Below are 72,089 nucleotides of genomic sequence, written 5' to 3' on the forward strand. Positions count from 1 at the left end.
AAATAACCGTTAACGGCCCTACCACCCCCCAAAAAGTCGTGTATTGTCCTCAATGCACCAAATCAAGTCTAAAACATACCTTGTATCTTCACGACCCGTTTGGAATGCCCGAACTTCACACAATCAAGAAAGGTTAGTATGAACCGGAAACGATTCACATCCAATTACGCAAACAATTAAATAAGTGTACATAACTTTACAAAACGTGTTACCGGACCTTTTAATTTACCTCATATGTTGGTACGCTTCCCAAGAAACATACCAACTCCACATTTGCATCCTTTTTCTCTTCATTACCATCAAGGAATGGTTTAAGGCGGTGACCGTTAACCGTTTGCTTCGACCCGTCCTTCGGGTCCTTGATCGTAACATCTCCAAGTTTCCCGACTCGTGTTATCACATACGGGCCCATCCACTTGCTCTTGAGCTTTCCCGGGAGGTATTTAATCCTTGAATTGTAGAGCCAAACCTTTTGACCCACTTCAAACTCCTTTGGCTTCAACTTTGCATCGTGTGCTCTCTTCATGTCATCCTTGTACTTTGAAGCACACTCGTACGCTTCTTCCCTAAGCTCCTCCAACTCACAAAGCTTCAACTTTCGCTCCTTTCCTGCATCGTCATATTTCATGTTAACCTCTTTTATAGCCCACCAAGCACGATGCACAAGTTCCACCGGCAAGTGACAATTTCGCCCATAAACTAAGCGATAAGGAGTAGTTCCAATAGGTGTTTTATGAGCCGTTCTATAAGCCCATAAAGCATCATTCAACTTTGTTGACCAATCCTTTCGGTCGGGTCGAACAGTCTTTTGCAAAATTTCTTTTATTTGCCTATTGGAAACTTCAACTTGACCGCTTGTTTGTGGGTGGTAGGGAGTAGCAATTCGATGGTCAACACCATACCGTTTCAAAAGTTTGCCAAAGTTAAAATTTTTGAAATGAGATCCCCCATCACTAATGATTACCCGGGGAACCCCAAATCGAGAAATTATATTTGTTTGAACAAAATTGCAAACAACGGTGTGGTCATTCGTTTTGGTGGCAATCGCTTCGACCCATTTGGATACATAATCGACCGCCACCAAAATGTATAAATTGCCATGCGAATTAGGGAATGGGCCCATGAAATCGATCCCCCATACATCAAAAATATCTACAATAAGGATCGGTTGCATGGGCATTTCATCCCTTTTTGATATACTCCCCAACTTTTGACACTCAACACAGTTTTTGGCGAAATTAAAAGCATCCTTAAAAATAGTCGGCCAATAAAGACCGCTATTGAGCACTTTGTGCCCGGTTTTGTGACCACTAAAATGCCCCCCACAAGCAAATGAATGCAAGTGCATCAAGACGCTAGGAATCTCCTCGTCGGGTATGCATCTTCGAACGACTTGATCCGGACAAATCTTGAATAAGTCCGATTCTTCCAACGTGTAATACTTGATTTGAGACAGGAAATGCAACCTCTTCCTTCTATCCCAATGAGCCGGCAAGTCACCTGTAACCAAATAGTTAACAATATTAGCATACCATGGTAATATGCCAATTTTTAAAATGTGCTCATCTGGAAAAGTCTCATTAATTTCTTCACGGGAAGAATCCTCTACACTCAACCGAGACAAATGGTCCGCGACCACATTCTCACTCCTTTTCTTATCTCGAATCTCCAAATCAAACTCTTGTAATAGGAGTACCCATCGGATCAACCGCGGCTTAGCATCCTTTTTCTCCATGAGGTACCTGACAGCACTGTGGTCAGAATAGATAATGACTTTGCTACCCCATATGTAAGCCCGGAATTTATCTAATGCATAAACCACCGCAAGTAGCTCTTTCTCAGTTGTTGTATAGTTAAGTTGTGCATCCGAGAGAGTCTTACTTGCGTAGTAAATGGCAACCGGTTTTTTGTCTACCCGTTGACCCAACACGGCCCCAACCGCATAGTCGCTTGCATCACACATAATTTCAAATGGTAATGACCAATTTGGTGATTGCAAGATTGGGGCTTCAACCAATTTCTGTTTCAACACATTAAAGGCATTTTCACACTGTTTGTCAAAATTAAAGTCTCGGTCTTTTAACAAAAGATTACATAGGGGTTTTGTAATATCACTAAACCCTTTTATAAACCTCCTATAAAATCCCGCATGACCTAAAAACGACCTAACACCTTTAACGGTCGTGGGATAAGGTAGAGTAGATATGACTTGTACCTTAGCACGATCAACCTCTATCCCACGACTTGACACCACGTGCCCCAACACAATTCCCTCTTGAACCATAAAATGGCTCTTTTCCCAACTTAGGACCAAACTAGTTTCAACACATCTTTTTAACACTCTATCTAGTTGGTCCAAACAAGTCTCAAACGATGATCCAAAAATTGAGAAATCATCCATGAAGATTTCTAAAGACTCTCCCACCATATCAGAGAAGATACTCATCATGCACCTTTGAAAGGTGGCGGGAGCATTACATAATCCAAACGGCATCCGCCTAAATGCGAAGGTACCGTAAGGGCATGTAAAGGTAGTCTTTGCTTGATCTTCCGGATGGATGGCAATTTGGTTATAACCGGAATAACCATCTAGGAAGCAATAAAATTTTTGCCCCGATAATTTCTCAACAATTTGATCAATAAACGGTAAAGGAAAATGATCTTTGGAAGTTGCGGTATTTAACTTCCTATAATCAATACAAATTCGCCACCCGGTTACCGGCCGGGTAGCTACCTCTTCACCTGCGTCATTTTTGACGACTTGTATGCCGGCCTTCTTGGGAACCGTTTGTGTTGGGCTCACCCATTGGCTATCCGAGATCGGGTAAATAATACCCGCATCAAGCCACTTCAACACCTCTTTCTTCACGACCTCTCGCATGTTCGGATTTAACCTTCTTTGCGCATCTCTAACGGGAGTTACATTCTCTTCCGTGATGATTTTGTGCATCACCACCGAGGGACTAATACCCTTCAAATCCGCAATGGTCCATCCAATCGCCGCCCGATTGGTGACCAACACTTCCATCAACTTTTTCTCTTTCTCTCCGGTTAAATTTGATGCAATGATAACCGGGAGAGTATTGCCCTCTCCAACATAAGCATACTTGAGATGCTTTGGCAATGCTTTCAACTCAACTTCCGGAGGCTCCACTAACGACGGCTTCAATTTAGTATCAATGCTCTCCGGTAAGCTCTCGACTTGGTGTGTCCATGTCGGTTTTCCTTCTCTAACCGCAAGCACCTCTAAACTCCTCACTTCCTCGTCCATGCTTCGTTCCACCTCCACCTGTGACCTGTCAAACACATAACAATCCTCCATTGTGTTTTCCCCATAAACGACTGTGTCGCAAAGAGGTATACACGTGTCAACAATGTCTGCCATAAAGCATTCATCATCAACTGAAGGGCTCATAAGTCCGGAAAAAACATGCAACCTCAACCTCCGGTTTCCAAATGTCATGTCAACCGTCCCCGTTCTGCAATCAATTTGAGCATTTGCAGTTGCTAAGAACGGTCGACCCAAAATCACCGTAGGTTGTTTGGTTGGGTCCTTGGCCACATAATCAAGTACAAGAAAGTCCACCGGATAGTAAAAATCCTCGATTTTCACTATCACATCCGAAACAATTCCACGGGGTAATTTAGGTGTCAAATCGGCTAACACCACGGTGGTGTTTGACGATTGAAGTGGACCAAACTCATATTGGTCATACAAACTACCCGGTAGAATGCTTACACTAGCACCAAGATCTAGAAGTGCCCGGTTGATTTTAAAATCGCCCACTTGAATTGAAATGATAGGCGCACCCGGATCTTGGAGCTTAGGTGGGAGTGCACCCGAAAGAATCGAACTCACGTTTTCGGTTAAATCTAATTTCTTTGGAAATTTGTGAGTGCGTTTTTGGGTACACAAATCTTTCAAGTACTTAGCATAAGACGGTACTTGTTTAATTGCATCCAAAAGAGGTAAATTGATTTTTACTTGTTTGAAGATTTCCAACAACTCTTCTTGTTGTGGACCTCTTTTGTTTACAACCTTTTTCGTCGGTCCCTTCAATGCTTCGGGGTAAGGGGCGGTATTAACCTCCACACCCTTTTCCTTAGCCTTGGGGACGGGAATGGCCACAACGGGAGTAACATTATTCTTTTTCAAATCGTTTTTATTTTGACCCGTTTGGCCATCCTCAAGCTCATCCTCACTAGCATCTTCCACCACCCCTTCAACAAATTGGGGTGGTGGTGTTTTGACACCACTATCAACAACTCGACCACTACGTAAAGTAACTTTATTAATTGGTACCTCACGTGTGTTCCTTGAGCTCGACCCTTGATGCTTAGGGTTTACGGTAGTGTCACTTGGAAGCTTTCCCGTGCCTCCCTTGATTTGGGCCACTTCTTCCGCTAGTTGGCCCACTTGTTTTGCTAATGCCTCATGTGCTTTGTCTCGAATCTCATTCTCCTTCTTGGATTCTTGCATCATCGAAAGCATCACATCCATCTTTGTATTCAAGTCATTACCACCGGTTTGGTTGTTTGACCCACCTCCGTTACCGCCTTGATTGTTGTAATTCTTTTGGTATCCACCTTGGTACCCTTGGTTGTAATTCCGTTGGTAGCCTCCTTGGTTACCACCTTGGCGGTGTTGGTATGATGACCCGCTTCCTCCTTGGTTACCCGATTGGAAATTCGGGTTCATTTGGTTTGAAGCATTACCATACCGAAAGTTGGGGTGATTTCTCAAACCCGGATGGTAAGTGTTGGAGTTCATGTCATATTGCTTCCTATCTCCATACACTTGATTGACTTCTTCGGTGTAACCACTCGAACCCATTGAACATTGCTCGGTGCTATGTCCAATATCACCACAATCCTCACACACTTCGAATTGAACCGCGTTCACCTCTTTCTTCTTTTTCAATTGAGCTATCTCCCGCTCTAAGGAGGAGATCCGATCCTTGGAATCGAGATCGGGAAGTGACCGGGAAACCGGATGCCTTTTTGCTCTATCGGCCGATTCTTTTTGCTTGGACCGTTTGCTCATCCTCTCTAAAAATTCCCAATCGTCATCCTCATGGTTGCTCAAAAGGGTACCATTGCTTGTCGTCTCAAGCCGATTCCACGTCGCATCATCCAAGCCCCGTACGAAACATTTCACCAATTCCCATTTTTCTATTTGGTGATGTGGGCATCTCCTCATTAGCTCTTTGAATCGGGTGAATGCTTCATGTAACGGCTCACTTGAAAGTTGACGAAATGACCGAATTTCATCCCTAGCATCATCGGTCTTGGCCATGGAATAGTATTCATCCAAAAATGCTTGTTGCATTTGTTCCCAAGTTCGAATACTATTGGGCGGAAGTGTAAAGAACCATTGCTTTGCTTTATCCTTCAATGAGAATTGAAATAGGCGAAGCTTCACTTCCTCCAATGCGAAATTGTGTCCTCCAATAGTATCACAAATAGATGAGAACTCCGTTAAATGGTTGTACGGCTCATCGTTAGACCTTCCATTGAAATGAGGAAGAATGTTGATGTAATGGGGTTTACAATCAAACATCCTCCTTTCACATACTATTGGAGAATTGTTTTCGGTCACTATCGGTCGGAAACGGTCATTGACTCCCCGTGGAGGTTGTTGACGACGTTGTGGCCCATTAACTTCTTGATCGACCGGTCTTCGATTATCCCGTCTTTCATCCCGTCTCTCCTCTCTTCGATTATCTCTCGGGTTACCACCTCCCACAAAACGAGGAATCCGGTTAGGGTTTACATTGTTGTTATTATTATTGTTGTTGTAAAACCCTTCATTCCGGTTCCGTTGGTTGTTGTTTTGTGGTTGACGGTTGTTCCCATACCCATTGTTTCTTCCACCCCCGTAGCCATATTCTTCTTCCCCAACATAGTTGGCGTTTTGAGACCCAAACTCCTCATCATCATACCTTCGAGCATTATATACGTTTCCCCTATACAAGTAACCCCAATCTTCATCATCATTGGCTCGATCATCATAATAACCCCCATCGTCCGAATTTTCCGTATGAATGCTCACGTGTTCCGGCGATTGATAACCGGGAACACTATACGGTTCGTCATCGGGAATTGCATTCCTTAAATCGTCAATGTTGAAGAATGGGTCTTCGTTCACGGGATTGCCGTGATCACGGTTACCTCTTCGATCGGAGTTGACATTCCGATCATCAAGGTTAATAGGCAACGATGCTTGTCGGTGAAGAGGTTGTTGCTGAGGTGTTCGTTGGGTGTTGTTGGTGTTTTGGTTTCGGAAAGGTGGAGTGGGTGGTCTTGCATTGGTGTTACCACCCGGTAGCTCTTGAGCGGGGAAAAAGGTTCCTCGGGTTTGGAATTGATTTGGGTGGAGGTTTTGGTTTGGGTTAAATTCTTGGTTGGAATTGTGGTTCGCCATTGAATCGGTTTCAATGGTCGGTGTGAGTGGTGGTGTTCGGTTGGTTTGATTAGAAGCAAGAGTTGCTTCTAACCGGCTTACTAAGTTTCTTCTTGCGAGTCTTTCAATTTCCGGTTCGTAGACTAGAGGTGAAGTCCTCCCGGAATTTCGTGTACGCATGCACTACCTGTAACCTGCACAAGTAACACACCCCGCGTAACAAGGAAAAAGACAATACAAAAAGAAAGCAAAACAAATTAAACAGTTAATCACACAACTTCAAACAATATCCAAACACAAAGCGCACGCACTCCCCGGCAGCGGCGCCAAAATTTGATCGGAATGTCGCGCTCCGATCAAAGATAATATTTATATACCCTAATTACCCTTAACAAATAGTTAGTGGTAGCAAGGGGTCGAACCACGAAGAGTATGTGGTTTGCGAATGGACCTTGAATGAACTGTAGAAAATGTCACTTTTATGAAGCTTGCCAAGATATGTTTTTATGTATTTTTGATTAAATTGAAAATGTGAATTATGAAAACTAAAAACAAACAATTGCAATGATGTAAATAAAGGTTTTGACAAAATAGAGTAAACAAGGTTCACACCCGGTTCGGTTATTGCAATCCTAGGGTTCCTACACGTTTTAGATTTAATTTACTTGAATATGTTATTAACGGATTTCTATCATCAAAGCTTAGGTGCCAATTGTTATCAACGCATACACGGACTACAATGCACTTCGTTACTTCGGACAAATAAAACCTTTTGAATGACAAGGCATAATTGCACAAACTTATTTCGCAAAGTCAAATTTCATAACTCACTCGACAATTCACAAATATAGTTCAAATGCAAGACAATTATCAATCAATTCAAATACAATTCAAGTTGTCACAAAATCAAACTAAAACATTGTTCAAACTCTAGACTTACAATAACCTACACCGGGGTGAAACCTCCAAGAAACTAGCCGCTCATGGTGTAAACGGTACGATCAACGGATGCACAAGACTTCAATTGGTTCATCTTGGGGCTTGAGGATGGATGGTGGAATGATTAGGGTTTAGGAATGGTTGGTGGTGATGGATGGATTGAAGGTGGAAGAATGGTTGTGATAGTGATGAACTAGGGTTTTGATTCGGATGGTGATTTGGTTGTTGAGAGGATGGATTATGGATTAGAGATGAAGTGGTAGTCAAGGATGGGTGAATGATGGCTCCAAGAATGTTTTTTTCAACTCAAAATAAGTTGTAACTCCCGTATTGAATGAGCTTCGACCAATAGGAATCGAAAATAGACCCCCAAATGCCAAAATTCGCGTTTCACGAAACTAACACCCGTCGCCGACGGGCCTGACCCCGTCGCCGACGGGTCCCCAAAATTCCACTTTTGGCCGACGGCCTAATCATCTGTATACGGGGATTTCAGCTTACGGGCTTATCCAAGGGGCGTCGCCGACGGCCTGGACCCCGTCGCCGACGGCCCCTTAAAAACCAACTTTCTGATTTTCGCTCTTTGCACTTCCGGTTGATCCGTAACGCATCCCGGTGCTCCGGTTTCCGACCCGATGACCCGTAAAGCTCCCGAAAAGCTCCTTAAACTCCATCACACCTGCAAAACACATTCTTGATTAAAAGTAGGCTATTCGAGACTAAAACTTACGTAAAAACGTTAAGTTAAACAATAACAAGCACCGGTTTTCAACCGCGTATCAATAATTCACAAATAGCAAGTGCGTGTAGCTTTTACCGGGTCTCCTATTCTGGAACGAAGGTTTGTAATAACCTATTAGAATCCTAATGGGTCTTTAATTAAGCCTAAACTTAGACCGGTTAGTTTTAACGAAAGACACGGTTCGAACGCATGATTAAGCAAAGACCGGAATAGAATGTGATTTAGACCCGACAAGTTTGAAGACTTGTATAATATGGGTAATCCAACCACATTCTGGATTTTGAGATAAAAATGACAAGGTTTGACCCGTTTCGGCTAATTTATGTAAACTAGTTACATAAACCAAACCGAACGCGAAATTAGCGTAACGGGTAACCGTAAGAGTCCTATACAGGTTTCCTAAGTCAATATGCTTTAAAGAGGTTGTGATATCAGTAGGATATCTCCCATTATGCCCAAAACAAGTTTAATCTCATAATACGCCTCGTAGGGGTATTTTGGTCATTTTAAAGACTATAAAAGCGATTAATTAAAATTCTGAGACTCGGGTCTGGATACATCAGTAAAATAACTTATTTTAATAGATGTTATCAGTTGGTAGAAAGTCTTATATGGCAAAATGGTTTTAAACCTATACTAGGCGTTTAATACGCGTAAAAAGCCATTTTAAGGGATTTCCGGGTTATACAGGAGATCTGAGTTTTCCGATCAGGTTATATGATTCAAAATACTTAATTTACCATATGAAATCAGTAGCAATTGGATTGGCATCAAAATACTATGTAGAACTCATTTTATGCCCGAAAAGGGTATAATCGGTATTTACTGAGTCAAGGCCATAACCTTAGGTTATGAGCAGGTTAAAAATAATTAAAAATCTTTAAAAATCCCAAAATATTATATTACATTAGTGTGTAAAAGGTTTGGTGTTTAAATTGGGTTTAGATAGGCTTTACGCTAAGTGCGCCGTTTAATTAACAAAAGATTTCTTAATTGCGCTATTTAGCATAACTCCTATTCTAAACCTCTAACTGATATGAAATTTCAGGGACATGTTTATAATTCAGTAGCAAAGATTTTTGCTCTCTCATATTCCCAAAATTCTCGTTTTATGATCAAAAGGGCATTATGGTCAACTTTTAAGCATTTAACGGAAACTTGTAAACGAAGTGGACAATCAATGAACCAGTCACAGAGGGTTATACTATCATGTACCCTGGTCCTAAGGAAGTCCTAAGGCATTTTTAAACTCTACTAAAACGGGTCAGAACTGAAGTCAAAGCAAAAGTCAAAGTTTTGCGACTTTCGGTTCCGAACCGGGTCAAAAAAGAAAATTGTCGGATCAAACAAGCTTAGACCAATTATTATACTTATTACCAAGTTATATGAGTGATAAAACAGGCTACATGCCTTCGACATTGTTAATTATGCGTTAATTAGGAAATTAGCATTCTGTTAACTTTTTCTAAGCAACTTTGACCCGACATTTGATCTTGTTAGAGTGGGCATCAGAGGGTGCCCTTTTAAAGGTTTAATGCCCACATGATTACCAACTTATAACTACCTTTGATTCGACTAATCACTGAACCATTAGTGATTAATCGTTAAGTCAACCGTTAACTACAACGGTTTGACTTTTAAGCTAAAACTAAGTAAAAACTTAACTAAGAAAGCTTAAGCATACTTACTGAAGTCCTATGCACGATTAGGAAGGCTTAGAGAAGGCTCTTGAGCTCCAGAAAGCTCCAAGAATGCAGATGGAATGAGTGAACACAATGTTGCAACTTAAGGTCCTTTTATAGTGTTCTAAACACCTTAGATCTTTGCCAAGCAAGTCTACCAACAGTCCCTAATCACCAACACATGTCCCTAGTGCCTAGGAGTCATTTAGGGGTCGCCTATGCTGAGAAATAACCGATCTAAGTCGGTTAAAAGGCTGAACAGTGCTGCTGCCAACGTTTTCTGTATCTGGGAGTCTGACGCGGCCCGCGTAAGACCTTTACAAGGCTTACGCGGCCCGCCTGGATCACTCTGACAGATTTCAAATCTTTTCTAATAATTGCAGGTTGGCTCTTGGCTTTTCGGAAGGGTATTCTTGCATTATGAGCCCTTCATATTTACGTACAAGGGCCTCGAGACTTTTACCCATCTTGTTAAGTCCTCGGTTACTTTGTTATTACCCGAAAAGTCATAACTTTCAACGTTGACGCTTTAACCCCTCATGTACAAATTTGATCATAACTTCCTCATTTTATAACGAAACTTTAGGAAATTTTTATCGTGCATTTTAGTGAGTATAATTCACCGTTACAAAGCTTCGGGTTTGCTAAAAGGTCACTCAGAGATATAACTTAAACATGTTGACACATTTAACCCCTGTAGTTTGTAATCTCTCACTTTTTTTCACATTTAGCTCCGTATGATCCATGATTTATTCATTTGAAGGTATGAGCATCATGTAGGGTTACTGTAAAGTATATTTATCCTTTGTTGACATCTTGAATCCTTGAATTCACATACTTTCTATGTTTGTCAACTTTAGTCCCTCTATAGTATTCTTTCTCACGTTCTAACTTATGACATGTGTCAATACATTATAGGACGTAAATTTTTCGAGGTGTTACATTATGGAGGCTACACACGGGCTGAGCTGCTCATGTTACTTCAGCTACAGTTTGAGGTTTCGAGTCATAGAGTTTTGGAGCTTGAGCTGACACCACGTCCTCCACCCTGTCTATGCCAGTATACTTTGATCCTCCACATTCATCATTGTCTCCTTTTACACTCTCACCTGCTGCTATTACACCTTTCCCAGGTTTTGATGCTCGATTCTTTACTATCGAGCAACAGATCAGTTACTTACTTCGACGTGTATACAAGCTCGAGGAGGAGCTCGCATATGTTAGCAGTTTGCTTTTCTTCCCTTCTCCACCTCAGTCATCAGTATAGTTCGTTTTTGGTTTTATGCGGATTGCATTACTATTGGGTAAAGACACTACTAATGAGCCGAGATTGTGGAGACTTTTGAAGACCACTTTTGACCACGTGATTTTGGTATATTGATAGACTTATTGGGCAAGGGTAGTGTGACCCTGTGTCCCTTATGATGTGATACACTTTGTAGACACTGTGACTATAGTCGGTAAATAATGAAAGCTCAGTCGTCATGTTCTTACTAAACACGTTGTTGACCTACATGTTTGTGCTATAATTGTGATGTTATGTGATTGCTTGCTATGACGATTGCTTATATACATATGTATACACACCTCCTAGGTCTTATTCGTTAAGTAGATGCTTATATGCATGTGTCCTTAATAAGACCTGACCTAACCGATCTTCTTCTTAGAAGATGTCGCCTCGAAGAAACACCGATACCAACAACCCTCTGCCGACGACAGAGGCAGAATTGCAAGAGCGCATCTCACAGGCCATCGCACAACACGAGACCCTTCGCTCCAAACGCAGCGGAGGTACCTCCGGAAATAACCCATCCAACGGTAATGTTTAGTCATTTAAGACACATTACAAAACATTTGGACATTTCCAAGTGTGCTTTGCTAACGCCTTATGTGAATGATGTTGCTTATGTCGCAGGCTGCACCTACAAGCAGTTCTTGAGCTGCAAGCCCATGGATTTTGATGGCACTAGGATTTTGATGTTGCTTATGGACTTTATGTTGAACCAAAAAAGCATGTTTCAAACCATCTCCCAACGACTCCAAGCACCAAACCTCTACCCAAACAGCTGATGTAACTCCTGCTGCATCAACAACTGTTGGTACATCAATAGTTTCAGCAGTTGTTAAAACCATCACTTCAACACACACCACAACCACTGCCCTACACCACTTAAAATCACCTCACCACCAAAAGCCATCACTTCAACTACATCTCCACTCATCAAACCACAACCTGCTGATAAGCAGAAGATATCTACTGACATATCAGTAGTTGTAATGACAACAGAGGTTGAAACACCAGTTGTTTCAACAACTGTTAGCCAGCCATCTACCATTGCTCTTACCATTTCTAAACCCCCTTCACCCAAAAAGCTTTACACAAGGAAAAGGAAATTTCAGAAGAATAATGATGAGATACCAACACCTACTCCATTATCCTCCACACCTTACAATGTTATCAAGCCACAACCATCCACTCCACCAACTCTGGCCAAACCAGTAAATCCTGCAATCATTGTATCTGTTGCTGAAAGTTATCCACTGGAATTGGAAGCTGTAAAGGATGAGATGAGACAATTCTATACGGTGGATGATCCTTGGAAAAGAAGATTTCCTTCTCTCATTGGCTTCAGGAATCCAGTAAATATGAATGAGTATCTAAAACTCAAAGCCAGACAAGCAGATATAAGAGCTAGAATTGAATGCAAAGATCAAGGTGATAAAGCCATTTCTAAGAGAATGGAATTTTTACTCACTAAGGACAAACAAATGGAAGATTATGCAAGAGACCTGAGCAAAGATATGTCAGATATGCCACCTGATGTTGTCCTACAAAAGGAAATGAGAAAGGATTATCTTGAATTCATCATGAAAGAAAAGTTTTATCCAGCCACAGAAGAACAATTCAGTGAATGGCCACTCATTGCACTAAAGCACGAGGTAAACAGAATCAAGAGAATTAAGAATGATCCAAGTAAGAAAAGAACAGCTCCAAGCTGGAGCAAATGTGACACCTGTGTCACCACGACCATCAAACAAATACCAAGCCGATGAAATATCGTATTTCATACTTGGGATGTTGTATAAATATGTGTGTCTTTTTCACATATCAATTCTTGTTCAATTTCAAACTTTACATCGCTTTCTGAAGAATTATACGCAAACTGGTGCGTAAACGTACTCAGTTTGATGCGACAAATACTCCGGGACATCAACATATACTTAACATACCTTAAATAACCTTTACATAACTTAGAAATAAGTTTTGAAGGCTTTGGTATGGCAAAAACAAGTTAATTCGCTTACAGGGACTAAACTTGACAAACTGCGAAAGTATGCCAATTTGAACTGTAACGAACATTTCAGAACATTTCCATAAGTTAAACATACCATAAATATCCTTTACATAGCTTAGAAATAGGCTTTGAGGGGTTTGGTATGCTAAAATAAACTTTTGGGTCATTCAGGGACTAAAAGTGTCAAAAAGTGCACAAGTTTGCACTTTCGCGCATAATTTACGTTTTGAATACATCCGGACATCCAAAAATTCATGTAAGCATCCTTATATTATGCCTTAGTGTTTGGCATGAGAAAAATCCATTCGTCGCGCATTTTGGATCGTCTTTCGCGCTTATGCGCATTCCGTCGTAATTAAGCGAACATCGCGATCGTACGACCAAACGAACCGACATCCGGAATATTTTTGAGCATATTTAAAGTCCCCTACACTTTAACTTCATCTTAGAGCCTTGAAATGAGGTTAACGGGGCTTAAACGTGCCAAAAATGGGCCAAATTGCATGTTTCTAAAGTGCAGGGACTAAAACTGAAAATTCTGATCTGTGACCCTCAGGCGGGGCGCGTAAGGTTTGCCCAAATCCTTACGCGGGGCGCGTCAGACATACAGAACAGATAAGATCAGCTAGTCAGCAAATTTCAGCTGGTTTAACCACAACCACATGTTTTAAACTTGCCTTTTCAGCTCACTAAGGGGTATTTTCAGTAACCACAAGTTTACGACAAGTGTACGCGCAAGATTCAATCACGTTTTTCAAGAAACGATCCTAACGGTTCGGGAAATACTATAAATACCCCACCCCCATTCTTGCAAAAACCCACACAATCTGATCAAGAGCTCTAAGTTGGAACCTTTGTTTCATACCTGAGCCATTTTGATCTAGATTAGCATTCGGGGACCCTCCGTAAGTATTCTTTCGCTCTTTTATTTGCTTTTCGAGTCTGAAAGTCAACGTTTTGTTGACTTTCTGCATTGACCAGCCTATGGTCAACCCGAAGTTCATGGAACTTCATAACGTGAGTGTGATCACGATGGTTATAGTCCGTAGTGACTATACCTACTGATTCCACGTTATCTAGGCTCAGTGACGAGTCGTAGTTTCGGCCAAAATGTGCATTCTTGCATATTTTGTAACCAAACTACTCGTGAGCATCAAAGCCGTTTGTTTTAATGCCAAACCTGTTTTTCTAAACTTAGTTAAGCATGTTCTAACATGCTTAGCTCGTCACTTTTAGTTTAGTGCATATATAAGGTCGTAAGGTAAGCGATCTAAACCATCGCTTATACTTTCGAACCCGACCCATTTGGTCGATCATTAGGATCCGACCAAACACATTAGGTGACCATAGCTATAACCTTCCGAGGTTATACCTTGTGGTCACGATGTTAGGCGTTCCAGACGCGTTCTACGCGAATGACGCGTAAGGTAGCATAAGCTACCTAAACGGGTCATAATGGGTTGCAAGCACTTAGGTTAGGTTTCATTTTAGTATGTAGGCTTTGTTAAACCATATTACACGAGTCTCCATACTCGTTTGGTTTACGAACCCGTATACTATCCGATCCTTCCGATTTTGGTCCGGTATATTAATGTAGCTACCTATTAGGTGCTGTTTGATATTCCGTGATCTCTAGCATTATCTGGTTATTATACAAGAACTCCGAAGCAATCTCAGGTGAGTACATTGAACCCCTCTTTTACTGTTTTCCAAACTGTTTTGCGGTGAAACACATGTGCCTACTTGTTACTTTCATGTTTCCGGTTTTCACATCATATACTTGCTATGTTCGATAGTACATATATAGTACATGATTTCATTGTGTTTATGCTATGTATGTCCATTGTGTGCATACTTAGTACATCACTTTACAATACATTTCATGCTATGTATGCCCATTGTGTGCGTACTTAGTACATTGCTTTACCTTACATGTTATGTATGCCCATTGTGTGCGTACTTAGTACATTGCTTTACATTACATGCTATGTATGCCCATTGTGTGCGTACTTAGTACATTGCTTTACATTACATGCTATGTATGCCCATTGTGTGCGTACTTAGTACATTGCTTTACATTACATGCTGTGTATGCCCATTGTGTGCGTAATTAGTACATTGTTTTACATTGCATTTCTGTTGCATATGCTCATCCAGCATATGAACACAATATGCTACATTTTGAACCGTTGTAACCATTTTACTATGTGAACCGTCTTAACCCTTCAATTATATGAACCGTTTGTAACCATTGAACCGTGTGAACCAGTTGTATCCGTTGACATGATTTACAGTTGACAATAGACATTTGACTATACATAAACATTTCTACCGTTGTTAAACATTTCATCTTGATGGTTTGGTTTGAGTAAGTGATTAAGTAACGAGGCGTGTGTAATATGATACAAGCATGGTGGATACGCCGCTGGTACTTCCTATATATAAGTGTTTGTATGGTATTACATATCGTAGCGTTATTTGAATCATTTCAATTTGAGACATATGACATTTTATACAAATAACACACTTTTCACGAGACATTGTTTTACAAACAACTTATCTTATACAAACGCATTTTACATGGTTATCCGATTAACCATACAGTGTTCTCTTATTTATACATATCATTTGATCTTACCGTTTTTCAAATGATTTACAAGACAAAGCAAAATACGAGGTTCATGACTAAACATTTTCTCAAACATAAGTCATGAATTCCGTTTTCACAAAATCAATGTATCTCACAGGCATTTTTATGCTGACATACCTATTTTCACATGTGTTTTCAGGAGATGATGCATAGGACTTATCAAGATATACTTAGGCGGACCTGTGCCTTAGTGACTTAAAACGAGACAAGAACTAGTTAATTTATGTTATGTACTCTTTGGTTCTTGTTTAAACAATGTAAACTTTCATGTTTGATCAATAAAACGAAACTTCAATTGCCATGGATTTGAAACAATTAATTCTGTTACAACACTCCTCGACGTTTCCGCCACGTTCTGTATGTTCTACGTGGTCGGGGTGTGACAGCAAATACAAACAGGCCATTGATAAACTTACTTTAGAATACAAAAGAAAGAAACAAGAGCTGGTGGATGCAAAGGTTGGAACTGCCAAAGCCATAGCAAAATGGACTAGGCAATACACAGATGAGGCTTATGAAAGGTTAAAGAGAACAAGAATGACAGATCCTAGTTTACCACAGAAGCCTAAACAAACCGAGCCAAAACAGATCAGTGCTCCTAAACCACTGATCACATCAGCAGATGTCTCAGACACTGAGTTAGATCAAAGAAAAAGGTAAGAGCAGATTGAAAATGAAACTGCAGAAGACATAGCTGCAGCAAATGACATCATAAAAAAGGCCTTCAAACAAATGTCAGCTGAAAGCTCTGAGTTAGCAAAAGCTCAGGGTACTGATCAACAAATTCTCACAAGGCCACAATCTCCTAACTCATTAGTAAATAAAACTCTCCCAAGAAACCATTGGGTTCAAAAATACTAAAATGGATGTTTGATCAAAAGACCCATGTATTGACACTGATCAGATCCAATGGAGAAGTTAAGCACATATCAAGGGAACAAGCACTGGGCCTGAGTGTTGAAGATCTACAAGATCCCCTTGAGCTTATACTGTGTAGGGATGAGGCTGACATAAGTTCCATGGATTTTGAACTACAATTTAAAGGACAAGTTAGGGAACTTCTGATGAGACAATAAAGATCCAGAATAATGAAGGGTTTTGGCATTATCTGTTCCAGGGGGAGATTGTTGGGATTGAACCCTATCAGAGAAACAGATAATGAGAGCCAAAACTGGTTCACATCAGTGGATTCATCATAAGCAGCTATTTCCCCTTGAAAGTGGTTATAACATCTGATGGCCCTCATCCACTGTTCGTATACTACAACTGATGTCCATTAAGCACTGCTTGTATACAACAACTGCTGAAGACAAAGTGCTACTCATAAATCAACTGCCCTAAGTCAAGTGCTGCTAAAGACCAAAGCCCTGCTTGGAATGAAGCAGTGGAATGAAGAAACAGTTGTTTACTTTGACTATTGTAATAGTATCAGTGTTTAGCTAGCAGTAGTTATATGTATCAGTGGTTACAGGCTGTTAGGTTGTTAGATGTCACTTTCATGGTGACGTCAGCTTAGATGCTTCAGTGGTTTGATTTGCCTATAAATGAACAATACCCTGTAATGTTACATTTGATTGAAAGAGTGAGTTCTTCTCCTCTGATCCAATACAACACACTTTTTCTGCAGTAAAAACACAGCTTAAGCTGCTGTCCAAAAACAGTCCTTTAAAAATAGTAAACGACCTCAAAAAATTACGATTCCAATGTCATTTGTTCGGTTTTTCAAAAATACATAATTTAGGCTTCAGAAAATCAGTTTTTCGATTTAAAACGGTCCAGTTACAGCCTGTTGAAGTTGGCTGGAAATACCAATCAGCATGCTTTTTACGATGTAAAAGTTACTAAAAACGCGTCAACGATTGTTCTAACAACGGGTTTATCGAGAAATCAATGATCAAACAACATGCATACTTATACCAACATAATCCAACCAGATTTTATCATTATATATGTTTGTGTTTAGGTTCCTTGTTCACTTTCTCTTTGTGTTCTTATTTTAAGCTTCAAACAACAATGTTTCGAACAATCAACGTAGAAATGATTCATGAGCTAGATCGAAGACTTACTACTAGCACAAGGGCTAGGGATGAACTTGTGAACAAGAAATGATGGTGAAAGAGGTGTGAGAATGCAAGTGGTGATGCTTCTTCAAGGCTCTAATGCTCCAAACTCCACAAGGCTTCTTTCTAACACTTGTTTTAGACTTAAAAATGGATCAAAGGAGTGGAAGTTGAAGTGATGGTGATGGATTCAGATGTGGGCAGCCGAAAATGAGAGGGAGAGGAGTGAGGTGAGAGAGTAAATGATGGTGGTGGTGATATAGAGGGCCTTGGGAACTCAAAAGCCACCCTAACCAACCTAGAGAAATGATTAGCTAGGTTTCTTGGCCAATCATAATTAAGAAGATAAAAATAAAATCTAAACAAAATATATAGTAATGATGGGGCCGAAATTTGGTAGGGGGGGGGTAATTTGTAAAATTTGATAGTTAGTAGGTAAATAATTAGGAGGTTACAGATATTTTCTAGAATAGTGGGTGTATGTCATGTTTCTATAGTGTGTGGGGATTTTTGTGACCATGATTACTTAAGAATAATAAAATAATGTTTCTGACAAAATTTTGGTGTCCTGGGTAATGTCTGGTTGTTTGGTTACATATCGTTCTGTGAAAGCGTTTAATTGTACCGCATAGTGTCTTTTATGCATCTTTTTGTAACGAATTTTAATTCCAACACTTAGGGAAGTGTTCAGGACCATTTAGTCAATTCTCTGTATAATGCGAGTGTGTTAAAAGCTGAAGCGTTACTAAAATGCAGAATTCTGTACTTTAAAATGAGTCTTAGGCACTTTCGGCACTCAAACTATCACCTAGTGACACAGTCTTATGGTCCTCACTTCCCTACACTCCACACTGGTGTAGTACTTTGTCTCTGGCCCTACTGGCCTAAAAATAGTGTCTGTCTATGTGCTGGCATTGTCAGCACGCGTCTGAGTTATCAGCTCACTGTGCTAGCTGTGCTTTGTGCATCAGGTTTGTCACTAAGAGTCTGTATGAATAAATGGAGTGACTTTATGTAAAGGATGCACATGTATGTATATAACTTAAATCAGTAAGCAGTTTAAAGTGTCAGTTGTAATCAAGCACAGTCATTAAGCACATAATTAGAGTTAATTAATTTGTACAGTACCTGTAATTGTGTGGGTTGTCACATTCTCCCCCCGTTAAGAAAATTTCGTCCCGAAATTTAAAGTTCTATTTCTAGTTGCAGGGGTCTTGGGGAATAAATGTGGGTACTTGGCCTTTATAAGATCCTCACGTTCCCACGTGAATTCTGGGTCGTGTCGCGCATTCCATCGAACTTTGACGAGTTTGACACTACTCCGGCGTGTCTTGTTAACCTTCCAATCCGTAACCTCAACCGGTTCTTCAACAAAGTGGAGTGTGTCGTCGATATGAACCTCGTCTGCAGGAATGACAACTGTCTCTTGAGTTGGACTCTTTTTCAGGTTCGATACATGGAATGTATCATGAACACCGTTAAGTTCAGCAGGTAAGTCCAATTTGTATACTACAAGCCCAATCTTTTGCAGGATCTTGAACGGGCCAATGTAACGCGGATTCAACTTCCCACGCTTTCCAAAGCGTGCCACACCCTTCCAGGGTGAAACCTTTAACAAAACCATATCCCCAACTTGAAACTTTAAAGGTTTCCTCCTTTGGTTTGCATAGCCTTTCTGTCTGTCGTGAGCTGCCTTGATGCGCTCTTGAATTTGAAAGATCTTGTCTGTTGTCTCTTGAATTATTTCGGGGCCAACCAGCTGTCTATCACCCGCATCAGCCTAGCATAGCGGTAATCGACACTTGCGTTCGTAAAGAGCTTCGAATGGTGCCGCTCCAATGCTTGTGTGGTAGCTGTTGTTGTACGAAAATTCGACCAATGGCAAGTGATTGTCCCAGCTACCACCCAGGTCCATTACACATGCTCTCAGCATATCTTCCAATGTTTGAATTATTCTTTCACTCTGGCCATTCGTTTGTGGGTGAAACGCTATACTCAGATTTAATTGAGAACCAAATGCTTCTTGGAAGGACTGTCAAATCCTTGATACAAATCTTCCATCTCTATCAGAGATAATCGAGAGAGGCACTCCATGACGTGCAACAATCTCCCTCATGTATATTTCAGCAAGTTTACTCGTGTTGTCCTTCTCCTTGATTGGCAGGAAGTGGGCAGACTTTGTTAGACGGTCAACTATTACCCAAATTGTATCATGGCCCTTGGGCGTCTTTGGCAATTTCGTTATGAAGTCCATGGAAATCTGTTCCCATTTCCATTTGGGTATTTTAGGTTGCTGTAGAAGACCTGAAGGTTTCTGGTACTCGGCTTTAACCTTGGCGCACGTTAAACATTTGCTAACATATACCGCAACATCGCCTTTCATTCTTAGCCACCAATAGAAATCCTTTAGATCTTGGTACATTTTATCCGTTCCTGGATGAATCGAGTATCGTGACTTGTGAGCCTCATCGAATATTATCTTTCTCAACCCACCAAACAGAGGAACCCAAATTCGTTTCATGAAACACAAGATTCCTTCCCCGTTTGGTACCAACTGCTTCTCCATCCCACGGAGGTACTCATTTTCGATATTTCTTTCTTTGTGAACTTCCTTCTGCGCAGCACGAATGCGCAATGAGAGGTTTGTTTGGACAATCATTTCTAAAGCCCTAACCCTTATGGGCTTAATCCTTTCCTTTCAACTTAGGGCATCAGCGACCACATTCGCCTTCCCTGGATGATACTTGATTTCACAGTCGTAATCGTTCAACAGCTCAACCCAACGTCTCTGTCTCATGTTAAGTTCTTTTTGATCAAAAATGTGATGTAAGCTCTTGTGATCAGTGAAGATTGTACATCTTGTGCCATACAAATAGTGTCGCCAGGTCTTCAATGCGAACACCACAGCGCCTAACTCTAAGTCATGCGTGGTGTAGTTTTTCTCATGAACCTTCAGCTGGCGAGATGCATATGCTATGACCTTCTGTCGCTGCATCAACACGCAGCCTAAACCCTGACGCGAGGCGCCACAATATACCATGAAGTCGTCCGTGCCTTGGGCAGAGCTAAAATTGGTGCGTCACAAAGTTTGTTTTTCAACAACTGAAACGCTTCTTATTGCTTGTCGCTCCAATCAAACTTCTTGTCTTTCTGTGTGAGTGCGGTCAGAGGTTGAGCGATTTTAGAAAAATCCTCAATGAACCTTCGATAATACCCAGCCAACCCTAAGACTTGCCTAATCTCGGTTGGCGTTTTCAGAGACTCCCAATTCTTGATCGCCTCGATCTTTGTGGGATCCACATGGATTCCATTTCCATTAACCACATGTCCAAGAAACTGGACTTCGCGTAACCAAAAGTCACATTTTGAGAACTTAGCCTACAACTTCTCCTTTTTAAGTAGCTCTAAAATAGCTCTTAAGTGTTGCTCGTGTTCTTCCTTCGTCTTCGAGTAGATCAAAATATCATCAATGAATACGATTACGAACTTGTCGAGGTACGGCTTGCAGACTCTGTTCATCAAGTCCATGAAAACTGCTGGAGCGTTTGTCAACCCAAACGACATAACCAGGAACTCGTAGTGTCCATATCGAGTTCTAAAGGCAGTCTTGGGAATACTTTCCTCTTGTATCCTCAGTTGATGGTAACCTGATCGTAGATCGATCTTTGAGTAGAAACTTGAACCTTGTAGTTGATCGAACAGGTCATCGATCCTTGGCAAAGGATATCGGTTTTTGATAGTCAACTTATTAAGCTCGCGGTAGTCTATACACATACGAAAACTACCATCCTTCTTCTTAATGAACAAAACTGGAGCTCCCCAAGGTGAGGAGCTTGGTCTGATGAATCTCTTGTCTAACAACTCTTGGAGTTGTGTTGACAGCTCTTGCATCTCTGAAGGTGCAAGTCGATAAGGTGCCTTAGCCACAGGCGCGACGCCTAGAACTAAGTCAATGTGGAATTCGACTTGTCTTGGAGGCGGCAATCCTGGCAAGTCTTCTGGAAAGACTTCAGGATATTCCCTTACGACAGGAATGTCTTCTATCTTTGGCTCAGCGGCTTCCTTATTCACGATGTGTGCCAAGGCAACGCATCCTTTCTTCAAACACTTCCTAGCTTTCAAGCAGCTAATGATTCTCAATGGCGTATTGCGCTTTTCTCCATGAACCACAATCGTCTCTCCATCGGCCATTGGGATGCGGATGATCTTTTCGTGACAAACCACCTCGGCTTTGTTGCTAGACAGCCAATCCATCCCTATTACCACGTCGAAGCTTCCCCAACTCGACTGGCAGTAGGTCTAGCGTAAATTCGTGTCCTCCCAGTTCTATCATGCATCCCCTGATGACTTCGCCCGTTTCAACTAGCTTCCCATTCGCCAATTCAATCGAGTACGGAACGTCTGACTTACTAGTGGCCAACCCAAGTATGTTCTTAAACTCTAACGATACAAAGCTATAATCAGCACCAGTATCAAACAGAACAGATGCATAGCGTTGGTTTATAGGGAACGTACCAGTGACAACGTTTGGGTCCTGGCGTGCTTCCCTAGCTCCAATGTTGAACACCCTTCCACGAGCTTGGTTGAACTTAGGGCATTCTTTCTTAAAGTGTCCGACTTCCCCACAGTTGAAGCATCCCAGTCCTAGCATGTTACCATTACCACCTTGAGCATTGTTTGCTCCCCGATTCCCAGTTTGGTTTCCAACATTTCCTCGATTACCATTTCCACCATTGCGGTTCCCATTTCCGTTTCCACCACGATTGTTGTTACCAAAACCTCTATGACCATTGTTTCCACGGCCAGCGCCTGTGCCAGCCCAGCAAGTATGCTTCGAATGGCCCTCCTTACCACAAGACTCGCATCTCCTCAACCTGCACGGGCCCGAGTGATGGTACAGGCATATGTCACATTTGGGCAAAGCGCCCATGTAACCCTTCCCTTTGCTTTCGACACCAGTCTTGGCCCTGGCCGGTGTGTTTGATTCACCTCTCTTGCTCACGTTGTTGGTTCCTTGCTTGAAGTTGGAAAACTTCCGTTTGTTTTCTCCTGACGACTCCACATGAGTCTATTTCTTTTTCTGATCATCACTCGAAAACTTTTTAGCCTGATGGCTTCTTCAGTCAGTGATATGCTCAGATCGATGGCTTCAGTAATGGTTGCCGGTTTTGACATTGTGACCATGCTCATAATCTGAGGTGCTAACCCCCAGATGAAACGTTCCACGCGTTTGAATTCGGGCGTGACCATGTACGGCACCACATGGGACAGATCATGGAACCTTTGAATATACTCAGCGATTTTCGGGCTTTCCATCCTTAAGTTCCAAAATTTTGTTTCCAATTTCTAGATCTCAGCTCTGGAGCAATACTTCTTGCACATCAGCTCCTTCAGTTCAGCCCAAGTCATGGTGTACGCTGCAGCCTCTCCTAAGGTTTGCGCTTGGAGGTTCCACCATGATAGGGCACCATCAGGAAAAAGCCCAGTGATGTATGTAACTTGTTGTCCCGGCGCACATTTGCTCATTCTTATTGTCGTCTCCGTCTTTTCAGTCCAACGGGTAAAAGCTACGGCACCTCCTGTGCCATCAAAGTTTTGCGGATTGCAATCTAAGAATTGCTTGAAAGTACACCCTGTACAAGTAATGTCATTTACAGGAATTATTAGCAGTCGCACATGAATCGTCCAAATATATTGTAATGTGTCTCCTATGACTGATCATTACCATTCAGAGGGTTGTTGTTGTTGTTGTTCGAGATGTTTCCGCTTGTTTCTCCTTGAGAAGCAGCATATTGCGCAATAGCGGCAGCGATGATCCCTTGCAGTTCCGCCTGGGTAGTCGGCATGCGTGCTTCGCGTCGTGGAGGCATTTTCTAGAGGATGTTTCATATTGGTCAGGTCATAGTAAGTATAATAATCATATGTATATATAGTAACATTCATCATCCACATAACATCTCATGCCATAGTCATAAAAACAAATAACTTTAACAAAGCATGTAATGAGAATACTGCGACTGAGCTTTCATATAATTAAAACCACAATACAATGTTTGTAAATTTTCCCAGAAAGTATTGTACAACCCAAGAGACTAAGGGTCACAATGCCCTTGTCTGAACTGTAAGTATTGTACAACCCAAGAGACTAAGGGTCACAATGCCCTTGTCTGAACTGTCTAAACAAATACAACTGACAAAATCAAATATCCAGAGTCATGATGTAAAAAGTGGTCTTCAAAAATGCTGTAAAGTCTGGCTCGATCGCTGTCTTCTCGTCAAAAGTAGTCAATACCTGCAATATACCAAAAGTAGCTATGCTGATGGCGGCGGAGGAGGTGGGAAGCGAGAAAAAAGTAACCGGCGCAAATGCACCAAGTCCTCCTCAAGAGCATAGGCGAAACGCAACAAGTAAGCAACCTGTTGGTCAAGAGGAAGGAAACGGATATCTGAATCATGGGATGATGAAAAAGGAGCGTGAGGTGCTGCAAACGGGGTCTGGCAGGGGCATGGAGGATGTGGAGCTCTCCCCAACTCCTAGACATGTCGTCTCAGGGCGTCCTGCTGTAACTGCAGTGACGTGAGTGTGTCCTCTATAGAGTATCCGACGTGGAACGGGTGATAAGGGTCGGATACTGGCATAACATGGGGTGATGACCATAGAAATGGCTCGCCCATCGAAGCTGAAACTGGGTGAGTAGTGTGTGGGGTAGATGTAACCGGTAAAGTATTATGGGGAAACTGAGACATGAAGGGTGCAGTAGATGACACGGGTGGAACAAAACCAGGATAAGGAATCTGTGGTATAAACTGGCTATCTCCTGACATAAATGGTGTGTGGTCGAAAGGCTGTCTTGACGATCCCTCCCCAGGTCGTGGCGGAGGAATGTCCTGAAGGAAAGTAATCGGAAGATCGGTACGATAGGTATCAGATGTGGGTGGAGGAAACGACGGAATATCGAGTGGTGCAGTAACAGGTACGATAGTGGGAGTGACTGGGACCACATACGGAGGGTAGTCATCCTCCTCGATCCACCCATTGTTGGTGCCAGCGTATCTCGGGTTAATATGGGTAGCAAACGGTGCAAGGTTATCAAAAATCGTCACGGGGTCGGGTATGGGTGCTACATCTGGGATCTCAACAGCTGGTGGTGCAACGACGGGTGCATCAGTGACAGGAATAGGGTCAAGGGCAAGAACGGGCTCTGGAATAACAGGAGCAGGCTGATGATCAGCAAGCATAACAGGAATCTGATCATCTGGGAGAACAGGAGCCTTAGCAGGCTGCTCCACGGGGACCAACTCGTCCTCCATCTCCATCTCCTCATCATCGTTAATACGAGGAATGTAACCGAATCCCAACGGTGGGATAGAGGAAGCTACCGACTCAAAAGAACCTGAGGCGGACGAATCAGAATGAACCTCCATCTCAGGAAGCTCAACCATAGGAACAATGGGGTCAACAACTGGGATATCAGCAAGCGGAACATCGTCCTCCATCGGGGCCCCGCCATCCTGGTCTCCCTCCCGGGGACCCGCGATGAGCAGATCGATGTCGCCATCGGGTAACGCGTCGAGAGGTTGTTCCTCAAAGGGAACTGCAGCAAATGGGAGAGGGGCAGGGATTGGAACAAGGGGTAGATCCTCTCCTGGTGGGCCATCAGCTAAGGGTACGTCGTCTCCGAAGATCGGTAGGGCAAAAGGCTAAAAATCATCTTCATCGGAGCTCGTGGTGTCTGAGGTGTAAACTCCCGAGTCTGTGGCCATCTCGTCATCAGAGGTAAAGGCCATCGGGTCGCTCGTGTTGGATACTCCACTACCATAAGATGCCATGGTGTCTGTAACACAACCACAACATATGCACATAAATCAGGTAAGCATGTAAACAAATAGCAATGTAATCATGTATGCATCCTAGTCTTCCCAGACTATCCCTCCCAATCTCTAAGACCGAACTTCCTAGCCTCTCAGACTACATCCCTGGTCTCTAAGACCAAGCCTTTCCCAGTCTCTAAGACTCAAATTTTCCCCAGCCTCTAAGACTGAATTATAGCCTTTAAAATGTGTATTTGTGCCCCTTTTTGTTTGTAAAAAATGTTTGTGCCCTGGATCTGGACTTTTAGTGTATGCAAATGTAAAAATGTTTGAAAACATTTTCGTGAGAGCCCTAGTGATCATAGTCTAGACTCGAGAAGGAATCCTAGTTCGCTATGATCGAGGCTCTGATACCAAGCTGTCACACCCTGCCTTTTGCGGAAGCGTGGGTTTATTTGGTGTGACTTCTTAATACCATCGCAACAATCACAACAATGCTATATGATAAAAATACGTGATGTTCATCCGTTAAGATAGTTTAAAGAAAAGCATAACATTTTGTCTTTAAAAACATCAACCACTGAATACGTTACAAACCATGACTTGTTTATAAATTGAGTTCATAAGACTCAACGAAAGACTACCAAAAAAACAAGGATTTGAGACATGCAACCCGTCCAGGAAGGAGTCACATTTCCCAAACCTATGATCCTGGATGACATCCTTATTTAATACGCAGCTTGTCTAACATGCATCACTTACCAGATCTAATTAATTCCCTGAAATACATGTAGTTTAAAAAGTCAACAAAAAGTTGAGCGAGTTCATGTGTATGTGAGTCTGTATAAACCTTTGATATGCATCTGTATGTATGAAAACCCTGGTATGTAGCAATTAAGGAAATATAAAAGAGATCACCAATGGGTTGCAAATCCATTGATATGTGTGAAACGGTGTAGGAAGTACTCAAACCTATCAGATTTGTTACCGGGCCTCCGGCTGTAAGACACAGTCACCTCTATGGGCCTCCCCGGCCTCATGGGTGTGGGCTCGCTACACCCAAATAGATCTATCACTCATGTCCCTCGGTCCTACGACGAGGATTAATGGCCTTAAGTGTTGTACCCACCTTTCACATGATCTAAGCGTCTAAACAAAAACCCTCCTTAAGCTAACCATACCATTTATAAAAGCGTCTGTAAATGCAACATGTATTTCACCCCCGAAGTTGTAAAATCTGAAAACAGTTAAAAAGAAAAGGGGGACATGAACTCACAGTAGTGCGTCTTGAATCGAATCTCAAACTCTGTCTGCTACACGACAACCTACAACGTACTAATGTCTATTAGACGAACGGGCCGTGCCTTAGCTTAGAGTTTAGTATTTTGAGTCACGTTTCTTATATTGTTTCGTGCGATAATTATTTGTCAAAATAGTTAATATTTTAACTTAGTCATGTGTCATGTTGGGATATTTGTTCGTTCAATGTTCTAGTAAACTCATGTCTAGTAAATATTTACTAAGTGTTGGTTTTTCGGAAAATTTCGCCATGGTCTCCTTTGTAAACGGAGGTGTCCATGCTAAATAGCATATCATTTTCTTTTACGTATATCCCGTAGATCATTTTCCAACAATCATCCCGACTTTTAGACATACGAAGCATTACTTACGTTATTTCAGCTTCATTACCCAAAACTGGACTGTTTTTGAGGATTTTTATAAAATAGTTAACCTATTCCAAAAATTCACAAATTTTTACAATGCCATATATGATCCAAATTTTATTGTGTAAAAATATCGGGTCCAGTTCGTTACCAATATTTTATAGAAATTCATTTACCCGACTGCAATCAGATTTGCTACTTTCTGATTGCAGTTTACGGAATAATTCACTAAAAATTATTTGTAAGTCCGATCGATGAAATTCCAGTTGGAGGATCATTGTGACAACGGTGACCATCTACTGTAAAAATTCCATGAGTTGATTCTACTCAGGTTTCAAGTTATGACTCCGAATACAACACACTTTTTTTGCAGTAAAAACACAACTTAAGCTGCTATCCAAAAACAGTCCTTTAAAAATAGTAAACGACCTCGAAAAATTACGATTTCAGTTCCATTTGATCGGTTTTTCAAAAATACATAACTTAGGCTTCAGAAAATCAGTTTTTCAATTTAAAACGGTCCAGTTACAGCCTGTTGAAGTTGGCTGGAAATACCAATCGGCATGCTTTTTATGATGTAAAAGTTACTAAAAACGCGTCAACGATTGTTCTAACAACGGGTTTATCGAGAAATCAATGATCAAAAAACATGCATGCTTATACCAACATAGTCCAACCAGATTTTATCATTATATATGTTTGTGTTTAGGTTCCTTGTTCACTTTCTCTTTGAAAATCATATTTTAAGCTTCAAACAACAATGTTTCGAACAATCAACGTAGAAATGATTCATGAGCTAGATCGAAGACTTACTACTAGCACAAGGGCTAGCGATGAACTTGTGAACAAGAAATGATGGTGAAAGAGGTGTGAGAATGCAAGGGGTAATGCTTCTTCAAGGCTATAATGCTCCAAACTCCACAAGGCTTCTTTCTAACACTTGTTTTAGACTTAAAAATGGATCAAAGGAGTGGAAGTTGAAGTGATGGTGATGGATTCAGATGTGGGCAGCCGAAAATGAGAGGGAGAAGAGTGAGGTGAGAGAGTAAATGATGGTGGTGGTGATATAGAGGGCCTTGGGAACTCACAAGCCACCCTAACCAACCTAGAGAAATGATTAGCTAGGTTTCTTGGCCAATCATAATTAAGAAGATAAAAATAAAATCTAAATATTTAGTAATGATGGGGCCGAAATTTGGTTGGGGGGGGTAATTTGTAAAATTTGATAGTTAGTAGGTAAATAATTAGGAGGTTACGGATATTTTCTAGAATAGTGGGTGTATGTCATGTTTCTATAGTGTGTGGGGATTTTTGTGACCATGATTACTTAAGAATAATAAAATAATGTTTCTGACAAAATTTTGGTGTCCCGGGTAATGTCTGGTTGTTTGGTTATGTATCGTTCTGTTAAATCGTTTAATTGTACCGCATAATGTCTTTTATGCATCTTTTTGTAACGAATTTTAATTCCAACACTTAGGGAAGTATTCAGGACCATTTAGTCAGTTCTCTGTATAATACGAGTGTGTTAAAAGCTGAAACGTTACTAAAATGCAGAATTCTGTACTTTAAAATGAGTCTTAGGCACTTTCGGCACTCAAACTATCACCTAGTGACACAGTCTTATGGTCCTCATTTCCCTACACTCCATACTGGTGTAGTACTTTGTCTCTGGCCCATACTGGCCTAAAAATAGTGTCTGTCTATGTGCTGGCATTGTCAGCACGCGTCTGAGTTATCCGCTCACTGTGCTAGCTGTGCTTTGTGCATCAGGTTTGTCACTAAGAGTCTGTATGAATAAATGGAGTGACTGTATGTAAAGGATGCACATGTATGTATATAACATAAATCAGTAAGCAGTTTAAAGTGTCAGTTGTAATCAAGCACAGTCATTAAGCATATAATTAGAGTTAATTAATTTGTACAGTACCTGTAATTGTGTGGGTTGTCACAACAAAACCGTCTATGTCTAACTTTGGTCCTAACACAAGGTTCTGAGTTATCTCAGGAACACATAAGATATAATAAAGTTTAATGTATAAACCAGTTTTCATAAATAATTGTAATATTCCTATGGCCTTCACTTCTAATTCCCGATCATCCCCGACTTTAAGTGTTCTTTGGTTTCTTCACAGCCTCCGGATTGAAAGTAATCCCTGAGTAGAATTGGTTACATGAACCATAGAGCCAGAATCAAACCACCAAGAATTAGTAGGAACATTTAAGTTATAGTGTCACAACCCCTGTCCCCTTAACAACCCCGGAACGGGCGGCCGCGGCCAGTTTTGGTGGTATCTTGTGTTTATCCATTTTGGCAGCGGAAATTTTATCATGATCGTAGTTAGGAAATATTTTATCAGAGTAAAATACCACATTTCCATAACATTAAACACATGGGATAAAACCCAAGTTTTCAGTACACACATTTTCATAGGAATAAATCCTATTTTATTTAATAAAAACATCTATTTATTTTAGGTAACGTTATAGCCACTTTTCCAAGCCTTCAGTGCTGTCCAGCTGGCTTCTATTTGGCTTTCACATTTTGTTACCTGAAACGCGTTTAAAATCATTTTGTCAGTGGAAAATACTGGTGAGTGAATCTCGGTTTAATCAAGTTTAATAAAACCATTATACAGTATTAAGGGCGATCGTGCAATTACATTTGTTTCCAAGTCATATCAATTACCACCCACGGTACTGTCGTCTCGACTTATGGTCATGTTACTCCTCGCAAGGCAGTAACAAATTTTGTATACAAAACCCCAAATATACCGACGATAATTGTATCCTTACAAATACTCAATAACTGTTTAATATATTATTAATTATGTGAGGTTCTGTAAAAACAGTTTGCAAAAAGAAGATTACTCACATTGTTGTCTTAGGTTTTCTGTAAGGGTTTCCTTGTGACAATCTACAAATTACACAAATGCACATGCGTTAGTATAATAACCCATTTTAACATTACTAATACCCTCCCCGAGACGGCATTCCAACGACTACGTCGGGTAGAACCACGACAGCCGTTACGGAACCCTAGATCAATCGGGCAGCGTATCTAATACGTATCCAGGGGTTATGATACTTACAATGGAGCAGAACTTCGTTATTTAGGGGGGTATTATGCCCAAAAAGCATTTAGACTATATGGAAATTCATGAGAGAGAAAGAGAATGAGCGATCGGAACTGAAGGCAGATGCCCTCTTTATATAGGGCCTGATTTTGGTTCTGTCACGCCCCGCGTAGCACACAGCCAGGGCCTTCGCGGCCCTCGACGCCAGCTAGGGTAGGCCCTAGCTTGGCTGACTCGGACACTAGACTCGACACGGTTGCGACACGTGGCGGCACCGGAGGTGTCCTGGTGGCCTAGCCGTCGCGCCCCGCGACAGCCCCCTTTTTCTTGTTTTTATTTTATTTTAATAATATAAAGGTATTCGGGGCCCGTTTTCGCGTATGGGTGTATTTTAGGAAATATTGGGGTATTTTAATATATTTTAGGGTGTCGGAAATTATTTAGGATCTTGAAAATATTGGGGTTTTTATCGCCTCGATCTTAGTGGGATCCACATGGATTCCTTCATGATTGACTAGATGTCCAAGAAACTGTACCTGTTCTAACCAAAACTCGCACTTTGAAAATTTAGCATAAAGCTTTTCCTTCCTCAATAAACTTAAAAGTGCGTGCAATTGCTTTGCATGTTCCTCCTTACTTTAGAGTAAATGAGAATATCATCTATAAAGACAATTATGAATTTATCCAAATATAGCATACATATTCGGTTCATCATGTCCATAAATGCGGCTGGGGCATTGGTTAAACCAAATGGCATGACAGTAAATTCATAATGGCCATACCTTGTTTTGAATGCGGTCTTAGGAATGTCCTCTTCCTGTACCTTCAATTGATGATATCCTGATCTTAAATCGATTTTTGAGAAAAATCGAGCTCCTTGCAACTGGTCGAACAGATCATCGATTCTTGGTAATGGATACCGATTCTTAATCGTGACCTTGTTCAGTTCACGGTAATCAATGCACATACGCATCAATCCGTCTTTCTTTTTAACGAATAAAATCGGTGCTCCCCATGGTGATGAACTTGGCTATATAAATCTTTTCTCCAACAGTTCGTCTAACTGTTTCTTTAGTTCTTGCATTTCTGCTGGTGCCAAACGGTAGGGTGCTTTGGCAATAGGTGCTGTTCCTGGTAGAAGGTGGATTTTGAATTCAACTTCTCTGTTCGGCGTTAGTCCTGGCAATTCTTTTGGAAACACACCTGGAAACTGAGATACTACTGGAATATCTTTCAGTTCTTTTCCTTTAGTGTTAGTGACTATGGAAATCAAATACACTAATGATCCTTTTCTTATATAACTTGTTGTTTTCATCACAGAGATGAATTTCGTGGATCTAGATGGTTTATCTCCTTTAATTGTGATCTTTTTACCTTTTGGTAAGTTTACTTGAATTGACTTTTGATCACATAAAATACTGGCTTTATTGGCTATTAACCAATCCATTCCTATGCAACATCAAATCCTGCTAGATTCATTGGGTAAAGGTTTGCAATAAACTTTTGATTTAAAATTTCTATTCTTGCTCCCTGCAAGATTTCAGAAATTCTAATGGTTTCCCCATTTGCTGTTTCTACTAGACATTCTTGTGAGAGTTTAGTTAATGGTTGATTGAGAAGTTTGCAAAATGAAGTATTAATAAAACTTTGGTTCGCACCAGAATCAAATAATACTTTAGCAAAAACATCATTAACTAAAAACGTACCGGCTATCACGTCTGGAATCATCTTGGCTTCATCTGCCGTCAGAACAAATGCTCTAGCATTTTTGGTAGTCTTATCTCCCATGGCTGGAACTAGTTTTGGACAATTTGGCTTGATGTGACCTTTTTCTCCACAGTTGAAACACCTTCCATTATTAGGTTTCCTCCTGCAATCTTCTTCCTTGTGCCCTGGTATCTTGCAGAAATTGTAGTAAGTGGAGCATTTTCCCGAATGCTTCTTCTTACAAGCCTTGCAGTACGGTGCAGAGGTAGAACCTACATTCCTACGGTTGGAATTTCCATAACGAAATTCCTGGGTAAGCTTTTGAGCTAGGTTCCTCCTTTAGTCCTTTTCTCGCATACGAACTAATTCATCAGTCAAGGTGTTTGCTAGTTCTACAGCTTCTTCTATGGTTTGGGGTCTAGCTGCCTTGACTACATGCCTAATCTCCCCGATTAATCCCCAGATGTAACGGGAGATTAATATTGGCTCTGGTGATGCAAGGGTTGGTACTATTCTGGCATATTCAAAGAACGTAGTAGTATAACCCTTACTATCTACCCCAGTCATTCTAAGGTTTAAGAATTTATTTGCTATTTGTTCTTTTTCGTTGGGAGGGCAGAATTTCCTTTCTACCATAATCTTAAATTCCTCCCATTCCATATTGTTAACCATATCGCTTCCCCTAGACTGAAGGATAGTGTTCCACCATTCTAAGGCTGAGTTCTTGAACAGATTGGAAGCAAACATTATCTTATCCTCTTCCGCACACTTGCTTATTTTTAAGACAGCCTTAGTCTTTTCTATCCAGCGTAAAGTTGCAATGGCCCCTTCATTGCCCGAGAATTCCATTGATTTGCAGGACCAGAATTCTTTGTAAGAACAACCATGAGATATGGTTCTTCTTCTTTTGGGAATGGACGCTTGAAGTATGGGTCCATTGTTTATGCCGTGTTCCAGTTCAGTTGGTCGTTTACTGCTATGTTTACTTTTATTATCCGCTTCCCTAACTGTTTGGATAATAAATGGTGTTGCATCTATGATTCCTTGTGCCACTATGTGTTGGATGGCACTGTTATTCGCTTGGTTTCCATTGTTATTGTTGTTCGGATTCTCATTATTTGGGTTATTGTCGTTCTGGTTATTATCATTCTGGTTTTCCTGGTTCACTTCGTTGTCCATCTGAATTTTTAAACATTTACCAATTATTAATGTCACAAGATAATATTTAATACAATCAATCACACAACATGCAGGTTGATAAAAAACGTCGAGCATTGCGACTTACTCTTTCTTATATATATATAATATGCATCTAATACAAACCAACACTGGAAATTAAAATTACAATACAACTGAAATGGAAATTACACTACTAATAGGCATTTATAATTATATTATATATATATATATTATTTTATTTTTTTCATAAACACATATTATATATTATTATATTATTACTATTATTATTACTTTCTCCATCATCATCTTCACTGATATGGATTCATCCAGAAATCCATATTGCGCTTGTCGTACTTCCAGACGAGTCGCTCTCCCACCTGTCTCATCATCTCGCTGCTTTCTAAAATTTCCTCACCGAATGTCCTGAGTTCTTGCACATTTTCTGCACTCATTGGGGGTGCAGGTTCTGGGACTAGGTTTGGAATCTGAGGCATGGGTTCCTGGTATGGGTATGGATTCTCTAAAATTTCCCTAATATACTGATCACTATCGTAGTAGGGATCTAGAGGGTCCAAACCTAGGTAAGCTCCTAGATTCGGCATGGGCATGTCTTTTCTGGTATGGGGTAGTGATGTGCGTGAGTGTGTATATAATTGAGATGTATATTTTAAGCCCTTTTTACACTTTTTAGCCAAGTTTTAAATTTATAAACACGATATTTACTAACACTAAACACACATGTGGGCAAGTGCACCCATCGTGGACATAGTATAGTGTTGGTAAGATACCGAGATCGTCCAAGGACACAAGAGCTTTTAGTACCGGTTTATCCTCAACGTCTAATCAAATCAAAATGTTTGAAAAATGTTTTTAAACTAGGAAAATAAAACTAACTAAAATGCTGAAAATAAAATAAAAATAAAAACAGATAGACAAGATGAATCACTTGGATCCGACTCGTGTGTAGTGTAACCTTTGATTATTTTCGCCCTTTTGCACTTGTTTAAGAGATTATCTTAGTTATTGTAGTAGGCCCCTCTTTTGAAGGCGACGTTACCCTCAACCCAGTAGTTTGAGTCAGCAAGGATACAATCCTAAAGGGTCGGATTATTGAAAGATAATTAATTAAGTTATTAATGCATAATGTGGTAGGCCCCTCTTTTGAAGGCGACGTTACCCTCGGCTAAGTTGTCTGAGTCAGCAAGGATACAGTCCTAAGTAGCCGGGTTAAAGTTTTAATAGTAGTTTAACTTATGAGGGGATCAAAGAGTTTGGACCCCCGCCATCCAATACCGTTGGGCATTGAAGGAGGTCCTACTAAATTTGACCCAGGTCCTTTGCAGGATTTATACAGTGAACAATGGCAAGACTCTTACCAAACTGTTCCCTTAACCCCCGACCAGGTAGCCAACATACCTCCATATAGACCATGGAGATATGAATGGTGAAAATCTTTTATTTTATATAGACAGTAAAATAATGCCAAGACACCACGGACAAACGATAAGGAAGAATCACCTTCAACATAAGAAACTAGTAATTAAAGTCATTAATACAAAACCAATTAAAAAGTGCAAAAGATTAAAAAAAATATATTACACTAAACACTTGTCTTCACCAAGTGATGTAAGAGACTTAGGCAAACATGGCCTTTGATTGTCAAGAACTCTTACGATCAATCTTGGATCCCGAGACGACTCACACACTCTATGATGGACAATGGATGATGGTGGTGGGTGATGGTGTTGTGATGGTGGTGGGTGGTGGGTGAAGTGTGAGAGAGGTGGTGTGCTAAGGGATGAGTTGCAAGAGCTCCAAGCACTCCTCTTTATAGGCTGAACAGAAGCTCGGGCACGGCCCCGTGTCCACTGGACACGGCCCCGTGTCCGCTGGACACGGCCCCGTGTCCATCCTCCTCTCTTTCTTCATTAAATGCAGTTTGTCTCCATTAGTTGACCACGCCCCCGTGTCCGCTGAGCACGACCCCGTATGCAGAAGCATATCTATAGTATCAAAGTTTTCCTAGATTCCGTGAATCTTATAGTTGACCACGGCCCCGTGCCCACTGAGCACGGCCCCGTGCTGGGCGATGAAAGCTTCTACCACTTTGTCCTCACCTGGGCACGCCCCCGTGCTTGCTGAGCACGGGGCGTGTTCAGGCTTCTGTCTTCTTGTTTTGCTTGGGAAGATGCTGTCCGGAGGTCGGGCATGCCACGTTTTGTTCCTTTTCTTGTATTTATGTTAGATTTAGTTGTCTTTTTGCTTCTTTTGTTCATTTGAGCTCATTTAATCCTGAAAATACAATAGGAAGACAAAAGCACACTTTTTCCAACATTAGTACTAAAAAAGGGTTAGTTTTATGCCACAATTGATGTAATTTATATGTTGCATTTTGTGCACATCAAATACCCCCACACTTGAATCTTTGCTTGTCCTCAAGCAAAACTCTTTATAATGTGGCTTTTTCACTCCCAAATGGAATGGGTAGAAGAGAAGGTTTTTGGGCTTGTCATAGAGTGTCGGGATTTCCAAGATTCTTTATCAAGTTTTATTTTTTATTTACTTACAATCCTATTCGTCATGATTTATTAAAAACGTTTCATAAGATAAATTACTTATTAGGGCATAACATGCCCTTTTAAAATTCCATTTATATACAAGTTCACATACCTCACGGGGGATCACTCAACACTCGGCTGAAGGTGTATTTTTAGTGAATCACTCGAGAGCGGCATGGAACTTACTCCTACCATAAGCTTGCTAAGCAATCAATCCTCCTCCTTTTTAACTATATACCTTTGTAAATATCAAGAGGACTTTTTGGATGAAGGGTTAGGCTTGGGCTAAAGGTGGGTGGTTGGGTTAGTGGTTAGTAAAAGCGCGAAAAGCGTAAAAAGCATCGGTTTTTAAAGACTTTTTATTTTTCACAATTTTATTTTTATTTTGATGAACCATTTTTTTCAAACAAAGTTATTTTTGATAAACTTGTTTGTTTCTTTGGTTTCATCAAATATATATATATATATATATATATATATATATATATATATATATATATATATATATATATATATATATATATATATATATATATATATATATATATATATATATATATATAGGGAGGGGCTCATGCGAGAACTCCATTTATTGCGACAACCGCGAGAACTAATGTGAACACAACCTAAAATAGCTAAAAAACCTAAAAAAACCTAACCCCCACCCCCCACCCCCCCCCCTAAAAAACCTAAACCCCCCCCCCCCCCCAAAAAAAAAGCTAACCCTCCCCCCCCCCCCCAAGCTAAATGCTAAAAACTAAAACCCCCAAAAAACCTAAAAAAAAAACTAACCCCCCCAAAACCTAAACCCCCCTCCCCCACCCCCAACCTAAACCCCCCTCCCCCACCCCCCAAAAACCTAACCCCCCCCCCCCCCCAAGCTAAAATGCTAAAAACTAAACCCCCAAAAAACCTAAAAAAATCTAAAGAAATAAAAAAAATCTAAAATTTTTTTTAATATTTTTTATGCTCAAATCGCTACTTTTAGTGGCCAAAAAAGATTTTATTTTTTTTTGGCTTCGAAAAGTAGCGATTTTTATATAAAAAATATTAAAAAAAAATTTGTGTGATTTTTAGCTATTTTTGGTTGTGTTCACATTGGTTCTCGCGGTTCTCGCATGATCTTCTCCCTATATATATATATATATATATATATATATATATATGTATATATATATATATATATATATATATTAAGCCATAAGAAAAACCGAGCTTTGTTACTAAAAGAAAGGGTTAAAATAAAAAGGTTTAGGTAGGTAAAAAGGTTGATTGTTTTGGGTTAAGAAATGAAAAGATTTAGGCTCAAAGGGGTTAACTAGGGGGATTTTGGGTAGGTGGTAAAAATAAATTGAAAATAATGGTGTAGAAAGAAAAAGGGTTAGTCCTAATGCCTCCATCATTTACTTACTTGGGTTTAAGTTCGTAAGGACCGGGAATGCATTGTCGTGGCAAGTTCTAGAGTCGTAAGAACCAAGCGGCTATTCACATAAGAAACGAAAAATGAGCATTTAGTGTAAAGATATGTATTTGTATGCTCAATAAAGGCTCAAAACTCACTTTTGTGGGAATGGGTTTTTATGTGATCAAGTATATATAATCAAATTTTAACTAAGCTTGTCATGTCGTTTCATAATTTTCTTATGTTGGTTCTTTTTTATCACGACGCTATCGGTTGTAAATTTGTAAAAATATAACCTTTTTTTAGAACTTGAAATTCCCAACTTAAACTTAGACAAGTAAAAAAATGAAAATTTTTGAAAAAAAAATTGGGGTGATTAGCGGTTCCAATAGAGTTTTGTGTAAGGCTTGTTGATTAGGACTTGCAAGATTCAAAGTTTTAGCATCCCCCCCACACTTAAATTACACACTGTCCTCAATGTGCCCCAAAAATAAGTTTTTAGGTTGATTGAATGTGTAAAAGGGTGTTAAAAGCAAAATTTTATGTTACTGGCACTCTGGACACGGCCCCGTGTTGGATGGACACGACCGCGTGTTCAGGTGCCAGTAATGAAAACTTACAGAAGCTGGACACAGGGGCGTGTTAGCTGGACACGACCCCATGTCTGGCAAAAATCTGCAGAAATTAGACAAACAGCAAGTCTGGGAGGTGGCCACGGGGGCGTCGGCCGGACACGACCCCGTGTAGACAGCCTGCAAGGTTGAAAAACAGGTTTCTAGCTCCGGTTTTCCTGTCCCGGCTTTAGTAGTACTAATGTTTAGTACTCTAAGCCTCGTATGTACCTGTTTTATTAATTAATACCACACCAAACAATACCAAACATCCTAGATTACCAAGTTCAACATCCATGTCACAAAGTAAAAAAAATGCAGAAAAATAAAAAGAGTCAGGGAAAGTAAATTGTTTAACACTAGGCACGCAGGCCGGAAATTGTTTGATAGAAAAAGGGGGTTTTAACCTGTGGGATCACCAACCACCTGCTCCTGCTCCTGCTCCTACTCCACCCGCCTAGTCCATGTCTTCATCACTGTCCTCGTCATCACCTCCTCCTCCATGCCCCGCCATGTACTCCCGGATGCTTCCAATATCATCTTGGATGTCAGAGATGTTTCTTTCAATGGCTCCGACCCGGTTGTACGTGTTGTTGGCGAGGTTGTAGGTGTTCCTGGTGCACATAAGGTTTTCCTGCAAAAGATCATGCAAACTCTGAAAGTTAGGAAAACCACCTCCTTGTGAGGAGGATTGGCCCGGATCACCGTGAGGGTGGTACTCGTAGTGGGAGGTTGTTGAAACTGTGGAGTGTGAAGGACTAGTGCCTCTTGCGGGTTCCATGCATGCCCTTGCATCCTCTGAAAGCTAACCGACCCGTCTTCCGCCTCATAGATTAGGTTCATGGAGCGGCAGATGTGTACATCGACTCGTCCCGACCATGGGCTCCTTTCGAAAGACCTAGGTATGTTCACGAAGTGCTTGAAGAGGTGGTACACCCATCCCCCGAAGAAGATAGGGGTTGGTGCATGAGCTAGCCGGTTCAGATGCATGTTTCAGAGTAGGAGAAATGGAACATCGAGGTGTCTTCGGGTATAAATGCAGTGAAGGACTATTAAATCTCTCAACCCAACAACGCCACCACTATCATGCCTTTGGCTTAAAGAGTAATCGAGGACCCTATGGATGTATCGATAGAATGGGTCCCTCAACTTGGTACTCTTTGTGCTGCTTGGGTTGTAATGCCCTTCACCAATCTGAGCCTACGCGGCTTGGCGCTCGTTCTCATCCAAATCTCGCACCCCTCCGGTGTTCTCTTCACTTCCCGAATCCTCCTCCGTATACAGCCCAACTATTGCCCCGAATTGTGCCATTGAGATCGAGTACTTCGTTCCACCACATCGGAATGCCACCCCATCATCGTCGAAAGGGTCGCACCTTGAATTGAAAGTGAAGGTGCTATAGAACTCCATAGTGCACTTATGGACGGAACGAAGTCTAGTGGTTAGGGCAATCCTTAGTGGGCCGGTAACGAGGTTGTTAAACCGGTCAAGTTGGTTCACCATGTCTAAGAGATCCGTGCACACTTGTCTTGGATATTCTTCCGGTCTTGTTTAAAGTGTGTCATATCTGGCCCTAGCATCGAGCTCGTTTGCGTTGAATCTTGTGAACTTCTTCGACATCTGAAAGAATACACCAAAAGTTAGCACAAAATAGTGAAATTCTTCGGTGAAAACTGAAAACAGTGGGCTGGACACAGCCTCGTGCTCAGCGGGCATGACCCCGTGTCCAGGCACTGTTACTCAAAAATTCCATTTTTCGACCCGGTTCTGAAAACTTGAAAATTTTTGGTCAAGTATGTGCGGTTTCCCCCGAAAATGAAACCCCAAGTGCCGTTTTTCCCAAAACAAACCGTTTACCCTTTCGATTTTATCTTTTTCGGTTCAAAAACAAGGGTTTGGCGTTTTTGTGAGAAATCGGGCAAATCTATCAACAATACAAGTGGGTTTACTTTCCATAACACTAATCTATACTAATGCTATCAGATCTAAGCAAAAATTTGAGGTTTGATCCGGATGAACTTCAAGAACCCTAGATTTTTCCCCAAATTTTTGATGTTTTAACTACATGCAAATAACTAATCTAACTACTAACGATGATAGAATCATACCTTGATGTTGTTAGAATGAGAGGAGACGTCGAAAATCTGCGGAAAATCGCCTGGACCAGAGCGTTTTGCGGGGAAACGGGGCGTGTGGAATGATGTAACTGTTATGAAAAAGGGGTTTTATCCCGACAGTTGCGCGGACACGGCCCCGTGCCGAGCAAAGTTTTTTTTTGTGCTTTTGTGCTCGTGTGAGTGTCCTGTTTTCCCAAAACTTGGTTAGAAGACTTACCAGTTTCGATGTTCATCCGCTTGTTCGTAACCTACCAGGTATGATGTTGATGCCTTTATTCGTCAACCGTTTGAAGCGAGATTTCTTCCTCCTCATCCTCAATGAATCCTTGATAGAGTTTTAGCCGCTGGCCATTGACTTTGAATGGAATACCATTCCGAGATTTAATTTCTACTGCACCGTGAGGATAAATATGGGTGATGGAAAAAGGTCCTGACCACCTAGATTTTAGTTTACCCGGAAATAATCAAAGTCGTGAATTAAACTTGATCTCCTACTCGAAATTCATTAGGTTTAATGTGTTTGTAGTGTAAATTTTTCATTCTATCCTTATAAATTTCAGAGTTAGAGTACGCATAATTCCTTAATTCGTCGAATTCATTTAATTGACAAAATCGATTTTTACCGGCAAATTCTAAATCTAAGTTTACATTTTTTATTGCTCAGTAGGCCTTGTGAGCTATTTCTACCGGCAAATGACAACTTTTTCCATAAACGAGCTTGTATGGGGTTGTGCCTATTGTTGTTTTATAAGCAGTTCGAAAAGCCCATAAAGCATCTTCTAATTTATCGGCCCATTCCTTTTTATTTAATCCTATGGTTTTTTCAAGTATTCGTTTTAAACCTCTATTAGTCACTTCGGCTTGTCCGTTTGTTTGAGGGTGATATGCTGTTGAGACCCGGTGATAGACCCCATATCTTGTTAAGATTTTTTCAAGTTGATGATTACAAAAATGGGTACCTCTATCACTTATTAATGCTTTAGGTGTTCCAAAACGAGAGAATAATTTTTTCAGAAATCTTACCACGACTCTTCCATCATTTGTTGGAAGTGCCTCGGCCTCGGCCCATTTAGACCAGTAATCTACTGCCACAAGTATATATTTGATTCCTTTTGACGGTGGGAAAGGACCCATAAAGTCGAGTCCCCACACATCAAAAATTTCACAAACAAGAATGCCATTTTGTGGCATTTCGTTTTTGGAAGAAATATTACCTATGGCAAGCATCACATGTCTTAACTAGACTTTGCGTGTCTTTATAAATGGTCGGCCAATAAAATCCTGAATCAAATACCTTTCGTGCGGTACTAGCGGCACCATGATGTCCTCCGTATGGACCTTCATGACAATGGCGGAGAATTCTTCTTGCTTCACTACCATGTACGCACCTTCGGATGAGTTGGTCGGCACACATTTTGAAAAGATAAGGATCTTCCCAAAAGTAATGCTTCACATTAGCAAAGAATTTTTTTTCTTTGGTGATGTGGCCATCCTTTGGCGACTATACCGCTAGCTAAATAGTTAGCATAGTCCGCATACCATGGTTCTTCCTTGTATTCCACCATTTCTAGGGACTCCGTTGGAAATTTTTCGTTGATTTGCTCGTCCCTAGTTGCCTCTAAAGCTTGATCTTCTAAGCGTGAAAGATGATCTGCAGCAGTGTTTTCTGCTCCTCTTTGTCTTTGATTTCAATATCGAATTATTGGAGGAGTAAAATCCACCTGATCAAACAGGGTTTTGCGTCTTGTTTCTTGAAAAGGTATCGAATGGCTGCATGATCTGTATAGACTATTGTTTTAAAAAGAACAAGATAAGAACGAAATTTATCAAAAGCAAATACCACAGCTAGTAATTCTTTTTCAGTTGTTGTGTAATTCTCTTGTGCATCATTAAGTGTTTTACTAGCATAATAAATTGGGTGAAAATGCTTTTCTTTTCTTTGTCCCAAGACTGCTCCAATTGCAAAGTCACTTGCATCACACATGATTTCGAAAGGAAATTTCCAATCAGGCGCTATCATGATAGGTGCATTGACTAGCATTTCCTTAAGGGTTAGAAATGCTTGATTGCAATCCTTGTCAAAGATGAAAGGCACATCTTTTTCAAGTAATTTTGTTAGAGGTCTTGAAATTTTTGAAAAGTCTTTGATAAATCGCCTATAGAATCCGGCATGCCCTAAGAAACTTCTGATTGCTCTAACGGAGGATGGTGGAGGTAATTGAGAAATAGTATCTATTTTTGCTCGATCAACTTCCATTCCTTCGCTTGAGATCTTGTGACCAAGTACTATTCCCTTTGTTACCATGAAATGGCATTTTTCCCGATTAAGGGCGAGGTTAGTTTCCTCACATCGGGATAGCATTCGTTCAAGGTTATCGAGGCATTGGTCGTATGAATCTCCAAAGATAGAAAAGTCGTCCATGAAGACTTCCATTGTCTTTTCTATCATGTCATGGAATATGGCCACCATGCAACGTTGGAATGTTGCGGGGGCATTACATAGACCAAATGGCATGCGTCGATAAGCAAAAGTTCCATAGGGACATGTGAAAGTTGTCTTTTCTTGGTCTTCGGGCGCTATCGGGATTTGAAAGTAACCTGAAAAACCATCCAAGAAACAATAAAATTTATGACCGGATAATCTTTCTAACATTTGATCAATGAAGGGCAAAGGAAAGTGATTTTTTCTTGTTGCTTCATTTAATCGTCTATATATACTCCCCATCCTGTGACAGTTCTTGTTGGTATTAATTCATTCTTTTCATTAGTTATTACCGTCATACCTCCTTTCTTTGGAACTACTTGGACGGGACTTACCCAGGGACTATCTGAGATAGGGTAGATAAGTCCAGCGTCAAGTAATTTGATGACTTCGTTTTTAACCACTTCTTGCACATTTGGATTTACTCTACGTTGTGGTTGTATTACCGATTTGTAGTCATCATTCATTAAAATTTTGTGCGTGCACATGGAAGGACTTATTCCTTTAATATCTACAAGCTTCCAAGCGATCGCATTTTTATGTTTTTTCAAAAGTTTAATTAGTTTTTCTTTTTCTAAACTACTTAATTTAGACGAAATAATTACAGGTGATTTACCATCTTTGTCTAGAAAAGCATATTCCAAACCTTTCGGAAGTTCTTTGAGCTCAAGAGGTGGGTCTTTAGGAGACTCCTTATTTGGCGGCTCATTTTGATCAAGAACTTTAAAAGTTTGTTCTATGGCGACCTCTTCTTCAAAAAAGTGGTCAATCTTTTCTCTTGTATCGGGTGGCTCATCTTCATCTTCAATTAGGGGGTCATTGTTGCCAAAAGGATATTTCATTGAGCGCTCAAGATCTACGCTTTTTTTGAATGCCCCTAATTGAAGAGGTAGATTGTTGAATTTCTGGTTTTTCAAAGCTTCGTGAGTTTTTACAAAAGGTCGTCCCAACACTAGAGGAGCGTCATCGAGGATGACAAAGTCGGTTCGGATTACCATTTGGTTTGTTTGAACCAAGACATCCTCAACTACACCGATTGATTTTATTATTTTTCGATTGGATAGAAAAATAGGTATTTGAAGTGGAGAAAAATCACTACTACTTAATTTTTCGAGAATGTAATTAGGCATTATGTTAACACAAAGATCTTTATCAATGGTGACGTTACTAATAAATGAATTTTGAAAGAAACATGGAACCGGTGTAGTGTTAATTTCAAAAGGGTCTTCTTTTATTAGCGAAGTTTGATCATTAGTTAACTTAACACTTATCATTTCCTCAATTTTAGTGTTAGTGTTTAACTCTTTTAAAAACTTAGCATGAGTTGGTACTAAACAATGATTTTCAAAAGAAGGTGACAAGAGATTAATTTCTTCAAAATTAGACTCTTCTTGAATTTTAACGCTATCGTCCTCACCCCTTTCGTTGTTTAACTCATGTGTCAGTTTTTCACTTATTTGTTCTTCCATTTTTAACTCTTCAAGTATCGTTTCTTTATTTAACTCTTCTCTTGCACGGGACTCCTCTTCCCTTGCGTGAGATTCTTTTATGTATCATTCGATAGTTTTAAGTTTTTCTAATATCCTATTGGTCACTTTGGTGTTAGAAAAAGGATCGGGATCCTCAAAGCTAGAGCCCGCAGCGATACTGACGTGCAAATCGTTCGTCTGACTTGGGTATAGGGGCGAAAGACTAATCGAACCGTCTAGTAGCTGGTTTCCGGTTGTTCGATCCTTGGTTCCTCATAGTACTCATATGAAGTAGATGGTTCACACCATTGTTCTTCATTGTAAGTATATGATGGATAAGGGTCGAAATTTTGTTTTTCATAGTACTCATATGAGGTGGGTTGTTCATGTCATGGTTCCTCATAATAAGAGTATGAAGGTGGTGGCTCATATCTTGATTCCTCAAAGTATGAGTATGAAGGCTCATACCTTGGTTCATCAAAATATGAGTATGAGGGAGAAGGTTCATACCTTTGGTCTTCATATGATGTGTATGAAGTCGATGGCTCGTACCTGGGCTCCTCATAATAATTGTATGAAGTGGATGGTTGAGATAGTTGTAATATTGAACCGAGTGCGGATTACCACAATTAGTGCAATGGTCCATTCTATAATCATCCTCCTCATAGGTGTAGTTGTAGCCTCCTGAGTATTGATCCATAAGGATCACTCAACAGACCACAACAGAGTCTCGGGACCAGAAAACAAAAATAAAGACGGAAACAGAGGCTGGACACGGCCCCGTGTTCAGTGGACACGGCCCGTGTTCAGGATCTGTATCTGGGCGTTTAAGTTAAAGTTACTGGTTTCGTTGAGCATGGGGGCGTGTTCAGTGAGCACGACCCCGTGTTCAGACTCTGTATCTGGGTGTCTTATGAAAAATATGCAGCACGGCCCCGTGTTCAGTGAACACGGCCCCGTGTTCAAGCTACTGTAAATGCAAAACTAAGCTAAGATGCAGAAAAATGTGCGCGCGTTTTGAAAAAGTTTTGAAAAACTGATTAGGCCGTCGATTTTAAGCTTTCTTAAAATCCTTGTGTCCCCGGCAGCAGCGCCAAAAACTTGATGTGCGTGAGTGTGTATATAATTTAGGTGTATATTTTAAGCCCCTTTTACACTTTTTAGCCAAGTTTTAAATTTATAAACACGATATTTACTAACACTAAACACACAAGAGCTTTTAGTACCGGTTTATCCTCAACGTCTAATCAAATCAAAATGTTAGAAAAAGGTTTTTAAACTAGGAAAATAAAACTAACTAAAATGCTGAAAATAAAACAAAAATAAAAACAGATAGACAAGATGAATCACTTGGATCCGACTCGTGTGTAGTGTAACCTTTGATTATTTTCGCACTTTTGCACTTGTTTAAGAGATTATCTTAGTTATTGTAGTAGGCCCCTCTTTTGAAGGCGACGTTACCCTCAACCCAGTAGTTTGGGTAAGCAAGGATACAATCCTAAAGGGTCAGATTATTGAAAGATAATTAATTAAGTTATTAATGCATAATGTGGTAGGCCCCTCTTTTGAAGGCGACGTTACCCTCGGCTAAGTAGTCTGAGTCAGCAAGGATACAGTCCTAAGTAGTCGGGTTAAAGTTTTAATAGTAGTTTAACTTATGAGGGGATCAAAGAGTTTGGACCCCCGCCATCCAATACCGTTGGGCATTGAAGGAGGTCCTACTAAATTTGACCCAGGTCCTTTGCAGGATCTATACACTGAACAATGGCAAGACTCTTACCAAACCGTTCCCTTAACCCCCGACCAGGTAGCCAACATACCTCCATATAGACCGTGGAGATATGAATAGTGAAAATCTTTTATTTTATATAGACAGTAAAATAATGCCAAGACACCACAGACAAACGATAAGGAAGTTTCACCTTCAACATAAGAAACTAGTAATTAAAGTCATTAATACAAAACCAATTAAAAAGTGCAAAAGATTAAAAATAAAAAGTATTACACTAAACACCTGTCTTCACCAAGTGATGTAAGAGACTTAGGCAAACATGGTCTTTGATTGTCAAGAACTCTTACGATCAATCTTGGATCCCGAGACGACTCACACACTCTATGATGGACAATGGATGATGGTGGTGGGTGATGGTGTTGTGATGGTGGTGAGTGGTGGGTGAAGTGTGAGAGAGGTGGTGTGTCAAGGGATGAGTTGCAAGAGCTCCAAGCACTCCTATTTATAGGCTGAACAGAAGCTCGGGCACAGCCCCGTGTCCATCCTCATCTCTTTCTTCATTAAATGCAGTTTGTCTGCATTAGTTGACCACGCCCCCGTGTCCGCTGAGCACGACCCCGTGTACAGAAGCATATCTGTACTTTCAAGATTTGCCTGGATTCCGCGAATCTTATAGTTGACCACGGCCGCGTGCCCGCTGAGCATGGCCCCGTGGTGGGCGATGGAAGCTTCTACCACTTTGTTCTTTCTACTGACACTTGTGCATGCCCCCGTGCTTGCTGAGCACGGGACGTGTTTAGACTTCTGTCTTCTTGTTTTGCTTGGGAAGATGCTGTCGGGAGGTCGGGCATGCCACGTTTTGTTCCTTTTCTTGTTTTTATGTTAGATTTAGCTGTCTTTTTGCTTCTTTTGTTCATTTGAGCTCATTTAATCCTGAAAATACAAAAGGAAGACAAAAGCACACTTTTTCCAACATTAGTACTAAAAAGGGTTAGTTTTATGCCACAATTGATGTAATTTATATGTTGCATTTTGTGCACATCAGGTAGTGTGGCTGGTAATCCCTATGGTCGTCAAACCACGGATCGTAGTTTGGGTCTAAAGGATTGGGTGCTGGGATTCTTGGTATCTCCTCTGGGTTAAAGTCATGCATTTCAACTTGATTTTCTGGGTTGTTTATTATTTCAATTGGCTGATTATGGAACAGTGGTAGTGGTTGGGGTGCTATCAGTTGCTCCAAGTTAGGGTCGGCTGCTTTGGTTGCTAGGATATGGAAATTAGCTAAACTCCTACTTAACATATCCTGGGCATGGGCATCGATTTCTCTTTTAGCGGCTGCTAGTACTCTCTGTTGTTGCAACTTTTTCATTCGTTTCCTATGTTCATGCGCTCCCCTACTGAACCATCCTCTCTTTTTAGGAGGGAATGGCTCTTCAAACTTATCCTTAAACACGAATATCCCTTCTTCGTTATTAGCTAAATACCCTGAGAGGGCAGTCTGTGAAGAGGTGCCTTCGCTTCTAGGCAAGCTGGACAATCGACGATACGCGTCAGATGGTCCTTGGTCGCTCATACTGTAAACTAACAAATAGTCAAATGACACACAATAATAAAATACAAATATGCACGTACTTTCGTAATTTATTTCCTAACATTTTAGATAAGTTTTGGTGTCAGCAGAACACTTCTGTGGCTGAATCAGTGGCTCAGCTCTGATACCACCTTCTTTCGCAACCCCCTCCCCTTAACAACCCGGGAACGGGCGGCCGCGGCCAGTTTTAGTGGTATCTTGTGTTTATCCATTTTGGCAGCGGAAATTTCATCAGGACCGTAGTTAGGAAATATTTTATCAGAGTAAAATACCACATTTCCATAACATTAAACACATGGGATAAAACCCAAGTTTTCAGTACACACATTTTCATAGGAATAAATACTATTTTATTTAATAAAAACATCTATTTATTTTAGGTAACGTTATAGCCACTTTTCCAAGCCTTCAGTGCTGTCCAGCTGGCTTCTATTTGGCTTTCACATTTTGTTACCTGGAACGCATTTAAAAACATTTTGTCAGTGGGAAATACTGGTGAGTGAATCTCAGTTTAATCAAGTTTAATAAAACCATTGTACAGTATTGAGGGCGGTCGCGCAATTACATTTGTTTCTAAGTCATATCAATTACCACCCACGGTACTGTCGTCTTGACTTATGGTCATGTTACTCCTCGCAAGGCAGTAACAAATTTTGTATACAAAACCCCAAATATACCGACGATAATTGTATCCTTACAAATACTCAATAACTGTTTAATATATTATTAATTGTGTGAGGTTTTGTAAAAATAGTTTGCAAAAAGGAGATTACTCACATTGTTGTCTTAGGTTTTCTGTAAGGTTTTCCTGATGACAATCTATAAATTACACAAATGCACATGCGTTAGTATAATAACCCATTTTAACATTAGTAATACCCTCCCCGAGACGGCATTCCAATGACTACGTTGGGCAGAACCATGACACCCGTTACGGAACCCTAGATCAATCGGGCAGCGTATCTAATACGTATCCAGGGGTTTAGGGCAGCAAACGAGTCGAGTCGAGCCGAGCTAGACCTAGCTCGAGCTCGGCTCGAACTCGATTCGAGCTGGCTCGGCTCGAGCTCGAATGTCAAATCGAGCTGAGATTTGAGGCTCGAACTCGGCTCGATTAGAATTCGAGCTAGCTTGGTTCGGCTCGATCTAGCTCGAACTAACAAAAAACCGCAAAATTTATTACTTTAAAAGCCCTTAAAAATAAATTTCTTCATAGCCTAAGAGCCATAATTGCCATTTAATTTAACCATATGGCTAAATATGCAAGTATATATAGTTAATTCACGTTCTCCGTTGTCTTTACCTACTTTTATAGAGGAGATACTCTCTTACTTTTTGTTTTCTAAGCGATGTGGGACAAAAAATGAAGGATGTAAACCTTATCGAGCCAGCTCACGAGCCGAGCCAGCTCACGAGCCGAGCCAGGCCAAGCTCGAGCTCGGCTCGTTTACAAATCGAGCCGAGCCGAGCTGGCTCGTTCACAACCGAGCCAATTTTGAGCCGAGCTTTCTTCGAGCTTTTTTGAGCGAGTTTCGAGCGAGCTGCGAGCCACGAGTTTTTTGAACACCCCTACAGGGGTTATGATACTTACAACGGAGCAGAACTTCGTTATTTAGGGGGTATTATGCCCGAAAAGCACTTAGACTATATAGAAATTCGTGAGAGAGAAAGAGATTGAGCGATCGGAACTGAAGGCCGATGTCCTCTTTATATAGGGCCTGATTTTGGTTCCGTCGCGCCCCGTGTAGCACACAGCCAGGGCCTTCGCGGCCCGCGACGCCAGCTAGGGTAGGCCCTAGCTTGGTTGACTCGGACACTAGACTCGACACGGTTGCGACACGTGGCGGCACCGAAGGTGTCCTGGTGGCCTAGCCATCACGCCCCGCGTAAGCCGTAGCCAAAGGCTACGCGCCCCGCGACAGGCCCCTTTTTCTTGTTTTTATTTTATTTTAATAATATAAAGGTATTCGGGGCCCGTTTTCGCGTATGGGGTGTATTTTAGGACATATTGGGGTATTTTAATATATTTTAGGGTGTCAGAAATTATTTAGGATCTCGAAAATATTTAGGATGGTTGTTATATATAGGACTCAAGTATCATGAAAAATCGTTACCTTTCTTAGCCACCACTCCTTAAAGTTAAGGCATTCCTTTTGCTTATGTCCTGTCTTTTTATAGAACTTGAAATAAGGTTTGCCTAAGGAGTTCTTAGAGCTAGAAGGTGCACTTGTATTAGGATTAGGCTTTTGGACCTTAGAAGCATCCCTTCTTGAGTAATTGTTCTTCCTCTTCTTAGAGTTGGAAGTGGTGAAGTTTGCAACACCAGTAGTGTGATCCATCTTTCATACGCTCTTCCTCCTGCACGCACATGGCAATCAGCTCACTCATCGTCCATTTGTCCTTTTGAGTGTTGTAATTGATCTTGAATGTTTCATATGACGAAGGAAGCGAAGTTATGATGAAATGAACGAGAAAACCATCACTGATCTCCATGTCTAACCCCTTGAGCTTATGGGCCATATCGTTCATCATCAAGATGTGTTCGCGGATGCCGCTCCTCCCATCATACCTAGTAGTCACCAGCTTGAGGATTAAAGTACTAGCGTGTGCTTTAGACATTCCATTGAATTGCTCCTCCACAGAAGCCAAGTAGGTTTTAGCATCATCAGAATCAGGAATGGCTCCTCAAATTGCATTGCTTATGGATTGTTTTATGAACATATGAGACATGCGGTTACACCTAGTCCACTTTTCATGAGTTACCAGCTGAGTAATAGTACTCTGAGGAGTAAGGTCTGTAGGCTTAAGCCCTCTTAAAGCGTAGTCAAAATCCAGCAACGCAAGAGTAAGCATGAGAGAGTCTTTCCATGCGGCAAAGTTATCACCAAGCAATGGTGGAATCCTGCAATTGGGTGTTGAGAGTGGATAATATATGAGCAAATTATGATACTAAGAAAGAAATCTTAATGTGATCTAAGGGCATGTTACATTAAGGCATGCATACATAATGACCATTTTAATTATGAAGCTATGATATTGTCTATTACTAACATCAAAATAATAGACTAAGTTAAAAAAATTCTACTTAAATGAAGACAAATCACCTTTGGGCAGAAGTGTAATCATCTAAGCATGTGTGCAAAGTAATTGTGACAAATCAGCTTTGGCAAGAAATGAGACAATCACCTTAGTTATGCACTTGTTAAGTATGCTAGACATGAATGAATTAAATAAGTATTAGCTAGAAATAAGGCATTCACGTTTATGTTGCATTATTAGCATATCTTTTATAATACATGAATAATAAATAGATGTATCAAATCACCTTTGGGAAAAAGTGATACATCAGAAGCTCATTCAAGTTAAGCTATGTGGTTTTGTAAAAAATTATCTGATACTGATTAATTAAGTATTTACAAAACCAATCATTTAATAGCAAACCACCTGTTAGCGCGGATCAAACATATAAGGTTTCGAATTAGGTTTCGGATAAAAACTTGGTGTTCGAATTAATCCGAAATTGTGATTCCGAACAGGATTTCGGATGAAATGTCAAGTGTCACACCCCGACCACGTAAAACAACAAAACGTGGCGGTAACATCGGGGATTGTTGTAACAAGATCATTGTTTCATAACACATGGAAAATTGAAATGTTGTTTTATTGATTAACAGAGTTACAATGTCTTAACAAACAAAGAAGTGAAACAAAATTTAACCAGTCTTGCATCTTTTATTGTCACTAAGGCCCATGTCCGCCTATGTGTATCTTGATCAATCCTATGCATCATCTCCTGAAACACATGTGAAAATAGGTACATCAGCATAAAAATGCCGGCGAGTACATAGGTTTTGTGAAAATAGGATTCATGACTTAGGTTTAAGAAAATGTTTAATGAAAACTTGTCATGAATCCAGTTTAAGTGTTTGCTTTTATAAAACGTTTGAAAAGCGATAATAAGGTAGATGATATGTAAAAGAGTAATGTAAGGTTAAATGAATAACCAAGTAAAAATGAGTTTGTATAAAATAAGTTGTTTATAAAACAATGTCTTGTGAAAAATATGTTATATGTCTAAACTGAAGTGGTTTAAACAACATTGCGATATGTAATATCATACAAACACTTATATATAGGGAGTACCAGCGGCGTATCCACCATGCTTGTATCATATTACACACACCTCGTTACTTAATCACTTTACCCAAACAAACCACCAATGTAAAATGTCTATGTTTAAACCAATTGCCAAATGTATTGAATAATATGTCAAATGTTTATGTCAAAATGTAAATCATGTAATGTATAACCAATGTAAAAAATGTTTATGTGTCAACTGTAAATCATGTAATGTGTAACCAAAATGATATGTATGGCTAGCGAAATGCATCAACTAAACCATAAGTGAAAATGCACAAAACAAAGTATTGAAGTAAAACTTGGTTTAAATCAAAGTTATGTTTTGTGGAAATGCATGCTATACTGATACAAACACTTATGCAGTGTTGTGAAAATTCCATACATTCAAGCCCTGTGACTGTAGAATGAACCCTAGCACAAAGTCTAAGGTCCATCTAGAAATGTATTCGGATTCGGTCATTCCTTCCACCCAAACAAACCTAGGATTTCAGGAATGGGAGTTGTCAAGTCCTATGGTACCACTACCTACTACCGAGCGGCGTGATCAATGTTAATGAATGTACATTGTCCCATTTAAACAAACCAAATGTCAAACCAAAATGTAAGCATGTGATGTGATGTGAATGTACTAAGTATGAACAAAATGAACATACATAGCAGGTGATGTGATGTAAAACAATGTACTAGTATGATGAACATACATAGCATGAAAATGTAATGTAAATCAAATGTACTAAGTATGCAACAAAGGACATACATAGCAAAAACATAATGAAATCATGTACTAATAGTGTACTAGTGAACATAGCGAGTATATGATATGAAAACATGAAAAGCATGAAAGTAACAAGTAGGCACATGTGTTTCACCCCAAAACGTTTGAAAAACAGTAAAAGAGGTGTCACACCCCGATTTCCACGTGTCTCACCGGTGGGCCCGGTGGGGGATTATCGTGACGTAGTTGGCAACAATATAGTCAAACCACACAATATATGAATGCACAGCGGAAGCATAAAGATAAATATATTTCAACTTTATTTGTAATATCAAAGTATCACCATTGTTGAAATAAAATCCACAGGGGATCAGTAATAATAATAAAAGTATTGTTCAACAGACGAAGGCATCCTTAAGCTTGCGAGACTCTTTAAGATGCTAAGGAGACATGGCCAGCCAATTACGTTTAGTACATGCATTTAATCTTTTTGGGAAAATACGTCAGTTTACACTGGTAAATACATTCAACCGACACTTTTGAAAAATGTTTATTAAAAATTGATTTGAATGCACAAGGCACAAACTCTTTTATAACTTGGGAGAATTATTTAAATATATAATCTTGTGAACGAATTACATGTTCCTTATGCGTTCAGTAGCCCGGATCAAGTCCGGGTTAAAGATCAATAGACACACCATATCGACTATTTATGCACTGACGAGTGTACGCCTACACTCCGCGCTAAGGTCATGGCCATTTCGTAAAATGATGTCAGGGATATCCGGGACATGGTCATTAACCCCCCAAAGGCATTTAAGTAACAAGACTGTTTAAACGAGCCGATCAAATTTATTCAATTACCCACATAACTGTGGAGGATTTGATGCCCGATCAAGCGGTATGCTATATACCGTAAACCAAGCCCATATAACGGAAAATAAGTTAAAAGTATTTACCTGAGCAAAGTATATATCACAATAAGCAAATTGCAAGTAGCTTTTACTGGTCCTCCTAATCTGGAACGAAGGTTTTATAATAACCTATTAGAATCCTAACGGGTCTTTAATTAAGCTTAAGCTTAGACCGGCTAGTTTCAAAGATACGGTTCGTACGCACGATTAAGCGAAGACCGGATAGAATGTGATTTAGACCCGACAAGTTTGAAGACTTGTTTAATATGGGTTTATTATTCACATTCTGGATTTTGAGATAAAACCGTTAAGGTTTGACCCGTCTCGGCTAATTTATGTAAACTTGTTACATAACCCGAACCGTACGCGTAATAAGTGTGACGGGTATTCATGAGAGCTATAGACAGGTCCCCTAAGTTAATTATGCCTCAAATATGTTGTGACATCAGTAAGATGCCTTTCATTATGCCCGAAACGTGTTTAAACACAAACTAGGCCCCGTAGGGGTATTTTGGTAATTTCACATAAGCCGAAAAGCTCAAAACTGGAGTCTGAGTTTATCAACCTTTGCTTACTGTTAAAATATTGTAATTTGCCTCTTATATCAGTAGGCGTCAACCCGGGTATGTCCAATATAATTTTGTTACATACTTTGCGTTAAAAACGCTTAATAAGGCGATTAAAGGCCATTTCCGGGTTCGATACTTAAATCTGATATTTTTATATTTCCAGAAGGCTTAAAATAATCTATTTATCATATGTGATTAGTAGCAAAAGGTTTGAAGTCGTTTAGATATGTAAAACTCATTTTATGGTCCGTAAGGGCAAAACCGACAATTACCGGATTAAGCCTACAACTACTAGTTATGTTCACTCTAAAATCAATTAAAAATATTTAATATATTACATCCGTGGGTATTAAGTTTGATACCAAAAAGTAGGCTTAACTAGGCTATACGCTAATTACGCCATTTTATTAACATAAAGCATTCATTTTGCGATAATGAGCATAACTCTTAATCTACAATTCAAATTGATGCCAAACTTTGCATACACATTTATATATCAGTAATTAAAGTTTCTACTCCTTTACATTTCCAAAAATCACGTTTTAAGGCAATAAGGGCATAATGGTCAACATATGGGTAATTAACGGAATCATGCATATTAATTGGATAACTAATGATCCGAGGTGTATAATCACAGAGGGTTATACTAGCATGTAACCTGGTCCAAATAAGGCTCTACGGTATTTTTGAAACATACCATAACGGGTCAGAACTGAAAGTCAAAGTGAAAGTCAAACTATGTGACTTTCGGTTTCGAACCGGGTCTTTATAGTACATTGTCGGGTTGAACATGTTTAGACATGTCCTTACACTAATTACCAAGTTATATTAATGATAAAACAGGTTATAAGTGTTCTACATTGTTAATCATGCATAAATCGCATTTTAACTTTCTGTTGACTTTTTAATTACACGTTTGACCCGACTTTTGACCTAATTAGTGTGGTGATCAGGGAGAACCCTCTTAAGGGTTTATTACCCACATAAATACCAACTTATAACTACTTTTAATTCGAGACATGACTGAGCCATTGATGACTAATCTCAAAGTCAAACCGTAATTACGACGGTTTGACTTTTAGCTAAATAACTAAGCTAAACTCAATTCAGAAAGGATTAGAACACTTACTGAAGTCCTAAGCTTGATTAGGGAACACTTGAGAGGAAGTTGAGCTCCAGAAGTGGTCCTCAAATGTAGATGAAGGTGTGAGGAACTTGTTGCCACAATGTGGCCTTTTATAGGCAATGAAGATCATTAAGATTATCACAACAAGGCCTACTGGTGCTCCTTGATGATCAACAACTGTCCTTTAGTGCTAGGAGATGATTAGGGGTCGCCCATATCTTTGGAAAATCTTTACATTAATGATTTACCGTTTACAACAGCCAACAGCCAACTTTATGTCGCTGGGCGTCGCTTACGGACCGTATGGCATGGCCCTTGCGGTCCGTAAGCCTATGGCGGAAACATTTTTACCCTTTCACCCCCTTACGGTCCGTAAGACTGGACCCTTACGGTCCGTAAGCGCTTAACAGAGGCAAAAATTTAACCTTTCAAGGTTTGAATGGTCAACTTGCAATACTTGATTTTTGGGTATGGGAAATGTCAGTATGAGGCCCTTTTTAACCCATGCTTGGTCAGTTAACATTATGCATTATGGGTTTGCACAAGGATGGGTTCATAAATAATCATTTGAATTGTATTATTTTCTTAGGATTTAGATTAGTAACTTGGATCCTTTTGATTATTAGTAATTACCGGATTAAGATATATTAGATGCTTATTAATCATGCTTAGGGTCTCGGGATTTATAATGAAGAAGTCGCTCAGAGGTAAAAATTAACATGTCGACATGTTCAAAAATCCTACCATACATTTTAATTACATCCGGGTTTACAATACTTTTGTCGTATGCGACACGTGTCATTTATTTATTGGACACAAAATTTCGAGGTGTTACATCCTCACCCCCCTTAAAATAAATCTCGACCCGAGATTTACTGGAACAAATAAGGGTATTTTTCTTTCATCGTGGATTCAACCTCCCACGTGAATTCGGGACCTCTGCGGGCATCCCACTTGACCTTTACTATAGGTACATGTTTCCTTCGAAGCTTCTTTACCTGTCGATCTTCAATCGACAAAGGTTTTTCCACAAATTTTAAGCTCTCATCTATGTGCACATCTGTATGTGGTATCACCAGTGATTCATCAGCGAAGCACTTCTTTAGATTGCAGATGTGGAACACATTATGAATTCCATTGAGCTCTTCAGGTAATTTTAACTTATAGGCAACTGACCCGACACGTTCGATCACCTCGAAAGGTCCTATGTATCTCGGGCTTAGTTTGCCTTTCTTACCGAAACGCATCACCCCTTTTCCAGGGTGATACTTTAAGTAACACTTTTTCACCTACTTCGAAGTGAAAATCTTTACGCTTTGGATCTGCGTAACTCTTCTGCCTATCTCGGGCAGCTTTGAGACGGTCTCGAATCTGGACAATCTTGTCCGTCGTCTCAAAGACTATCTCTGGTCCTGATAATTGGACATCTCCAACTTCCGCCCAACAAACAGGCGATCTACACTTTCTACCGTATAATGCCTCGAAAGGCGCAGCCTTAATGCTGGTATGGTAGCTATTGTTGTAGGAGAATTCGATTAATGGTAGGTTCTTATCCCAACTACCACCCAAATCAATAGCACATGCACGTAGCATGTCTTCCAACGTCTGAATAGTACGCTCACTCTGACTGTCTGTCTGAGGATGGTAAGCCGTACTAAAATTCAAACGTGTGCCCAAAGATTGCTGGAAACTTTTCCAAAAATGCGACGTGTATCTAGTATCCCGGTCAGAGATAATAGACACAGGTATGCCATGCAAGGCTACAATCTTATCAACGTATAATTGGGCCAACATGTCGGAGCTATAAGTCTCCTTGATGGGTAAGAAATGCGCTGACTTAGTCAGTCTATCAACGATAACCCATATTGTATCATTTCCTTTCCTCGTCTTGGGTAACTTGGTAATAAAATCCATAGTTACACATTCCCATTTCCATTCGGGAAGTTCAGGCTGTTGTAGCAAGCCTGACGGCTTTTGATGCTCAGCTTTGACTTGCGCACAGGTCAAGCATTTGGCTACATAAGCGGCTACAGACTTTTTCAAGCCTATCCACCAATAATTTGCCTTTAAATCCTGATACATCTTATCAGCTCCCGGGTGAACAGAATATTTGGAACTATGGGCCTCATGAAGGATAACATCTCGTAGTCCTCCATAAATTGGAACCCATATTCATCCATTTAATCGTAAAATTCCTCCTTGCTAAGAGTTAACTGCTCCTCGGTTACTCCTAACCTTTCTTTAGGATAGTTTGTGACAACCCTCGTAATTACATGTATCCGTACGATTATTTAATAATAATTAAAGTGCTTGATGACTGTGCTGAATCATTTAACTGCTCTCTGAATACCGTATTATACTTACATGTGCGTGTTAACATACTAGTGGTATACAGAAAAGTTAATAAATAAGTCCTGAATATTTTCCTATGTGTTAGGAATTAATTGTGTTACAAAAATATATATATAAGACGCCTTACGGAACAATTAAACAATTTAACGGAACAGTATCCGACCGAACAACCGGGCATTACCTGGGACACCAAAATATTGCAAGAAAAAAACTGTTTAATTATTTCTTGGCTAGTTATGATCCCGTACACCATAACACCCACTAAATTCTCTGGTAACTAACATATGTAACTAAATACATGGATATGAACTAACATTTACCAACTATCATGAAAACTTACAATTAACCCCCCCCCCCCCCCCCCCGCGCCCATGCCCATTTACGGTCACCATGGACCCACCCCCATATCCCACTAGATCTTCATTCTAATATTTTATTAGATTACTTGCTTGTTTGAGTAGCCAAAATATGGGGGAAGAGATTATAAGTATGGAGCATAGGATTGCAATATCATTCCAAATCATTTCATATCTTCTCAAGATCACCACCATACCTCCAGACCATACCCACTAGATTTTATTTCATATTTTATTTAGATTGATTGCTTGAGATCTTGGACATAATATTGAGAAATCTCTACAAGTATGGTGGCATAGATTATGAGATCATTTCATATCTTTCACTCTCTCACTTCACAAGATCACCATATCCCACTAGATCTCCTTATATATTTTATTAGATTGTTGCTTGATTTGGTGAACATGATATTGAGAAATCTTATAAGTATGGCTCATGAGATTTGCAAGACCATACTTCTCACCTCAACACTCAACCTCACTACTCTCTCTCTCTCTCTATTCGGTTCCCCCAAACCGAACCCACCCCCCTCTCTCTTCACATCTTCATCTTCCGTTTTTACAAGTCCCTTTTTAAGCTTAGAAGGATTCAAGAAGGTAGCTACTTGTGGAGCTTCAAGAAGGGCTTTGTCTTGCTTATTCTTCATCTTTTCTCATCATCCTCCTCAATAGATTCTACCCTAGCTATAAGCTAGTAGTAAGCTCTTGTTTAATCTTTGTTCATCTTATTTTATGGCTATCATTGTAGTATGATGCTTATGTTTACAACTAAAATGCAAGAACACTAAAAAAAATATAAACATAAAGGTTACATGAAGTTTACTTGTATATGAAATGCTATTAGTTGATGTTGTCATGGGTATGTTGTTGGTTTAGGGTTGGTTAATACATATATGATGATTGATCGTCGAACTCTTGATAAAATCCGTTGTTCGGACATGTGTTGATACAATATAGTAACATATTAAACTATAAAGAACATGCTGAATCACATTTCCAGCCGATTTCATCAGGCTGTAAACAGGTCATAAACTCAACGAAAAACTAATATTTCGAGTCTAAAATGTGATATTAGGAAATACGGTTCTAATGGCACCGGAATCATAATTTTTGGACTCCGTTTACTATTTTAAAAGCGTCTTTTCGTAACAGCAGCTAGAGCTGCAATTTTTCTGCTGAAAAAGTGCGTCTTGTTTTCTGTTATAACTTGTAATCTGTGTGGAGTCTGATCACGAAATTTATACCATAGTTGACCACCGATGTATTTGTAATTACCCCACTGGAATTTCGTAAATCGGACACTCGATGAATTTTGAATAAATTATCTCGTGGACTGTGGTCAGAAAAATATAAATCTGAGTTCAGTCCGGAAAATGAATTTCTATAAAATATTGGTAATGAACCGGACCCCGATATTTTTACACAATAAAATTTGGAACGTTTAGGACGTTCTGTAAAAATTTGGGAATTTTTGGAGTAATTTAACTATTTTATTTAAATGTCCGGAAACAGCCGGTTTTGAATATTAATGCTGAATTGATGTAAGTTGTGACTTGCGTGTCTAAATGTCGAGTATGGTATCTGTGAATGATCTAACATGTTATATGTGTTATGTGCACTATCGTATGTATGCTTATGAGTGGGGAATGGATGGGAAATATATATACACGGGCATAAACAGTTAAAGTAATGCATGCTATGTGATAGATACGTGTAGGAACTTTGTGCTCTATTTGTAAGACACTAAATGACTAACTGTAAATCATACTAGGACGTGATTGACCGACCTTGACTGTTAGCGATATTTGAGAATCTAACCGAGCAAACCGAGGTGAGTTCACACTTTTCTACAAAGCATGGTAAATTCCCGGTGGGAATGGGAATGGGTACAGGAATAGGGATTCCTCGTCCTTTGAGACGCGTTCAGGAATGTAAATTCCTCGTCCTGTTGGGACGTGTTAGACTTACTGGACTAGAACTCTATCAGCGAAGTCCCTCCCTTTTTGTATCGACTTAATCGCCGAGGCTATGGCGAGCGGGTCATTAGTTAATAGCGCTATTAGGTTTAACAAACCTCACACCGTGCCAGTCGGACGGGCGTGTACTAATGGACTATGGCACGTCGGTGGTGATAGAACACCGACGCTAGGGCACAATTGATTTCTTTTGTTAGTAGTCGATATGATAAACGAGTCTGGTGGTTTAAAATACTGGGGTAGCTCCCCACGGCCAAAGTGCCGAGCTGGATAGCCAGGGAAGGTGGACATGGGATGGTTAACTAATAAACGTTTTCGAACTATGGGGTAACCCCCACGGCTGGATAGCCGAATGAGTTTAAACTATGTTTTTGGAAACAACTCTAAAATGGACAACCAACCGTGAACTCACTCAACTTTGTTGTTGACTCGTTATTACATGCTTTGTAAGTCATTAGATGCCATGGAGCTTGCATATGGAGGTGGTCGTTGTGGGATGCGAACTGTTATGTCCCGTATTTAATGAATAAACTTTATGAACTTATTAAACCTACGTTTTGGACTTTAAACTTATGAACTATGGACTTATGTTTTGAACTTATGTTTTATGCTTCCGCTGTTAACCAAAAATCGGTTTACTTCCTTTTGGTCATCAATCGTATTGTGTTTGGTTCTATTTACTTAATTATGTTGTTCAATATGATTGGTGGCTCGATCCTGGTCATGTCACGCCTCCAAGCGGTGATACTCCGCATGGTGGATTTTGGGGGTGTGAAATAGTTAGCTTCCAACACAGCTTCTCTCTGTGCAGCTAACAACCTTTCAATCAGATTATTCTTCACTTCAATGCTCTTGGCATTGATTCGGATGGGTTTCACCCTTTCCTTTCTACTCAGGGCATCAGCGACTACATTCGCCTTGCCGGGATGATATCTAATTTCACAATCATAATCATTTAAAGTCTCCATCCAACGGCGTTGCCTCATGTTTAGCTCCTTCTGATTAAACAGATGTTGAAGGCTCTTATGATCAGAATAGATCACAAACTTGATACCATACAGATAATGCCTCCACAGCTTTAGTGCGAACACAACGGCACCCAGTTCCAAGTCATGGGTGGTGTAATTCTTCTCGTGCACCTTTAACTGTCTTGAAGCATAGGCAATAACCTTGCCTTTCTGCATGAGCACACATCCCATACCAGTGTGTGACGCGTCGCAGTAAACTACGAACTCTTCGGTACCTTCAGGTAATGTCAGCACAGGAGCGTTGCTCAAGTTTTGCTTCAGAATATCAAAGGACTCTTGCTGCTTAGGACCCCACACGAACTTTACTTTCTTCTTGGTCAAGGAAGTTAAGGGCGCAGCAATCCTTGAAAAATTTTCAATGAAACGCCTGTAATATCCTGCTAACCCCAGGAAACTACGAATTTCTGTAGGCGTCTTTGGCTCTTGCCAATTCATGACAGCTTCTACTTTGGCGGGATCCATTTGGATACCACGCTCGCTGACAACATGTCCAAGAAATTGGACTTCTCGAAGCCAGAATTCGCACTTAGAGAATTTGGCATAGAGTTTCTCATGATGCAGGAGTTTGAGAATGCAACGAAGGTGTTTCTCATGGTCAGCTCGGTTCTTCGAGTAGATAAGAATATCGTCGATGAAAACGATGACGAATTTATCTAAGTATGGCTTGCAAACGCGATTCATGAGATCCATGAACGCAGCCGGTGCATTAGTGAGCCCAAAAGGCATCACTAGGAACTCGTAATGACCGTAACGAGTCCTAAATGTAGTTTTATGTGCGTCTTCATCTCTGACTTTCAGTTGGTGGTAGCCTGACCTCAAGTCAATCTTCGAGAAATAACTTGCCCCTTGTAACTGATCGAATAAATCGCCGATCCTCGGCAAGGGATATCTATTCTTTATCGTGACCTTATTAAGCTCGCGATAATCGATGCATAGACGCATCGATCCGTCCTTCTTCTTGACAAACAGGACAGGTGCTCCCCAGGGAGACGAACTAGGTTTGATGAAGCCTTTAGCTAGCAGTTCATCCAGCTGGGTCCTCAACTCCTTCATTTCGGTTGGTGCTAACCTGTAAGGTGCTCTGGCAACAGGTGTTGTTCCAGGGATGATATCGATCCTGAATTCCACTTGCCTATCTGGTGGCAAACCAGGTGGATCTTCAGGGAAAACTTCTGGATATTCCGAAATGACAGGAATGTCTTCTATCTTCGGTTTAGGCTCTTCAATAATCACCTATGCCATGTAGATGACACAACCCTTCTTTAGACGTTTTGAAGCCTTGAGCATAGTCACTTGCTCAGGCAATCCATACTGGGTATCTCCCCGAATGGTAAGCGAGTCACCAGACGGAGTCTTTATCACCACTTGTTTTCTGTTGCAGACGATTTGGGCCTGGTTGTGAGCTAACCAGTCCATACCCAATACTATGTCAAAACCGGCCAATTTAAAGGGAAGTAGAGATAGAGGAAAAGAGTGGTTCTTAATGGATATCTCACATCCATCTAACACAGTGGAGACGGTTTCTATGGTGCCATCTGCTAGCTCTACCTCATAATTCACATTTAAGGTTTTGACAGGCATGTTCAGCAGTTTGCAAAATTTATGGTCTACGAAAGACTTATCAGCGCCCGAATCAAAAAGTACTCTTGCAAAGATATTATTTACGAGGAAAGTACCTGTGATCACGTTATCGTCTAGCACTGCTTCTTTTGCCTCCATCCTGAAGACTCTTGCATTGGTCTTCTTGGCCTCTTCCGGCTTCTTGGCATATTTAGGGCAGTTGGTTTTAATGTGCCCCTTCTCGTTGCAACTGAAGCAAGTTGCATCCTTTATCTTTTTACAATCCACGGTCTTGTGGTCCTTGGACTTGCATAACCCGCAAGCAAATGACTTCGACTGAGTCTGCGAGTTTGATTCGAGTCTACACTTTCCAAAGTGATGTCTCTTGCAATTCTTGCACTTGGGCTTCTCACCAGACTGTTGCCCATCCTTCCTTGACTCAGACCCTCTCTTGTTGTCACCGTTTCCACGGTGCTTCTTGCCCGACCTTCGTGAAGTATCATCTTCACGCTTTCTCTTCTCAGCCTCTTTGTTCCTCAGCGATCTTTGTCGGACCGCGTCCAGAGTGAGGGACAAAGAAATGTCAGCTACAGATCTAAAGGTCGCTGGCCGAGAGGCCTTTACGCTTGCCTTTATCTCGGGGGCTAAACCACCGATAAAACGAGCTATTCTCTTTGGCTCCGGGGTTACCAGATACGGAACCAACCGGGACATCGTGTTGAAGCTCGTGAGGTAAGCTTGACAGTCAAGGTTCGTCATAACCAACGATAGGAAGTCGGTCTCTATCTTTTCAACCTCATGTTGAGGGCAGTAATTCTCCTTGATGAGAGAAATGAATTCCTCCCATGTCATGCTGTATAGAACAGCCTTTCCCGAGGCCTGAACCAACGACCTCCACCAAGCCAGGGCCTCGCCCTTGAATGATTGTGAAACAAACTTTACCACGTCCCTCTCTGCACAGCCACTGATGTCCACCACGGTGTCCATCTCGTCTAGCCACGTCATACAATATACCGCGCCCTTCTCCCCGGTGAAATCTCGGGGTTTACAAGATACAAAATACTTGTAGGTACAGCCCCTGGCACGAGATGCATCAGTATACACTCTTTCTGGACGGACACTGTTTTCATTAGATGAGTGATTATCATCGTCCTTTTTGGGCTTAGACGATGGTTTGCTGTGAGATTTTGAGTGGGTTTTCGGCTTTGAGTGTGGTTTGGATATGGTTTTGCTCCGGGATTCAGTATACTCCTCGTATTGTCGATCTAGGGCTGCCTTAACAGCGTTGTCGGCAAGAGCTTTTAATTCAGCGCCCGTCAAATGAACCTGGGCGTTATCGTATTCGTCTTCTTTCGAATGACTATTCTCCCCACTTGGATCAGCCATGGTAACTTGAATCTGCTACAGAAGATAACGAAAAAATTTTATTTAGGAGTTTATTATGGAATTGTCTTTTATGGCAATTCATTAACCATGGTAAACAGAGACCATATCTGGTTAATTTGTTACTCACTTTTTATTTAGGATTTGAATATAACTTACCCTAATTACAAACAATATTGTTAGTGGCATAAAAGCCTAGTCACGAGGACGTTTTTATAATATTAGCCGAGATTACAGAGAATCAAGGCATGAAGGTTTGAACCATAGTCCTTTTACCTTTTCTGACAGGGAGTCATAGACTACCACTGCCTTTTGTCTTATATGACAATAATTATGGCCCGTAGGCACTTCATCACTAATGGATGTTTAATAATTTGGCCCGTAGGCACTACATCGCTAATGGATGTTTAATAATTTGGCCCGTAGGCATTACATCGCTAATGGATGTTTAATGAATGATCATCTTCATTGATGATTTAACCCATGATTTATAAATCATTAATTTGGGCTTTGGAATCCTTAGAAGGATTCTTATACAAGAATGACGCGTGCGATTTTTAACGAATCACATCTGCCATGAACGTTAACATGATTACAGAGTTTAACTTGGAATCTGAATCTTTTAATCAGGTCTTACCATCTTGGCCGGATCTTATAAAGACACCTGGCTAGGTTTCACTCTTAAGATTCTTTATTTAGGCAGATTTAATTTAAAAGGAATGATTTTTAACTTATTTCATATATAATAATAACAAAAATGAAATTTGTAACATAACATTCCGTAAATTTCAAATGTGATTACACGCTGCCCTAAACGGGACTTTTTAAATAAATAAATACCTACGCAGAGGTTTATAGAAAAACAAGTCCACGCAGGGACCAATACAAGATAGATGTCCGCGTAGGGACTAAAAGTTAAGTCCGCGTAGGGACTGAAATACGATAAATGTCCACGCAGGGACTAAATTGCAAATACAACAATACATAAGAAGACTAATGATCTCGTTTCTTCCTCCCTTTTAGTAGGTTTGCTAGGCCCTTGAGAAATCCACGATTACCCTTTCGTTCTTGTTCGAAGTCTCGTTCCACACGGTTTAAACGGTGGAGTATTTCTTCTTGCTCCGGTGGAGAAAAACGTGGCTGCTACGACGGTTGCTGAACCGGAGGTCTAGGAGGTATTGGATACCCATGAGCTGAGTAATCTGGTCTCCAAGAGGTTCCATGGAGGGCATTGTAATTTGCCGCTACCACGTATGGATCGGCATCATAGTTATAGTTGTAGTGCGTGTGAGTCGGCTGCTCAAACGGATTGTACGCGGTGGAAGCGCCGTATGCTGGTATCAGATTGTCATATCCGAAAGGTGGCGGAGGTGGTGAAACCGGTGCAGAATTCACCTCTGCAGGGTGACCAGAAGGTGCCCCTAGTTGTGGTTCTTCTTCAGGCACTGACGGAAAGTGACTCGCACTCGAGTGGCGAGGGGTACTGAAGTGGAATTCCCCTCCTCGGGTAGAAATCCGTGCGCCTGATCTTCTACACCTTGGCGGATCTGGAATTACTGGTTGAACCGGTGGCGGTGGCGGTGGCGTAACTGCCACGAACCGCGAATCCTCGGAAGGATCCTGTTGTTGCTGTTGATCGTGAGGCGAGAAATGTTGCGATGGCGTGAAGTACCAATTACATTGGTCAAACCTCGCCTGGTAGCTGTCGGGACCTTGATAGGGTGTCCCATGAAAGGATGACCCATCAGAAATCTCGATTGGATGGTTGGGAGTACCCCGTGCAGGCTCGACGGGATCTGTATCCTCGTCCATATCCACGGCATTATCTTCAGAAAAGTGATCCTCTGGTCCTAAAGGGTTATACCCTATTGGCTCTTGGACATAATCCGCCGGGTTAAATTGTCCTATGAAGAAAGGTGAAGGATCGCCGTAAGAACGGTGCGAAGCAGATCGCTGGAGAGGTATGAACGATGGTTGAGGGTTATTGGGATTGTTTTCCGAATCTGGTCCAAACGAATGACGGTATGAGGGTGTTGAGTTATGCGAGGTAGAATGTCTCGCAGGTTCAAAGAGGTTTCTTCTTCGTCTCTGTGGTTCCTCACTTCTTGTACTGGAAGGAGCTCGCATGTTCAAAGGTCCAGCCTCGTGATCATTGTGGGTAATGATCGTCCCTTTTCCTCTTCCTCCTCTTCCTCGTCTAATTGCAGGTGGCATATTTCCTACTTTCAAAACTTTAAATAACAATAAACAATAAAAAGACAAACTGGAATAACAATTCGAATTTGTCCTATGTTCTTGTCTAGACTCAAGTATGTGCAATTGTGTCATTGAGATTAAACACTTAAGGATAGTGTTTAATTCACTCAATGTTGGCTCTGATACCAACCTGTCACACCCCGATTTCCACGTGTCTCACCGGTGGGCCCGGTGGGGGATTATCGTGACGTAGTTGGCAACAATATAGTCAAACCACACAATATATGAATGCACAGCGGAAGCATAAAGATAAATATATTTCAACTTTATTTGTAATATCAAAGTATCACCATTGTTGAAATAAAATCCACAGGGGATCAGTAATAATAATAAAAGTATTGTTCAATAGACGAAGGCATCCTTAAGCTTGCGAGACTCTTTAAGATGCTAAGGAGACATAGCCAGCCAATTACATTTAGTACCTGCATTTACTCTTTTTGGGAAAATACGTCAGTTTACACTGGTAAATACATTCAACCGACACTTTTGAAAAATGTTTATTAAAAATTGATTTGAATGCACAAGGCACAAACTCTTTTATAACTTGGGATAATTATTTATATATATAATCTTGTGAACGAATTACATGTTCCTTATGCGTTCAGTAGCCCGGATCAAGTCCGGGTTAAAGATCAATAGACACACCATATCGACTATTTATGCACTGACGAGTGTACGCCTACACTCCGCGCAAAGGTCATGGCCATTTCGTAAAATGATGCCAGGGATATGCGGGACATGGTCATTAACCCCCCAAAGGCTTTTAAGTAACAAGACTGTTTAAACAAGCCGATCAAATTTATCCAATTACCCACTTAACTGTGGAGAATTTGATGCCCGATCAAGCGGTATGCTATATACCGTAACCCAAACCCGTATAACGGAAAATAAGTTAAAAGTATTTACCTGAGCAAAGTATATATCACAATAAGCAAATTGCAAGTAGCTTTTACTGGTCCTCCTAATCTGGAACGAAGGTTTTATAATAACCTATTAGAATCCTAACGGGTCTTTAATTAAGCTTAAGCTTAGACCGGCTAGTTTCAAAGATACGGTTCGTACGCACGATTAAGTGAAGACCGGATAGAATGTGATTTAGACCCGACAAGTTTAAAGACTTGTTTAATATGGGTTTATTATTCACATTCTGGATTTTGAGATAAAACCGTTAAGGTTTGACCCGTCTCGGCTAATTTATGTAAACTTGTTACATAACCCGAACTGTACGCGTAATAAGCGTGATGGGTATTCATGAGAGCTATAGACAGGTCCCCTAAGTTAATTATGCCTCAAATATGTTGTGACATCAGTAAGATGCCTTTCATTATGCGTAAGATTGATTTCCAAGTATTTAGGTTACATATGCTTACAGAAGGTCCCCGCAAGATTGATTTCCAAGTATTTCTCAGGTATGAAGTGATAACCACTCCAACTTAGAGAAAATCTCATAAATCAAGTGAGGAGTGAATGAAATGGGTTGGGTTTATATAGGCATGGCACAACCGTTAGGATCGTTCATCGCGAAACGTGCTTCGATCTCGGTCGTACACATGGGCCCATTGTTTTGGAAAACCTTGGGCACCCATAGATTCAGCCCATGGATTGAAAATACCATTTGCAAGTGGTTTTGGAGTGCATAACAGCTGTTAGCAGCTGTTTACAGCAAATTTTGCATATCTGGGGAGGCCTCGCGCCCCGCGTAAGGTTTACACATGCCTTACGCGTCCCGCCTGGGTGCCCCAGACCAGCAATAAGTTTCAGAATTGACAGTTTCAGTCCATGCATGCTTTTAAGGCCATTTCCGACATGTTTAAGGCCCGTCAAGCCAACTTTAAGGCCCTAAAATGATGCCTAATCATTGTGGACATAAAACATGCTCAAAAATATGCCGGATGTCGGTTCGTTTGGTCGTACGATCGCGATGTTTGCTTAATTACGACGAAATGCGCATAAGCGCGAAAAGCGATCCAAATTGCGCGACGAATGGATTTTTCTTATGCCAAACACTAAAATATAATATTTTAGTGCTTACATAAATTTTTGGATGTCCGAATGTATTCAGAACGTAAGTTATGCGCGAAAATGCAAACTTATGCACTTTTTGACGCTTTTAGTCCCTGAATGAGCATAAAGTTTATTTTAGCACATCGAACCCCTCAAAGACTGTTTCTAAGCTATGTAAAGGATATTTAGGGTGTGTATAACTTATGATCATGTTCCGGAGGGTCTGTTACAGTACAAATTGACATACTTTCGTAGTTTGTCGAATTTAGTCCCTGTAAGTGAATAGACTTGATTTCGGCATACCAAACCTTCCAAAACTTATTTCTAAGTTATGTAAAGGTTATTTAGGGTATGTTAAGCCTATGTCACTATTCCGGAGTGTTTGTTGCATTAAACTGGTTATATTTACGCATTAGTGCGCATATAACCTTCTAGAAAGCGATTTAAAGCCCGAAATCGAACAAGAGTTGATATGTGCAAATGATACACATGTTTATACAAATCCCAAGTATGAAATACAATATTTCATTGGTTTGGTATTTGTTTGATGGCTGAAGTGACACAGGTGTCACATCAAGTTACTCCGAAATTGATTTGAATGATATTTCGGATGAAATTTCCAGTCTTTTCGAAATTGATTTAGAATGGCATTCGGATGAAACTTCGATTTATTCCGGAATGGATTTCGAATGGAATTTCGGATGAAGTTTGAATCTTTCCAAAACTGTGTTTATGAATTAGGTTTCAGATTTATCCGAAACTTGTTCTCCAAGATTCGAAAACTCTTAATTACGGCAGTCAATTATGATAATGCTGAAATTAGAATTTTCAAGGATCATGGAGATTATGTTTCCTGTTTAAGTGGTGTTTTATAATTATCTAAGAATTCGAAAATATAATATCCATTAAAATAACAGATTTCGAAATCTTAATTAGATAAAACTTAATCAAAACAGAAAACATCCATTGATCCTTAATTCATTCCAAATTATAGGAATTTATTCGAATTTCCTTATGAAAATTATGAACCCTAAAATTAAAACTTGAATTCTAGAATCCAAAATCTAAAGATCCTAACATATTAATGCAGATTTATGAACAGTGGAAAGTGTGAGTGTGTGTGGTTTATATGAGAAGAAGAAATAGAGGAATGTGAAAGAGAATGTGAGGTGTGTATAAATTGGGGGAAAATGGGAAGAGCGGGTGAAATGACTGATTTACTGATGTGCGTAGTGCGTGATAGGTTTTTAGTTATATTTTAAGCCCTTTTTAACACTTTAGTCAAGTTTTAAATTTATAAAACACGATATTCTACTAACACTAAACACACATATGGGCAAGTGCACCCATCGTGAGCGTATGCCGCGAAAGTAGAAATCCGCCTTAAGATACAAAGGAGAAACGCACATTTGGATCTTCGATCAGATTTGATCGAACATCTTTGGTTGGATCGCATGTAGGGCTGTAAACGAACCGAACGAACACGAACAAGCCTTGTTCGTGTTCGTTCGTTAAGGAAATAAATGTGTTCACGAACGGTTCATGAACACTTACTGAACGAGATTTTATGTTCGTGTTCGTTCATTAAGAAAATGAGCGTGCTCGCGAACGGTTCACGAACACAAACGAACGTAAATAAATTTGGCGAACGCGACGAATGATAAAAATAGATGGCCTAGAGAGTAGCACTCGAACTTGAATCCCTTATTGTGGAACGAAGGTCGATCGTATTCATGGATGTAAATAATGAGAATTGAAAGGGAAATAATGCATAAACAAGGTGAAAGTGAGTTTCCTAGCTTAATTGTTAGGGAAATAAAATAAATAAAAGTTTAATAATATAAAAAGTACAAATAAAATATAAGAAAGTACAAAGATCTTCAATAAAATCACAAACATACGAACATAAACGAACGCAAATCACATTCATGAACACCTTACCGAACGTTCACGAACACAATCGAACGAACGAGACCTCTGTTCATGTTCGTTCATTTAACTAATCGAACGAAATTTCTTGTTCATGTTCGTTCGTTTATTAAACGAACTTCCCGCCGAACGGTTCACGAACTGTTTGCTGAACGTTCGGTTCGTTTACAGCCCTAATCGCATGTTAAATAACAACAACGACAAGTGGTGTGTTTTTTTATTATTTGGGTTATGTAATTTTCTTCTTTTTCTAGACTCGGTTTTTATTTTATTTTTTTAGTTGTTAAAATTGTATTTTATTATTTAAATTTGGGAGTACTTTCATTTATTAGTTAGTATTAATAGAATTTAGAGTTAATTATTGTTTTTTTCCATGTGGTTTATCAAAAATCACTATTTCAGTCCATTAGTTTAAAAGTTGCGATTTCAGTCCTTGTGGTTTGACTTTCGTAATCATTTTAGTCCATCTCGTAACCATTTCAGTCCCTGTACTTAACAAAATAATGGATTGAAATGGTTACGAAAGTGAAACCACAAGAACTGAAATCGTAAATTTTAAACTAATGGACTAAAATAGTGATTTTTGACAAACCACATGGACAAAAACAGTAATTAACTCTAGAATTTAAAAAAATAAAAATAATGATTAAGTAATAATTGCAGGGGTTGTAAACCATATCGAAGGCTTTATTCAGAAAAGGCAATAGAGCCTTAAGCGTATGTGAAAATAAGGTATCACAATAGAGTCCATAGGGGCAATGTAGTCCATAGGACTCAACAACTTCACAAAATCCACATTTCTTGCATACTTTTTAATATATAATGCTAATTTCGATGTCTATCGAATTGTAGAAAGTTTTTGCACTTAACATTTTTATATTTGATTGTAATCAAATATATAAGAATATAAAGAGAACTTTAACATATGTTGAAATTGTGAACAGTATCTCATATACTTTAACCTAAAACTATAGTAAAAGTCAGTGGATAATGGATAATATTCCTAAAGAACGACCACTATGGTGCCGCCATTGAAACAGCACACAACCATTGTTCATTGTTGCATGATATTTTATCTGGGAATTCCCAAAATATTACTATTTGCTTTTAAAGATTCCCTTGAACACATCATGTAAAGGTGACGGTGAAATAAAGAAAATCATACTTTTTAATAAGTGTAACTTGTTTAAAACAAATTTTCAAATGGGTTCACCTTTGGAACTAAACTAGTCTGACCACAGCATTTGATTTTTTTAACGCCCAACAAATCAATTCCGAGCACTCTTGGGGTACCCACTGGATAAACGGAGTATTCCGAGAGTAACCTGACACCAATTCCAAGGAAAACCCGGTAACCACCCGCCCGTATACACGACGGTAAAATTACCGATAAAACTCGTTTTTTCTCAATAATCGAACCTAGCATTTGATATTTATAGTTTCTGTTCACGGTTTAGAACTTGAAATGGAAGCAAATTGACTGCTTACCTTTTTATTAATTATTTAATTATTTCCATTTCAAGTAGCGCTGCAAACGAACAACGAATACGAACAAGTTTTTGTTCGTGTTCGTTTGTTAAAAAAATATATGTGGAACTGTTCATAAATGCTTACCGAACGCGATTTTATATTTGTGTTTGTTTGTTAAGGAAATGAACTAGTTTGTATTCGTTTGTGTATGTTTGTTAATTTTAGGCAACGAATGAAAACGAACGATGATGAACACAAACTAATGTTCATGAACACAAATAGTAACAAACGAACACAAACAAACGTTCATGAACAAAATATATAATACATTGACACTTATTAAATATTTTATTTGTCGGAATTTTGAAGTATTTAAATAAAATATAAAAACTAAAAACACTAATGAACTATCGAACACAAATGAATACGTTACCGAACGTTCACGAACACAAATGAACAAGCGCGCCCTCTATTCATGTTCGTTCATTTAACTAAACGAATGAATTTCTTGTTTGTGTTCATATGTTTAAAAAAATGAACGGACACAAACGAACTTCCCGCCGAACGGTTCATGAACTGTTCGCTAAACGTTTGGTTCATTTGCCGCCCTAATTTCAAATATCTGGTTGTTACAATTAAGGATTAAAAAAAGCAAACCGAACCGTTTTGGTCGACCCGTTGACGTTAAAAAAAATATAATTTTAAATAAATATAAGCTGTTTTCAAACCTAGCTCACGTGGTCATGCCAACCAAAAAAAAACTGTTGTTCGTAGACCTTTGAAACTAAGCTAGTCGGACCTAAAGCATTTGATATTTTATATTTTCTGTTACGGTTTGAAACTTGAAATAAAATCAAATATTCATGAACCGTCTTTGTTATTTATACAACTTTATTACACAATAAGGATTAAAAAAAAAATCGTCAAACCAAACCGTTTTGGCTGGTTGGTCGACCCAACCAACCATGCAAGTTTGGTTTGACGTTTCTCAAACTGTAGCTAACCATTTGGTCCAAATTTTCGTCAAACCAATTGAACCGAATCGTGGACACGGTGAGTGTGTGACAGAGCCGGCTGGTCTCCCAAGAATTTGGACAAAGAACAAGACAATAACTTGTATTTATAACTTAACTGTGCA

General features: G+C 40.1%; 1 protein-coding gene across 1 annotated transcript; it reads right to left on the reverse strand.

Moving 5' to 3' along the window:
* Nucleotides 1–24,306: 24,306 nt before the first annotated feature.
* Nucleotides 24,307–25,602, reverse strand: LOC110914585 (vegetative cell wall protein gp1-like). The gene is made up of 2 exons (XM_022159375.1): nt 25,519–25,602; nt 24,307–25,473 (listed from the first exon to the last, which is right to left on the reverse strand). The coding sequence occupies exons 1-2, from the start codon at nt 25,600–25,602 to the stop codon at nt 24,307–24,309; spliced, it is 1,251 nt and encodes a 416-aa protein (XP_022015067.1).
* Nucleotides 25,603–72,089: the final 46,487 nt, after the last annotated feature.

This window comes from Helianthus annuus, chromosome 15 (assembly GCF_002127325.2).
Source record: "Helianthus annuus cultivar XRQ/B chromosome 15, HanXRQr2.0-SUNRISE, whole genome shotgun sequence".
Classification (NCBI taxonomy): Eukaryota; Viridiplantae; Streptophyta; class Magnoliopsida; order Asterales; family Asteraceae; genus Helianthus; species Helianthus annuus.

What these genes read in the sequence shown, in the direction of transcription:
- LOC110914585 (XM_022159375.1), bottom strand. Translation starts at nt 25,602, where the DNA reads ATGGCATCTTATGGTAGTGGAGTATCCAACACGAGCGACCCGATGGCC. An exon ending in AGATGGCCACAGACTCGGGA is followed by an intron (nt 25,474 to 25,518) that starts GTTTACACCTCA and finishes GATGATTTTTAG; the next exon opens with CCTTTTGCCCTACCGATCTT.